This window comes from Macadamia integrifolia, unplaced genomic scaffold, assembly GCF_013358625.1.
Source record: "Macadamia integrifolia cultivar HAES 741 unplaced genomic scaffold, SCU_Mint_v3 scaffold2413, whole genome shotgun sequence".
NCBI classification, from domain to species: domain Eukaryota; kingdom Viridiplantae; phylum Streptophyta; class Magnoliopsida; order Proteales; family Proteaceae; genus Macadamia; species Macadamia integrifolia.
The window spans coordinates 10,339-70,422 of NW_024868699.1; the positions used below are offsets into that span (position 1 = coordinate 10,339).

Genomic DNA, 60,084 nt, shown 5'->3' on the forward strand with positions numbered 1-60,084 from the left:
TTTGTTGGGCTTGGTCGGTAGGATAAGGTGCCCATTTATTGCAAATACCAGGTTTTGGTGCGTTTCAAACGAGGCCAAGCGAGTGGACGGTGCAATTAAGATAAGCTTATCTGCACAGTAGAATGAGACAAACACTACAACGTAAAGTTTATAATTAATAATAAGAGACATACCAGTACTGTTGCCTTGATGACAGTATCACGATCATAACCATATATCAACTTGTCCACTGGAAATGTTGACAGCATCACGTCGATGAAGTCCTGTTCATGATCACCTCCTGCTACTTTCTTCTTCTTGTGATCTTCCAACCAATTCCCAATTAAACAATCCATTTCCTTAGCAACACATTTCATGGCTCTCAGGTGTCCCTGCAAGTCCATCCATTCTAGATATGGCAGTGCATCTGATACAACAAAGATCACGGTTAACCGTGCCAGTTCTTCTAGACCTCTCTCGAATCTTCTACCCTCATCATCAGCTCCAGCAGCATCAACAGTACCGAAATAGCGTTTCCCAGAAATAAGCTTAGTGATGATATTAAAAGTAAGGCTACGAAACCATTTATTCATCTCAACAATCACTGGACCTGCACCTTTGTTATTCTTGAACCAATGAGAATACAACTCTTTGATGCATGTGTCTACTTCTTTGGTTCTTACGTGCTTCAGCATGTCAAGCCTTGTTTTGGAGAGAAGCTCAAGAGAGCTTATCTTCTTAATCTCACGCCAGTAAGGTCCTTGGGGAGCAAACCCAAAGACGGCATAGTTGTAGCCCAGGTACTTCCCAGCAGCCACTGCTGGTCTTGTAGCTAAGACCTTGTCTTGAGTGGTGAAACACTCTTTGATTAACTCACGTCCACTGATGAGGAGGGCTTTATGAACGCCGAGACGAAGTGTCACCGCCGGGCCATACTTGTCGGCGATGGCGCCGAGTGTTCGGGCTAAGGGAACTTGACCCCTTAGTAGATGGAGGTGGCCAATTATGGGTAAGGCACCAAATGGTTGAGGGGCTTGGGGTTTGTGGTGGGTGATCAAGGACCTTGTTCCTCTCCATAGATGGTAGAGGAAGATGAGGACAACAATGGGTATAAGAAGATCTTCCATAGGTGAATGAAGAAGCAAAGAGGGGGGGGGGTATTTAAAAGATGGAGTTTGTTGAAGTCTTTGCAGAAAAGATCTTCCACACTGGTGCTGCCTCATGGTTTCTACTCAAAGTTTGACTTTGAAACGAGAGTATTCCTTCCTGATCTAATCTTTAACCAGTACAAGGGAGAGAGAAAGTATCTTTGTATCCAAATTTCATAATTTACCCTAATATTCTTAATTACTTCTCCTGGCCTGGCGGCTGCTACTATTAATTCATTTCTCAAAGTCGGAATTCAAGTTTCTGCAAATTCCCAAATCTCTGGTCGACAAAACTTTTGTTTCTTGGGATCATTTTTTCCTTTGTAAATAGGAAAGGAGGTTGAGGTTCAAAGGTGGACTAGTATTAGAGACTTTTGACAATTAACCGTGGAAAAGTGTACCGCGTTTTCTATCTCTAGGTTGGTGGACAACCTGATCCTTTTGTATGGGGATTTCCTTTTTTTTTTTTTTTTTTTTTTTTGTCATCATTGTGTGTGAGAACGAGTTTTATAGGGTTCCAGTAATCGAGTAATGTCTTGATGACAACTTGAATCTATTGTTTGTCGGTAAAAATTGTCTCAACATATTTTAGCTTCTGAATCATGTCTTTGACCACACCAAAGTGTTCTAGTATAGTGTACTTAGAGTTTATCTTATACATCTCAAACTTCGGGGTATCTTATAGTAGATTTACCTTCGAAGTCAATTTTCAGCTAATCCTATAAGGACATAATCGTGGTGCAAATGAAACGAAAAAAATCAAACTTATGCAGTCTCTCCCTTAGCCTTTGCAGAGGAGAGGACAAAGAAGAAAATGTCCTTTGCGCAAAGATATACCTTTTCTACGCCAAGTAGCAATGAAAGAAGAATATTGTTCATCACATCCTTAGAAACTATCATTCATACAATCGATTCTTCTCCAACCTAGCTAGCTCTACTGGCCAACCACTTAATCATTCTTAGAACCGATTGTTCAAACTTCATAAATACAAAATTTTCATTGATAGAAAAAAAAAAAAATAAAAAATAAAAAAAAAATGAAAGAAGTCCCATGGGCATGCCCTAAACTTTGGTTTAGGAACTATCATGTACAATCTTCCATTATATTCTTTCCCTATTTGTTTAGATTGTCTCACTATTCTTTCATTACTATAAATATATACTAATGAACTTCCATCACCGAATTTCACCGATGGACACCCTTATCTAGGAATAGTTTTCTTAATGATTTTTGATATTCATGGAATAATGATTCGACAATTCAGCCATTGGATAGAAGGAATATGATGTGGATTTGTCACATGTTAAATTTCATGAATAGTTTTTTTTTTTTTTGTTATTATTTCATAATTAGTTATGTCAACTACACTCATAATAAATGTCATTCCAGTAACTTAATGGAAATTTACATTAATACCACTATTGGTATTTTCTTCAGGCAAATTTGACGAAGCAGATAGGTTTTGGTCCTTTAAAAGTTTTTTCTGTAAGAGTTTCATTCAAATTTATTAAATTTGTTGTGTGAATTGGCATCTCTCTCAAAGAGATCTATTATAAAATTGGTAATAAAAATATATTAATGGATCATTTTTTTCCTTTAAATTAGGGACCATCTAAATGGCATCTCGGCGTAGATTTGTCTCAAAAAAATGCGATTAGCAATAACATGACACCTACCGAGTGATGTGTGTATCGCTGAACGGCTCAGGCCCAATGAGGTCGTCCATGGTTCACCCAACTTGGGGTAGGCACCCAAGACAAAAGACGTCTCGTTGTGGGGATAGCCGAAAGGTTGGGCCAGTTCCAAGGTAAAAGGGGCATCACGTGTGGGTTACTCATATGGCTTCCCGAATCATTGAACCGGCCTAACTGCACGGCCTTTGACTGAATGACAAATTCCCAAGAACTCTACTTGTTAGGATTTAAAATGTAACTGCAAGCATACGGATCAGTGTAGCTACAGGTCGAACACATGGAGAGTAGCCACTTTATTTTTTTGTTTCTTTTAATAATGCGAAAGTGAACCGATTAATAATGGTTGTGATCTAATTCTAACTACCGTCCTAAACATATATATCTAAAATAACGTCCTAATCACTCATCATTTAAGAATTTAAATATGCAAGCCAAATAATTAAAATTAAATAAACAAATAACTGAAAATAAACACCCCATACAATTATAAAACAATGAATGAAAAAATGCTGAAATAAAAATAAAGTAAAAGAAAGGGGATAAAGTTAGAGAGAGACTCACAAGTAGGTTTTTCTACTTAGCCTGAGGGATGCATCATAATATGAGCTTCCCTACTTGACCAGAGAGTCACTCTTACAAGGGTTACTCTACTTGGCTTTAGGGAAAGGGAGGAAATTAAAATAAAAACAATAAAATGATGGTTCTATGGCTAGGAGGGGTAAAGCCAACACATACACTAGCCATGAACCTTAGGGGAAAGGGGAAACAATAATGTAATGACTGAAATTAAAATCCTAAATTAAGAAATAAATGGTAGTCAGAAGAAGGAATGAGAGGGGCGAAAGAAGACTATTGAAGAAGCCTACCTACCTGAATCAATGCTTGAACTTGAAAGTTTGGGTGATTTAAGATACTGCTAACCCTAAAAACCAGATCTGGAATTAATCAAATCTGAAATTTCTAGGCCTGGAGAAACAAATCTTGAAAAAAAAAATGAACTTAAAAAAAAATGCTCCACGGCTCGTGATCTTGTCACCTAGATCTAAGCCTAGAACTATAACTTTAAAAATTACAACTCAATTGCATAAATCATAAACATAAAAGGCTGAATAAAAATAAAAGAGTACTTGTATTAATTGAAATAAAAAGCCATTACAAAAGTGATTAAAGAAAAAATAAAGAAGAACTAAAACTAAAGAGAGTGAGAGAGGGAGGGAGAGAGCGACTAAAAAAAACCCTAGAAAAAGAATGAAGTGTCTCCCCTCCTCTTACATGAGTTGTATTTATAGGGAATGGGGGGGGGTAGAGTAACAAATTTCTCTTTCCTAAAAGGGGGAAAACCACAATTGGTAGGTGAGATCTTTTGAGACCAAAATGGCCGATTTTTTTTCTTTTCCTTGGACAACCATGAGACTCGAACTTGAGACCTCCTAGTAAGCAAGGGAATTTCGTACACCATAGCTCACCAACTACACTAGGTAGTTGTTGTTAGAGAGATATGACGCCCGATAATGTTTAAGGCCTTTAAAATACAAAACCTACAAAAAGAAAGTAAAACCCAAAGTAGTTCCATTCTAAATTTGTAAAAATGCATGCTTTACTACTTAGATTTCATACATAAATGTGCTCATCACTACTCATCGGACAACAGACGCACAATCTGTCACTCATGGCAAGTAGCTCAACAATCATACCATTTATCCTTGGCTGCTCGGCCCAAGACCTTGATAGACCACCGCCAAGATATGTCCCAAAAAGGGACTGGCCAAATCTAACTCACAGGACATAAGTTATAGAACAAATCCTAGTGGGACTCTCACTAGAACATCGAATCTCCCCTTGAAGGAAGGGAATCTAGTCATATTCTCCAGGATATGGCCAACACGAGGAGCTCACATTACAGCAACATCCTCCATAGTCACTCTCCTACTACAACTCTTACTATATTCAGACTCCTACCTTCAACAGAAAGCTACCAAACGAGACTCTTAGCCGATGGCCACCATCTTCAACTATAAAAACCCTAGTGACCCCCTTTCCAGGGGACCGATCTTTTTCCATTCTTTCTAGAACTATTTGTTTGTGAAGAATCTGACTAAGGCATCAAAGAGTCTTTTGCCAGATCAGCTCGATACTCACTCTCTCGTGTTTTTCTTCTGTGTAGAATACTAAGACTGCCTAGATGCAATTTCTAGATGCAGCATAATTAAATCTTTAAACCTTCTTTTGATTGTCCCACTTACCCCCAAAAGCTCTTTAAGTTAGGAGTAAAAAAATATTTTCAAAATAATTTGGATGTGAGTTCTCACTGTCATTATAAAAATTGTTATTTTATTGCACATATGAAATGATAGGATTTACTCTCATTGGAAACAAAAAAAAGAAAAGGGAATAATTTTCATTATGTCATTGTAAAAAATTCTCATTTTCTTATACCAAAAATAAAAAGTGTAATTATATTGCACAATTTTCAAGTGTGCATGTGAAATTGGAGATCATGGTGGTGGGTTGCTATGTTAGTCTCCCCGAGAATTAGTCGAGGTGTACATAAGTTGGCCCGGACACCTTGGTTAACAAAAGAAAAAGTACATGTGAAATGAAAGGATTTATTATCATTGAAAAAATATGTTACACTAAAAGTGCAAAAAACAAAGTTACAAACTATTTGTCATCCTAAGGAGTGTCACTATGAAAATCCCTTTAGAATATAGAAAGGGTTTCCCACGACGCTTGGGTATTAATTAAGGCATATATATATATATATATATATAGGAAAGTCCCATTTCAAATGATAAATAGAGTTTTTTTTTTTTTTTTTTAGGAGAGAGAATTATAGGTCCCACACCTTTTGTCAAAGGGCATGCTAAGGAATTCGCACACAGACAGTGTGTAGATTTTTTTCACTAAAAATAATACACATTGAATAACATGCAAATTTACTTTGATTTTGAGAAAAGTTATAATATTTGAAACATTTTACAATAGATATTAAGTAATGCATTCAAATTCATTTAGAGGTAGTAGGGGTTACTTTCAAATTGATTTAGTAGCCCCAAATTTTAACCACTTAATCAGCTAGTTAGCCAAACAACCAAAACGAAAAAAATCTCTTCAAATAACAAATAAAAAAAAAAAGTCCCAAAAAGAACTACAGTTTTTGACTCCGTTCTATTTATACATCTATCTAAGTCTAATCTTTGTAAAACTTAGAAGGGAGACGTGGGGTTAGAAGAACTTGAAGAGGCCTTGCTTTGTGTAAGGTGATGCTTACACCTTCAGTCATGTCCACCGGTGCATGCAAAGGGCTCATCACATCGAACCCATGAAGAACACGAGCAAGGGCCAAGTGGAAGACATGTGTGGCCAAGGTGATACCAAGGCATGGCTGTCTACCGACACTAAACGGGATGTACTCGTATTGCTGGGCTTTAAAGTCTACATCAGCATGAGTTGTGAGAAATCTCTTAGGTCGAAACTCATTAAGGTTTGACCACACATTAGGGTCTCTATGTAGCTTCCATATGTTCACAAGTAAACGGGTGCCTTTTGGAACATGATACCCACCCAATTGGCAATCTTCCATAGCTTGACATGGCAAAATGGGTCCAAGTGAGTATAAACGTAGTGTTTCCTTGACAATGGCTTGGAGATAGACAAGGCTCTTTATATCTAACTCATCCACATGTCTGTCTCTTTCAACATGGACATCCAACTCATCTTGCGCCTTTTTTAACTCATCGGGATGGTTTAATAGTAAGGAAAGCACCCATGTTAAGGAGAGGAATGTTGTTTCAGAACCACCTACAATAAGCATCTGCAAGTAGAGAACCCAAACAAGCAAAAGTCTGATGAGAGCTGAAATGTATACACATGGTTTTGGTATTTACACCCTTCCAACTCAAATATGAGGTTTTTTTTTTTTTTTTTTTTCTAAAGGATGATTTTATTGAAGGAAATAAAGGGAAAAATACATCCAAAGAAGAAAGAAATTCAAGCAGGCTCGCAACCACTACAGCCACTTGCAAACTCCACCTTCGGCATAGCCATCAGCAGAGTGTACAAGCGAGAGCCTAACAGAAGCGAAAACTATGCCTACCCGAGGCGTCATTTTCAAATTCATATAATACATGACTGGGAAAAGTGGTGGAGTAGTCAGAGGCTCCCGATTTTGCTGCCTTCTTTGCCAAAAATTCTGCCACAGTGTTCGCCTCATGGAAGCAGTGGGTGATCTTCCATGTAATGGACTGAAGGAATGGGAGAGCAAACCGCCATTTTTGTAAAACAAACCAAGGGATATGCATCTTCTGAGTTGCAGCCACTACAGCTGCGGAGTCAGACTCGATCCATAAGCCCCTTGCGTTCATATTCATAGCAACCAATATTGCTTCCGTGACAACGCTAAATTCAGCTTCATATATTTTTTTAACACCCAAAAGAATACTGAAAGCCTTACAAACCTGACCATTACTGTCACGGACAATTCCCCTTGCTCCTGTGCGACCCGGGTTTCCCAATGAACTGCCATCAACATTAATTTTGATCCACTGATCCGGTGGCTTACACCAATGAACTTCCAGCGGTGGCACAATCTTTGGGTTATCAATCTTCAGCCCCAGTTTTCTACAACACATAATATCAGCAATCGATTTCACTTCACCCTTAGAAGTCCTTGCATATAGAGCAAGATCCTGGCAGATGTATTGAAATGAGTAGATCCCATTCCTCTTTTTTCCTTCATACCGTCTGATATTTCTTTCCCTCCAGATTTGAGAAGAATCATGGTAAACCCTATCATCTAAGAGTTTTTTAAATTGATCGATCTTGATTTCCTCTTCCACCATTGAAATAAGCTATCAATTGACTCATGTTCAGACCATCGAATTGCGAAACAAGAGGTGAACTTCTCCCAAATATCTCTAGAGAAAGAACAGTGAAGGAAAATATGCTCCATACTTTCTTCGTACTGCTCACAGAGGCTACATCTAGAGGCTAGGAAAATTCTTTTTTTTCTTATAAGCTTGTCCGTTGGGAGTCTCTCATGAGCTAGTCGCCATCCAAAGGTAGCAATTCTTGGAGGGAGGTTGTTGTGCCAAACCAAAGAGTTCCAATGCACTGCCGGAGCCGCTCTTCTAATATCCTCCCACCCTGACGAGGTAGTAAAAGAACCAAGAGGAGATAGCTGTCATATACATAAGTCCTCAAATTGGGCACTGGGAATCTTCACCTCTTTAATTGCAAGGAAAATTTGTCTAAGAGAGTGAGAGCGGACCTCTGGAAGTGACCATTCTCCATTCCTGATGAAATCGCAAACCTTAGCATTGCAAGGGAGGGGAGGGAGGTCAGGAGTCTGAATCTCCTCAAGAATAGACCTAGGGCCCCACCATTTGTCTTTCCAGAAATTTGCTAGATCGCCTCTCCCAATAATCCAACGTTCGTTTGCCTCCACAGTCTTCCACACCTTGCTGATGCCCAGAGCAATAGACGACGGCCGACAACCTCTATTAAATGACCCATCTTTTTTCACAAATCTGGCTCTAAGAAAGGAATTGGTAGTAGATTTCTCATGCTTTATTCTCCATACCAATTTACACAGCATTGCCATGTTCGTGTCTCTGAGTCTTCTGATACCTAAACCCCCTTCTTCCTTCGGTTTGCAAACAGACTCCCACTTCACTGTAATTGGTTTCGAGGTATCCACTTCCCCTGCCCAGATGAAGTTCTTCATCCTTCTTTCCATGGTTATAAGGAGAGCAGAGGGCCACCAATAGATCGCAAAATTATGATTAGGAATACCGGAGATGACTGATCTAACCAACTCCACCCTGCCCGCCATCGACAGAAGTTTTACCTTTCCATCCAGCAAGGCGCTCCTTTACTTTATCCAACACAGGCAGCAATGCCTCCTTTGTGATTCTTCCCTTGAAGATCTCAACACCGAGGTATCGAGTTGGAAAGCTGCAGATGGGGATGCCCAAAGTCTCAGCGATGGCTTGCTTACGAGCTGGAGCAATTTTTCCTAGGAAGAGCTTGCTTTTCTCGAAACTGATGTGTTGACTAGAGAACTCCTAATATTTCATAAGAAAATTTTTAAGGTTAGCCACATACCTGGATGAAGCATTCGAGAAGATAAAAATATCATCGGCGAATAAAATGTGCCTAGGGGTTACAGCGCCTTTAGGGCCACAAATGGGCATAATATCTTTTTGGTGGATCAATCTCGTCAGGCCTCGAGAGAGAACCTCTTCCGCCATGATAAAAAGCAAGGGGGATATAGGGTCTCCCTGTCTCAATCCTCGCTCCATGCCAAAGAAGCCCTGCGGGCCTCCATTGACAAGAACAGAAATCTTAGTTGAAGCCAATAATTGATGCAGCCATATGATCCAATTTTCTGAGAATCCAAACTTTTCCATCACCTTAAAGAGGAAAGACAAAGAAATCGTGTCGTATGCCTTTCTGATGTCTATTTTTAGACCAAGGCCACCCCCTCTCGTGGCAGAGTACATCAAGTTTGCCAACTCGGATGCCACACTAATGTTGTCATGGATCAGCTTCCCTTTTTGAAAAGCTTCCTGTTCTTCTGAAATGAGCCTGGGGAGAAATATCTCTAAGCGCATAGCCAACACCTTAGAAATTATTTTGCAGAAAAAATTGCTCATACACAATGGTCGATACTTGTCCAGAGTCTCGGCTCCGTCCACTTTAGGGATCAGGATTAGGAAATTGTTGTTAACACCTTTAGGCATACGACTAGTCCTGAAGAAGGCTTTCACCGCATTACAAACATCACTTTCCACAATGCTCCAACACTTCCTGAAAAAGTTTCCAGAGAAGCCATCTGGGCCAGGCGAGCTTTCAGGATCAAGCGCCCAGACCGCCTTCATGATCTCTGCATTACCAGGAAGAGAGTCTAGATGAAATATGTCTACTTGTTGGAGGACCCTCGGAATGCTGTCCAAAAGATCGAGATGATCGACAGTAGGAGCATTTTTGTGAAATCCCTCATAGAATTCCACAATATACTCACCCAAATTAGTCTGCCCTTCCATAATCGACCCATCCTATTTTTTGAGGGATCGGATAGTATTTCTATTTCTTTGCATTTTAGTAGATAGATGGAAAAACTTAGAATTTCTGTCCCCATAAGTCAACCACCTGAGTCTCGCCTTTTCTGCCTAAAGCTTTTCATGGTTATCTTGCGCCTTGAGAAGAGCCATTTTAGCATCAGCCTCCATTCAGAACAGATGATCCGACATCCCATTACTGTCAATCTCCTCCTGCACGTGGGTGAGATTTTTCTTTGCCTCGTCGAGATCCCTTTCAAAATGGGGAAAGGTCAGTTTCGCCCAACCTTTTAACTCCCCTTTGAGCCGCTTGAGCTTAGACATTAGAGATCAAATAGGTGAACCTGGAACCCACTCAACCCAGGATTCAGCTACAACCCTGTTGAAGTCCTCATGATCCGTCCAAAAATTACTAAATCGAAAGGGGCAATTTGTAGGAAGCTGGCTGCTATGTGAGACCACAAGCAGAGGGGAGTGGTCAGAGGAAAACCAAGGAAGGACCTGTTGAGAACAGTCCTGAAAAAAGGATATCCACTCTTCGTTACAAAAACCTATATCCAGAACAACACAGACATTACCTCGGCAACGATTGTTTGTCCAGGTGAATTTCCTGCCCATCGAGGGCACCTGAGATAAAATACATGCGTCAACCATGGCTCCAAATTCCGCTGTCAACCCCAAACTGAAATTTCTTGGGCCACGTTTCTCGTGAGATTGAAGGCAGGCATTAAAGTCACCAATAACAGTCCATGGAGTAGGAGTTTGAGGAGTATCGGCCACCAAATATGAGGTTCTATCAAACATTAAAAACTCAAATATGAAAGGGGTTTTGTTTTTTTAAGGGAAAAGTGTCTCTAAGCCTACGGTATATTGTACCTCTAGACACATTGAAACTTTTTCTTATTTTATTTTAGAGAGAAAATTTTAATAAATTAATCAATGTGTCTAGGCCTGGAGTATACTCTAGGCTCAGAAAATCCTTGTCCTTTTCTATTCTTATTATTTACAGAAAATGAATGCTACTTGGTCGCATGACCCTTGCACTCATAAATAGAGAAGGCAGTGAAATTATGCCCCTAGCCTATGAAATCTAAAAATCCTGATCCCTTGTTGGTCCCTGTGTTGATGCAAAACCACATGATAAAGGGTGTTTTTTCCCTTTTTTATTTTTGACAAAAGATTGATCTCTTGTTGCACAGCCCTTTCTCCGTGGCACAGAGGACAACAAAGTTACACCCTCATCCGTGCACCTCCACACTTGTCTTTTTTCCCATGTACGTTCCACACACGACCAGGGCTTCTAATACCAACCCCCTCCCTTTTTTTTTTTTTGGTTAAAGAATGGGGTAAGATAAGGTGCCCATTTATTGCAAAGTTTTGGTGCATTTCAAAGGAGTCCAAAGGGAGGAGGTCATGGGATCAAACCTTGTCGTACGCTTTAGGTGTGTGGGTGTATGTGTAGAAGTAAGTGGCCGTTGGCCCTACTAACGCCCAGTAGACTGACCATTGACCAGCTGTGCTTGGTAGGATAGAATAAAAAAAAAAAAAAAAAAAAAAGAGAGGAGTCCAAGCGAGCTGACGATGCAATTAAGATAAGCTTATCTGCACAGTAGAATGAGACAAACACTATAACGTAAAGCTTATAATTAATAATAAGAGACATACCAGTATAGTTGCCTTGATGACAGTATAACGATCATAACTATATATCAACTTATCCACTGAAATGTTGACAGCATCACGTCGATGAAGTCCTGTTCATCATCACCTCGTTCTAGGTTCTTCTTCTTGTGATCTTATACCAATTCCCAATTAAACAATCCATTTCCTTAGTAACACATTTCATGGCTCTCAGGTGTCCCTGCAAGTCCATCCATTCTAAATATGGCAGTGCATCTGATACAACAAAGATCACTGTTAACCGTGCCATTTCTTCTAGACATCTATCGAATCTTCTACCTTCATCATCTCCAGCAGCATCAATAGTACCGAAATAGATTTTCCTAGAAGTAAGCTTAGTGATGATATTGAAAGTAAGACTGCGAAGCCATTTATTAATCTCCACAATCACTGGACCTGCACCTTTGTTGTTCTTGTTCCAATGAGAATACAACTCTTTGATGCATGTGTCTTCTTCTTTGGTTCTTACGTGCTTGAGCATATCAAGCCTTGTTTTGGAGAGAAACTCAAGAGAGCTTATCTTCTTAATATCACGCCAGTAAGGTCCTTGGGGAGCAACCCCAAAGACGGTATAGTTGTAGCCCAGATACTTCCCAGCAGCCACTACTGGCCTTGTAGCTAAGACCTTGTCTTGAGTGGTGAAACACTCTTTGATCACCTCACGTCCATGTAGAAATGCAACCCTAAAACGATGCAGAAGATAATGGAAAAAGAGAACAAATAATGCACACAGATTTACGAGGTTCGATAAGGTTACCTAAGTCCCCGGTGGATGAGATCCTGCTTCACTATCAATGGAGAATAGGGTTATAGCGGTCGTCCCTCACACCTCTCAGTATTGCTTGCATTATAGAGAAAGAAACCCTCGCTGTAAATATATAGTGAAAAATCCTAATCTGGAAAGTACACAATTGCCCTCAAATAAAAAATTCAAGCAGGGGGCTGCGCCCCCCTACACCCCCTGCTATGCGGGGGGCCTCCTGCCCCCCTTGCAACCCTCACAGCCCACTAATCGGCTAGCAGGACCGCCGTCCTGCTTGTTGAGGCGTTGCACCAGTACTCCCTAGGTTAAACTATGACGGAATACAAGACATTATACACCAATAATCTCCACCTTGGCTTGAATTTTGTCGAATCTCCTGTAAAGATATCCTGTAGACATCTTCATCCGCGTACCTTATCAGAGGTATAAACTTGCACCTATTTGGTACGCCCCTCATCTTCAATAATGAGTAACATTAATCAAGTCCAAACAGGACTTGAACTTCTCTGTAGTAACTGGCTTGATAAACATATCTGTAGGATTGAGATCTGTATGAATTTTTCTCAAGTGAATACTACCTTCTGACACAAGTTCCTTGATCTTGTGAAATCTCATATCAATATGCTTTGTCCTTGCATGAAACACCTGATTCTTTGCAAGATGTATGGCACTTTGACTATCACAATGTAACACTATACCTCCTTGCTCCAACCCCAACTCACGAACCAATCCAGCCAACCAGACTCCTTCCTTGGCAGCCTCAACTGTCGCCATGCACTCTGCCTCTGTAGTGGACAATGCAACTGTAGACTGAAGCATCGCCCTCCATGATATAGGTCCACTAGCCAATTTCAATACATACCCTGTAATAGACCTCCTCTAGACCAAATCACCGGCATAGTCAGAATCAACATAACCTGCCAATTCTGTGGAACTTCTCTTACCACTGAACATAACACCTATATCTTTAGTCTTGCTCAAATATCTGAAGATCCACTTAATTGCAGTCCAATGCTCCTTCTCTTGATAACTCATGTATCTGCTAACAACATTGACTGCATGAGACAAATTCGACTTGCTACAAACCATAACGTACATGAGACTCCCAACTATGCTAGCATAGGGGACCTGAGGCATATGCTCCACCTCCTCATGTATTGTAGGGAATTCCTTTTCAGATAACTTGAAGTGACTGGCTAACGGAGTGCTAACCGGCTTGGCCTTTTTCATATTGAAACGCTCTAGCACCTTTTCAATATACTTCTTCTGCATTACCCAAAGTTTATCTGCATTTCTATCTTTAAGGATTTCCATGCCAAGGATCTTTTTAGTAGCACCAAGATCCTTTATCTCAAATTCAGCACTCAACAAAGACTTCAAAGAGACTATATCATGTTTGTTCTTTGCAACAATGAACATGTCATCAACATAAAGCATTAACAAAATAATAGAATTATCACTTGACACTTTATAATAAACACAACTATCATACTCACTTCTTGTGTAGCCAATCTTCATCATGTGGGAATCAAAGTACTTGTACCACTGCCTAGGAGATTGTTTAAGACCATAAAGTGACCTCTTAAGCAGACAAACATTAACTTCCAACAACAATAGCACCTTAAAACCTTCAGGCTACTCCATGTAAATTTGTTCCTCCAAGTCACCATAAAGAAATGCAGTCTTCATATCAAGTTGTTCAAGCTCTAAATCATATATGGCCACCAAACAAAGTAGTACCCTAATCGAAGTGTGTTTCACCATTGGAGAGAATATTTCATTGTAATCTATCCCCTCCTTCTGTGCATAGCCCTTGGCTATAAGTCTGGCCTTATACCTTTCACGCTCATTCTCAGATATTGCCTCTTTCTTACGAAAGACCCATTTACACCCAATGATTTTTTTTCCCTTGGGTATTTCCATAATCTCCCAAGTTTTGTTCTTCTGTAAAGACTATTTCCTCCATCATAGCTGCCATCCATTTATCATTTTGTGCGTATCTCAAAGCATCATGGTAAGAAAATGGATCACCAGTACCTATAGTGAGGGCATAAGCAACCATGTCCTCAAACCCATATCTCACAGGTGCTTTATGAGTACGCTTTCCCTTTACCCTTTGCCACAGTATAGGAAACTTCTACAGCTTTTTGTTGTCCTAGTAAGTCACTTGATGACTCATTCTCTCTTATTGTTTCTAACTCACCTAACTCTACCTACACAGTAGAACCTTCTTTGTTTTCATCAACTTCGTGTGAATTATAATTTGACTTCACCATATGAGACTCATCAAACACAACATCCCTACTAACCACAACTTTCTGTGAACTTGAATCCCTTTATGCCTTTCTTAAAACTAAGAATAAACACTACTTAGATTTTGAGTCTAACTTGGAATGCTGCTCACTCTCAACATGAGCATAGGCTGGACAACCAAATATTAATCTACTGGTTTTCCTGTCCATACCTCTTTGGAAATTTTACCATCAATCGACTTTGATGGAGATCTGTTGATGAGAAAACATGCCATATTCACTGCTTCTGCCCAAAATCTCTTGCTCAACCCTGCATTCAGCCTCATACTCTGAGCTCTTTTTAGAAGTATTCTGTTCATCCTTTCAGCTACACCATTTTACTGTAGTTTCTTTGGAACCGTGAAGTGACGTGTAATCCCTTCAGCTTTGCACAATTCTAGAAATGGCTTGTACATGTACTCCCCTCCATTATCTATTTTCAAGTACTTAATTTTTTTTTCTGTCTTCCTTTCTACCTCAGCCTTCCATTCCTTAAATTTAGTGAACACCTCACTTTTATGCTTTATAAAGTAGATCCAAACTTTTCTTGAGTAATCATCAACAAAGGTCACAAAGTATTCTGCCCTACCTTTAGATTTTGTTGTTAAAGGACCCCATACATCGCTGTGTACATAATCAAGCACCCCTTTACTCTTATGTTTTGCAGTTTTGAAACTAAATTTTCATTTTTTCCTGAACACACAATACTTGTAAAAGTTCAGTTTACAAGTTTCACTCCCTTCAATAGTTTCCTTTCCTGAAGCTCCATCAATCTTCTTTCTCCTATATACCCTAACCGCATATGCCATAGATAGATATCATCTGTATCAGATCCTGCATCTATAGTCATAGATGCTCCACCTGTAACTGTGCTTCCTATGAATCTGTATAAGTTTCTAGTTAGTTGTCCCTTCATGACAACCATGACACCCTTAATAACTTTGAGAACTCCACCCTCTGCTATGTACTTGCAGCCATTTGAGTCAAGTGCCCCCAAAGATACAAAGTTTTTTCTTAATTCTGGTACATGTCTCATATCTGCTAAAGTTCTTACTATCCCATCAAACATCTTGATTTTGACAGTGCCTATCCCAATGGTCTTGCATACAGCATCATTCCCCATTAGGACAGACCCACCATTATATGGTTGATATGTATCAAACCAATCCTTATATGAACACATGTGATATGAACATCCAGAATCTAAAATCTAAGAGTTAAAAGGTTGATTCTTACCTGATGATATAAAGAGTACATCTCCATCATCTTCGTCTGAACTGTCAGCCACGCTAGCTTCCTCAGATGCCTTATTTACAACTTTCTTCTTCAAGCCCACCTTCCTCTTCAAGCACTCTCTCTTCAGATGACCTTTCTTCTTACAATAGTAACAATAGACCTTTGTCTTTGTCCCTTTTGATTTCGATTGACTCTTCCCAGATCTCTTCTGATTTGATCTCCCTCTTTCCTGCTCCTTGTCACCTCTGAAAATACCTTCTCCTTGAGATTTTGTACTATTGGCCTTCTTCCTTATATCATTGGACATGAGGGCAGCCGCGACTTCATCCATCTCAAGGACTTCCTTCCCATACAAGAGAGTGATTACCAGGTGATCATATGATTCTAGAAGCAATGACAACAACAATAACGCCTTGACTTCATCCTCGATCTTAACCTCTAGGTTTGCAAGTTTATTTACGATTTGATTGAACATGTTAAAATGCTTTAATAGATTTGTACCTTCCTCCATCTGTAGAGAATACAATTACTTCTTCACAAAAAACTTGTTAGTTAAGGACTTCGTCATGTAGATACTTTCAAGTTTTTCCCATAACTACGGTGCAGATTTGATACTCACAACATATTGTAAGGCATCATCAGAAAGATTCAATCGAATAGCACTTATCGCCTTTTTCTCTATCTCTTCCCACTCTTCGTCAGTAATTTTTGCTGGTTTCTTTGACTTTCCCAACGACGTTTTTACCAAACCTTATTGTATCAGAAAATCCTTCATCCTTTTAAGCTAGAGGGTGAATTTTTTCCTCCCATTGAACCGCTCGATATTATACTTGACATTTGATCCCTTCCCTACCATCGTGATACTAAACCTTAGAAAAACATTCGATCACTAATGATAGCTCTAGGGGTACCAAATCAGGAAAAAATGTTTTTCCTTAAGAATTGAATGACCACCTTATGGTCATTGGTCTTACAAGCACGAGCCTCAATCCATTTGGACACATAGTCCACAGCCAACAAAATATATTCATATCAACATGGCTTAGGAAAGGGGCCCATAAAATCTATTCCCCAAACATCAAAAACCTCAACCACAAGGATTGGTTTGAGAGGCATCATGTTCCTTATATCGATTTTTTCTAAAGACTGATAAGAAGGACAAGCCTTATAATAAACAAAGGCATCCTTGAAGAGACTGGGCCAATAAAATTCACATTACAATACTTTGGCCGCAGTCTTAGTAGGCCGAAAATGGCCACCACAAGTCTGATCAAGGCAAAAGGAAAGAATAGAATGGTGCTCATGATCAGGGATACATCTCTGGATAATTTGGTTAGGGCATGATTTAAAAAGGTAAGGATCATCCCAAAAGAAATACTTAACTTGTGAGTGAAAATGATACTTCTCTTGGGAAAACCAATGATCCAGAGTCTTATCTGTAACTAAAAAATTTACAATATCTATAAACCAAGGTTCACTAAATGCTATAAAGAGTTACTCATCGGAAAAATGCTCGTTAACTGGAGTATTCCCAGTTAAAGAATTGGGTAACTGAGACAAATGGTCTGCAACTAAATTTTCATTGCCTTTCTTATCCTTAATTTCTAAGTCAAAATCCTGTAAAAGTAAAACCCTTCTGATAAGACGTGCTTCGGCATCCTTTTTCTGAATAAGGTATCTAATAGTTACATGGTCAGTGTAAATAATTATATGAGAACCTATCAAATACAACAGCTAAAAATTCTAATGCAAATACAACAGCTAAAAATTCTTTTTCAGTTGTGGTGTAGTTTAGTTGTGCATCATTGAGAGTTCTACTAGCATAATAGATAACACAAGAAAATTTATCAACTCTCTGCCCTAAGACTGCCCTTATAGCAAAATCAGATGCATCACACATTAATTCAAAAGGCTTAGTCCATAAGGGAGCTTGAATATTGGGGGTTATAGTCAATACCTTCTTTAATTGCTTAAAGCACATGAGAAATTCACTAGAAATTTTGAAGGGTTACTCTTTAGCCAAAAGATTAGTGAGAGGTCTAGCCATGTGACTGAAGATTTTGATGAACCGACGATAGAACCCTGCATGACCTAAGAAGTAACAAACATCCTTAACTGACATGGGAGGTGGTAAATTAGAAATTAAGTCCACCTTAGCTCTATCAACCTTGATCCCTGATGAGCACAATAATGTGTAAAATCTTAGGGATATAAGTGTACATTTTGCCCCACTTTGGATAGTACTACTTTTATTTTTCTTGTTTTTTTTTAGTTTCCAAGTCTACAAGAGAAAGTGCTTGAAGTGAATAAAGAACCAGTCCATGCTTGAACTAATTTGTCCAAAGGTGGGACCCACTCATTGGTACCACATCCTCTCTCCTACAAAATCCTGAATATTATTCTCTCTTCTTGCCACCTCACAAGATCTTGAAGTTGCTATGTAGAGATTCCTTTCTGATTTAATCAAGATTGCAAGATATTGGTTAATATTGCAGGGAAGGAATAGAATTTGTTAATTTTGGAAATAAATTCTTTCTTTCCTCACACAATATCTCAGAGAATGAAGATTTTTACCAAGATTTAATTTAATTTTATTTTCTTTCTTTTCTTACGGAAGACTTGTAGAAGGAAGGAGGCAAGACCAAAGCTCTATAAAAGCCCCTTCCTCCCCCTTTCTATTAATTATTACTCCCCTTAGTTTATTTTCTAGTTTATGCTTTTTTCTCTTCTCTCTCTCCCTCTCTTACTCTCTTTAGTTTTAGTTCTTCATTATTTTTGCTTTAATCACTTTTGTAATAACTTTTTATGTCAATTAATGCAAGCACTCTTTTATTCTTATTTAGCCTTTTATGTTTATGATTTATGCAATTGAGTTGTAATTTTTAAACTTATAATTCTAGGCTTAGATCTAGGTGATAAGATCACGAGCCGCGGAGCATCTTTTTTTTTTTTATGTTGAGTTTTTTTTTCAAGATTTGTTTTCTCTAGTACTAGAAATTTCAGATTTGGTTTATTCCAGATGTGATTTTTAGCACTAGTAGTATCTCAAATCACCCATGCTTTCAAGTTCAAGCATTGATTCAAGTAAGTAGGCTCCTTCAGTAATCTTCTCTCCCCCCTCTCATTCCCTATTCTAACTACCCTTTATTTCTTAATTTAGGATTTTAATTTCAATTGTTATATTATTCCTTTTCCTTTCCCCTAAGGTTCATGGCTAATGTATGTGTTGGCATTGCCCCTCCTAGCCATAGAACCATCATTTTATTGTTTTTATTTTAATTGCCTCCGTTTCCCTAAAGCCAAGTAGAGTAACCTTTGTAAGAGTGACTCTATGGTCAAGTAGGGAAGCTCCTATTATAATGCATCGCTCGGGCTAAGTAAAGAAACATACTTGTGAGTCTCGCTCTAGCTTTATTCCCTTTCTTTTACTTTATTTTTATTTCAGCATTTTTTTCTTTATTGCTTTTTTTTTTAATTACGTGGGGTGTTTATTTTCAGCTATTTATTTATTTAATTTTAATTGCTTGGCCTGTATGTTTAAATTCTTAGATGACGAATGGTTAGGATGTTATTTTAAATATATATGTTTAGGACGGTAATTAGAATTAGATCACAATCATTAATCGATTCACTTTCGTATTATTAAAAGAAGTAAAATATAATAATAAAGTGGCTGCTCTCCCTATGTTTGACCTGTAGCTACATTAATCCGTATGCTTGCGGTCACATTTTAAAACTCTCAAACAAGTTTTTGGCCCCATTGCCGGAGAGACAGTTCCATGTTATTTTTCGTTTTCTTTTAGTAAATCGGAGTGCTTTGTTTGTTTGTTTTGTTTTTTTTTTTTTTTTTTCTTTTATTGAATTCCTGAGAAGAACAACTTGCAATAACAGTTGTATCGGTAGAGATCGCCATGCCTCATAGTATGACGAAGACAGGTTTTGCCCTGCAGCAGTACCTTAGGAATTGATCTGAGCAACCTCGGATCCCTATCAGTAAGCGCTCAAAAAGCCAAAAAAATCATAAATTATAAAAAAAAAAAGAGTTTTTCTTTCTATTCTTTTCTGCTTGTCTTACTCTAGTTGTGGGTAGTTTTTTGATACATGAGTGTGTGGACCCATGATTCTACCAATCGTTTAGTAAGAGTACCTATTTTAAGAATGGCAGAACAACCTAAGCCTACTTTAAAGGATAGATTCTACTCAGCCAGGGTAGCCCAACCTTCTTGCATTACATGACCAGCTGCCACAAGGAACAACTATGAGCTTAAAACTTAATTTTTCACTATGTTATCCCACTTCCATGGGCTATCCTCCGAAGATGCTTATTTGTTCCTGAGAGAATTTGAGGAGGTTTATGTCCTCATTAAGATACAACAACTCAGTTTACGGTAGCGTTCTTAAGAAAAAATTTTCCCTTGCATAAAACAAACAAACTTAAGAGTGAGATCATGCAGTTCTGACAAAAACTTCAAGAGTCATTTTCTAGACTCATGGAAAGGTTCCAAGAACTTCTCCAAGAGTGTCCCCATCATGGTACTGACAAATGGCATCTTGCCAAAAAATTTATGAAGGGATAGACTACCATACCAAGCAGATGTTAGAGTCTATGTGTCATATAGGCTTCACAGCTTATGCAGACGAAAAAGAAGCTTGGAACTTTTTGGTTGACCTAGTTGAAAAGACAAGAGAATGGGAGTCTACTCAGGAAAGTGAAAGAACTATAGGAAGTAAAGGGTACTATGCTGATGGGATAGTAGGTAAGGAGGCCCATTTAGATAGCTTCATTAAGAGAATAGAAGCCCTTGTCCCTAAAGCACATGCCCCAATCCACCAAGTTCAAAATCAAGTCTCTATGTGCAATTGGTGTCACTCCCCTGGACATGTAATGAAAGAATGCCCCAACAATTCTGGGGCAATGAAAGTGTTAATGCTCTTTACCCGAACAACCCGTTTAGCAACACTTACAATCCAGGGTGGAGAAATCACCCTAATTTTTCATGGACCCAAGGGAATCAAAGAGGTCCATCCAATTTTTACAATCAAGGGCAGTCTAGTCCCCAGAGGCCCAATTTTGTACCACTACCTAATTCTTTCTCTCGGCCTAATCTAGGTCTTCAGTCAAATTTTGCTAAGCCCCCTCTCCAAGCACCTTATCAACAACCCCCGAGGTTTACATCCACTGGAGAGGCGGCAAGAATTAGTGAGCTAGAGAAAAGCATGACCCTTCTCATGACAAGCCACAATAATGTGGAGAGGCAACTCACCCAACTGTCACAATCATACATGAGAAGGAGAAAGGAAAATTGCCCAGTCAGCCAGAGCCGAATCCTAGACATCAGGTGCTAACTCCAAAAGGGCTACCTGCTCCTCAACTCAATGTTGTACAGAGTCAACAACACCAAGGGCCCTCCAACCAGTGTAATGTTGTATATGCCCTACGGAATGGTACCACTCATTCTTCACCATCTGACCTTTCTGTTGATCCTCCGACTATTGAGGCTACTACTGTGCCTCCCATTCTAGGTTCGTCAGATGGACCTAAAGAGATTAAGGATGATTTGGTGGAAGCCATAAAAAATGATTCTATTAATGAGAGAACTTCTGACAGTGTTTATGTTCCTCCTGTCCCCTATCCTAACCGTTTGATGAATAAGAAGAAGACAGCTTCAATGGAAAAAATTTTAGAAGTCTTCAAAAAGGTAGAGGTAAACATCCCTCTTTTAGATGTCATAACTCAAATCCTAGCCTATGCCAAAGTCCTCAAAGACTTATGCACTCACAAGCGTACCACAAGTGTACCCAAAAAGGCATTCTTGGCAGCTAATATCAGTTCAATGATCACACAACCTATAGCAGCCAAGTATAAGGATCCCGGGTGTCCCACCATCTCTTGTGTCATTGGCAACACTTGTATTGATCATGTCTTACTTAACCTTGGTGCAAGTGTGAACCTTCTACCTTATCATATTTATCAACAACTTGGATTAGGAGATTTGAAAGCTATAGGGACCACTCTTCAGTTGGCAGGCTGTTCCGTCAAGATTCCGAAAGGGATGGTCGAAGATGTCATACTTAAGGTAAGAGAATTTATTTTCCCAGTCGATTTTATTATTTTGGACACCAAATCCTTAACCACTAGGAATAAGATCCATATCATTCTTGGAAGACCATTTTTGGCTACCATTAATGCATTAATCAATTGTCGAAATTGTCTACTAAAGATATCTTTTGGCAACCACACTATGGAGTTCAACATGTATAGGTTGGGTAAGCAACCCATAATTTCTTTTGATGATATTGATGAAGGGGTCAATATGCTTGAGGATTTTTCTGATGATATTGTTAAAACTTTTGATATTGAATTTGATTCAGAATTCCAAGAGTGTATGGAAGAATTAGAGGATGATACTGAAAATTTCTTCTATGATGTTTGGAGCCTTTATACACCCATGGAGCCTATTGGTCCTCTATCAAATTCTTTTCCTAAACCCTCAATTTTTGAGCCCCCTAAGCTTGATTTGAAAGAGTTGCCCTCTAACTTAAGGTATGCCTTCTTAGGAGAAGATCAAACTCTGCCAGTTATTATCGCCTCAGATTTAACTTCAAGTCAAGAGGAAAAGTTGATCAAAGTTTTAAAAGAAAACAAGGAAGCCTTAGGTTGGACCATGGTAGACATTATAGGAATTTACCCCTCAATCGTTCAATATCATATTCACCTCATGGAGGATTCAAAACCTTCTAGGGAACCACAAAGAATGGCTAATCCTATGATGCAAGAAGCTATCAAGAAAGAGATCCTAAAGTGCTTGGATCATGGTATCTTCTACCATATTTCTGATAGCGAGTGGGTAAGTCCAGTGCACGTGGTGCCAAAGAAGTCAGGGGTCACAGTAGTCTAAAATACTGAAAATGATTTGATCCCTACCTGTGTCCAAATAGGATGGCATGTGTGCATTGACTACAGGAAGTTAAATGCGGTAACTTGAAAAGACCACTTTCCTTTAACTTTTATTGATCAAATGTTAGAGCGATTAGTCAGACATAAGTATTATTGTTTCCTTGATGGTTATTCTGGCTATAACCAGATTCCCATTACCTTAGATGACCAACGCAAGACCACCTTTACATGCACCCATGGAACCTTTGCTTATCGGCATATTCCTTTTGGGCTTTGTAATGCCCCTGCTACGTTCCAAAGATACATAATGAGCATTTTCTCTGATATGGTGGAGCACTTTTTGGAAATATTTATGGATGATTTTTCTATTCATGGTTCCGTATTTTTTAATTATTTGCATCATCTTTCTTTAGTACTCAAACGATGCAAAATGACTAATTTAGTCCTCAATTGGGAGAAATGTAATTTCATGGTTACACAGAACATAATGTTGGGTCATGTCATTTTCAAAGAAGGGATCAAGGTCGATAGAGCTATGGTGGACTTAATTTCTAATTTATCACATCCCAAGTCAATTAAGGACGTTCGTTCCTTCTTAGGTCATGCAAGGTTCTATCGTCGGTTCATCAAGAACTTCAGTCACATGGTTAGACCTCTCACCAATCTTTTAGCTAAAGAGCAACCCTTTAAATTTTCTAGTGAATGCCTCATGTGCTTTGAGCAATTAAAGAAGGTGTTGACTAAAACCCCCATTATTTAAGCTCCCTTATGGACTGAGCCCTTTGAATTAATGTGTGATGCATCTGATTTTGCTATAGGGGCAATCTTAGGGCAGAGAGTTGATAAACTTCCTCGTGTTATCTATTATGCCAGTAGAACCCTCAATGATGCACAGCTGAACTACGCCACAACTGAAAAAGAATTTTTAGCTGTTGTATTTGCATTAGAAAAGTTTTTGCATATCTGATAGGTTCTCATGTAATTATTTACACTGATCTTGCAACTATCAGATACCTTATTCAGAAAAATGATGCCAAAGCACGTCTTATCAGATGGGTTTTGCTTTTGTAGGAATTTAACTTAGAAATTAAGGATAAGAAAGGCAGTGAAAATTTGGTTGCAGACCATTTGTCCCGATTATCCAATTCTTTGATTGTGAATACTCCATTTAACGAGCATTTTCCTGATGAGCAACTCTTTGTAGAATCTAGTGAACCTTGGTTTGTAGATATTGTAAATTTTTTAGTTACAAACAAGACTCCGGATCATTGGTCTTCCCAAGAGAAGTATCGTTTTCACTCACAAGTTAAGTATTTCTTTTGGGATGATCCTTACCTTTTTAAATCATGCCCTAACCAAATTATCCGGAGATGTATCCCTGATCATGAGCACCATTCTATTTTTTTCTTTTGCCATGATCAGACTTGTGGCAGCCATTTTGGACCTACTAAGACTGCAGCCAAGGTATTTCAATGTGGATTTTATTGGCCCAGTCTCTTTAAGGACTCCTTTTCTTATTGTGAGGTTTGTCCTTCTTGTCAGTATTTAGGAAACATCAGTAGAAGGAACATGATGCCTCTCAACCCAATCCTTGTGATTAAGGTTTTTGATGTTTGGGGAATAAATTTTATGGGCCCCTTCCTTAAGTCATGTGGATATGAATATATTTTGTTGGCTATGGACTATGTGTCTAAATGGATTGAGACTCGTGCTTAAAAGACCAATGACCATAAGGTGGTCCTCTAATTCTTAAGGGAAAACAGTTTTTCCCGATTTGGTACCCCTAAAGCTATCATTAGTGATAGGGGAAAGCACTTTTGTAATAAGCCTTTTAAGGCCTTAGTGAAGAAGTATGGGATTACCCACAAGTTGGCTATCTCATACCACCCCCAAACTAGTGGACAGGTAGAAATGTCCAACAGACAGATCAAGTAAATTCTAGAAAAGACAGTTAACCCAAATCGAAAGGATTGGTCTAACCATCTATTGGATGCTTTATGGGCGTATAGGACTGCTTACAAGACCATACTTGGTTAATCCACATACCGTTTGGTATACGGGAAAGCCTACCACCTAACTGTTGAGTTAGAAAGCCTACCACCTAACTGTTGAGTTAGAACATCGTGCATTTTGGGCGATTAAGAAATTCAATTTTGATTTGTATACCGCAGGAGCTCATAGAGATCTCCAACTATCTGAGTTTGCGGAATTGCGAAATGATGCCTATGATAGTGTAAAAATTTTTAAGGAAAAGACTAAAGATTTTCATGATAGGCACCTTGTTAGGAAATCTTTTATGCTTGATGGTAAAGTTTTGTTGTACAATTCTAGATTGTATATCTTTCCAGGAAAACTTCATTTTTTATGGGAAGGTCCTTACCTTGTGTAAACAGTATTCTCCCATGGTGCCTTAGAGGTTATGAATCCATCCACTCGGAAAAATTTTAAAGTTAATGGGCACCGTTTGAAGTAATTCCTTGAGTTGCCTTCAATGCATGATGCAGAGGTCATGATTCTTCATGAGCCTCTTTTTGATGATATTTGATCCCATTTAACAATTTAAGTATGGGGAAGGGTTTGACTGTTTAGAACTTGAAGTTACTTTTAAGAGTTTTTCGGTGCTTTATACACACCCTACAAAAAAAATTAAAAAAAAATTAAAAAATTGAGATCTAGGAGCCATCTTGGTACTATAATCCCTATTGGGAGGATGGTAATGAATATATGTCTTGAAGTAGGACCTCACTTAAATGATTTAGAGATACTTGTCTTAAGGTGTAGGACCATTTGTTAGTTGGTGTCCTTGTTCTTAGGTTAGGAGTTGAGACCATATTCTTGGCATGGTGTAAAAATATATGATATGGATATGCAAAGAAAGTGAAAATTGGTCAAAAAGTAGAAAGTACGTATAGAATTTCTAAGAGCTAGACAGAACACTGCGCCTTATGAAGCGGGGTGTTTTGATCGAACCTCTTAGGAAGGAACACTTTCGAAAATAATTTAGCATCACTGTCTTTGTTGGCATATGCATAAAGCGAAGCTACTTAGTAACTTGGGTTTCTGGTGTTTGCTCGACCATGTTATTCAGGCCAAATATAGTGGAGTAGAATGAGTTCTTTACTAAAAAAAAAAAAGAAGATACCATTATGCCTTGTTGTTTATGATTGGTTAACGCTCCAAAACCCTAGTTCATGGTCCCTACTTTACAATGTGGTTTTCCTTAGGATTGGTCATGCTTTAGAAGATACTAGGGTCGTCCCTATTTGAGATGTGTGATTGTTCCTAAATCTAGATGGAGTATTAAAGTTCAAGTGTGGGTTTTGTAGTTATTGAAAACTTTAAATGGTAATTTTTCAAGTTAATTTAATTTTGGGTGTATATTCACAGCAAACACCCACGAGACACAACATGTCCACTAGGGTAACTTAGGGGTTTAAAAGCTTGTTGCACGTGCTAAATGCAACCATGATTCCTATGAAAGTGAGTTAAGTTTTTTCTTTCGCTTCTTTATTTATTTGTCTTGCTCGAGGATGAGCAAAGGTCAAGTATGGGAGAATTTGATGAGCACAATAATGTGTGAAATCTTAAGGATATAAGTGTACATTTTTTCCCACTTTGGATAGTATTATTTTTATTTTTTCTTACCTTTTTTTTTAGCTTTCAAGTCTACAAGAGAAAGTGTTTAAAGTGAATCAAGAACCGGTCCAAGCTTGAACTAACTTGTCCAAAGGTGGGACCCACTCATTAGTACCACATCCTCTCTCCTACAAAATCCTGACGATTATTATCTCTCCTTGCCACCTTACAAGATCTTGAAGATGCTATGCAGAGATTCCTTTCTGATTTAATCAAGATTGCAAGATATTGATTAATATTGCAGAGAAGGAATAGAATTTGTTAATTTTGGAAACAGATTCTCTCTTTCCTCACACAATATCTTAGAGAATGAAGATTTTTACTAAGATTTTATTTTATTTTATTTTATTTTTTAAAGAAGAATTGTAGAAGGAAGGAGGCAAGACCAAAGCCCTATAAAAGCCCCTTCCTCCCCCTTCATATTAATTATTATTCTCCTTAGTTTATTTTCTATTTTATGCTTAGTTCTCTTCTCTCTCTCCCTCTCTTACTCTCTTTAGTTTTAGTTCTTCATTATTTTTGCTTTAATCACTTTTGTAATAGCTTTTTATGTCAATTAATGCAAGCACTCTTTTATTCTTATTTAGCCTTTTATATTTATGATTTATGCAATTGAGTTGTAATTTTTAAAGTTATAGTTCTAGGCTTGGATCTAGGTGACAAGATCACGAGTCGTGAAGCATCCTTTTTTTTTTTAAGTTCAATTTTTTTTTTCAAGATTTGTCTTCTCCAGGCCTAGAAATTTCAGATTTGGTTCATTCAAAATCTGGATTTTAGGGTTGGTAGTATCTCAAATCACCCAAGCTTTCAAGTTCAAGCATTGATTCAAGTAAGTAGGCTCCTTCAGTAATCTTCTCTCCCCCCTCTTATTCCCTCTTCTAACTACCCTTGATTTCTTAATTTAGGATTTTAATTTCAGTTGTTATATTATTCCTTTCCCTTTTCCCCAAGGTTCATGGCTAGTGTATGTGTTGATTTTGCCCCTCCTAGCCATAGAATCATCATTTTATTATTTTTATTTTAATTGTCTCTCTTTCCCTAAAGCCAGGTAGAGTAACCCTTGTAAGAGTGACTCTCTGGTCAAGTAGGGAAGCTCATATTATGATGCATCCCTCGGACTAATTAGAGAAACCTACTTGTGAGTCTCTCTCCAGCTTTATTCCCTTTCTTTTACTTTATTTTTATTTCAGAATTTTTTTTTTATTATTTTTTTAATTATGTGGGGTGTTTAGTTTCAGCTAATTATTTATTTAATTTTAATTGTTTGGCTTACGTGTTTAAATTTTTAGATGACGAATGGTTAGGACGTTATTTTAGATACATATGTTTAGGACGGTAATTAGAATTAGATCACAATCATTAATCGGTTCATTTTCGCATTATTAAAAGAAGTAAAAAAATTAAAAAAAAAAAAGTGGTTGCTCTCCCTATGTTTGACCCGTAGCTACACTAATTCGTATGCTTGCGGTTATATTATAAAAATCTCAAACAATCCCTTCTTTGGAAATGACATAACCCAACACTATGCCCTGTGTAACCATGAAATGGCATTTCTCCTAATTGATGAATAAATTATTCGCTTTTGCATCGTATGAGTACTAAAGAAAGATTATGCTAATAATTAGAAAATGATGAGCCATGAATAGAAAAATCATCCATAAATACTTCCAAAGTGCTCCACTATATCAGCGAAAGTGCTCATCATGCATCTTTAGAACATGGCAGGGGCATTACAAAGCCCAAAAGCTATATGCCGATAAGCAAAGGTTCCATAGGTGCATATAAAGGTGGTCTTGTGTTGATCATCTAAGGCAATACGAATCCGGTTATAGCCGGAATAACCATCAAGGAAACAATAATACTCATGTCCGGCTAACCGCTCTAACATTTGATCAATGAAAGGTAAAGGAAAGTGGTATTTTCAAGTTGTCGCATTTAACTTCCTATAGTCAATGCACACATGCCATCCTGTTTGGACACGGGTAGGTATCAACTCATTTTTAGCATTTTGGACTACTGTGACTCCTAACTTCTTTGGCACCACGTGCACTGGACTTACCCACTCGCTATCAGAAATAGGGTAGATGATACCATGGTCCAAGCACTTTAGGATCTCTTTCTTGATAGCTTCTTGCATCATATGATTAGCCCTTCTTTGTGGTTTCCTAGAAGGTTTTGAATCCTCCATGAGGTGAATATGATGTTGAACGATTGAGGGGCTAATTCCTTTAATGTTTGCCATGGTCCAACCTAAGGTTTCCTTGTTTTCTATTAAAACTTTGATCAACTCTTCCTCTTGACTTGAAGTTAAATATGAGGCAATAATAACTGGTAGAGTGTGATCTTCTCCTAAGAAGGCATACCTTAAGTTAGAGGGCAACTCTTTCAGATCAAGCTTAGAGGGCTCAACAATTGAGGGTTTAGGAAAAGAATTTGATAGAGGACTAATGGGTTCCATGGGTGTATGAAGGTTCCAAACCTTGGAGAATAAATTTTCAGAATCATCCTCTAATTCTTCCATACACTTCCATACACTTTTAGAATTTTGAATCAAAGTCAATATCAAAAGTTTTAACAATATCATCAAAAAAATCCTCAAGCATATTAACCTCTTCATAATTATCATCAGAAGAAATTATGGGTTGCATACCCAACATATACATGTTGAACTCCATAGTGTGGTTGCCAAAAGATATCTTAGTAGACCATTTCGACAATTGAAGACCATTTGACAATTGATTAATGGATTGTTGGTAGACAGAACTGGTCTTCCAAGAATGATAGGGATCTTATCCCTAGTGGTGAAGGGTTTGGTATCCAAAATAATAAAATCAATTGAAAAAATAAATTCCCCTACCTTAAGTAGGATATCTTTGACCATCCCTTTCAGAATCTTGATAGAACGGTCGGCCAACTGGAGAGTGGTCCCTGTGACTTTCAAATCTCCTAATCCAAGTTGTTGATAAACATGATAAGGTAGAAGGTTCACACTTGCACTAAGGTCAAGTAGGGCATGATCAATACGAGTGTTGCCAATGGCACAAGAAATGGTGGGACACCCGAGATCCTTATACTTGGCTGCTATAGGTTGTGTGATCATAAAACTGATATTAACTGCCAAAAACGCCTTTTTGGGCACACTTGTAGTGCGCTTGAGAGTGCATAAGTCTTTGAGGACTTTGGCATAGGTTGGGATTTGAGTTATGGCATCCAAAAGAGGGATGTTTACCTCTACCTTCTTAAAGACTTCTAAATTTTTTTCTATTGAAGTCGTCTTCTTCTTATTCATCAAACGGTTAGGATAGGGGACAGGAGAAACATAAACACTATCAGAAGTTCTCTCATTAATAGAATCATTTTTTGTGGCTTCTACCAAATCATCCTTAATTTCTTTAGGTCCATCTAGTGAACCTGGAATGGAAGGCACAATAGTAACCACGATAGTCAAAGGGTCAATAGAAAGATCAGATGGGGGAAAAAGAGTGGTACCGTTCCGTAGATACTCTCGACCATTTCATAAGGCATATACCGTATTACACTGGTTGGAGGGCCCTTGGTGTTGTTGACTCTATACAACATTGAGCTAATGAGCAAGTAGCCCTTGTGGAGCCAGCACCTGATGTCTAGGATTCGGCTCTGGCTGACTAGGTAGTTTTTCTTTCTCCTTCTCATGCAAGATTGTGACAAGTTGGGTGAGTTGCCTCTCCACATTATTGTGGCTTGTCATGAGAAGGGTCATGCTTTTCTCTAGCTCACTAATTCTTGCCGACTCTCCAGTGGATGTAAATCCTAGGGATTGTTGATAAGGTGCTTGGAGAGGGGGCCTAGCAAAATTTGACTGAGGACCTAGATTAGGCCGAGGGAAAGAATTAGGTAGTGGTGCAAAATTAGGCCTCTGGGGACTAGGCTACCCTTGGTTGTGAAAGTTGGATGGGCCTCCTTGATTCCCTTGGCTCCATGAAAAATTAGGGTGATTTCTCCACCCTGAATTGTAAGTGTTGCTAAACGGGTTATTCAGGTAAAGAGCATTAAAACCTCCATTGCCCCCAGAACTGTTGGGGCATTCTTCCATTACATGTCCAGGGGAGTGACACCAATTGTATATAAAGACCTGATTTTGGACTTGGTGGATTGGGGCATGTGCTTTAGGGACAAGGGCTTCTATTCTCTTAATGAAGCTATCTAAATGGGCCTCCTTACCTACTATCCCATCAGCATAGTACCCTTTACTTCCTATAGTTCTTTCACTTTCCTGAGTAGACTCCCATTCTCTTGTCTTTTCAACTAGGTCAACCAAAAAGTTCCAAGCTTCTTTTTCGTCTGCATAAGCTGTGAAGCCTATATGACACATAGACTCTAACATCTGCTTGGTATGGTAGTCTATCCCTTCATAAATTATTTGGCAAGATGCCATTTGTCAGTACCATGATGGGGACACTCTTGGAGAAGGTCTTGGAACCTTTCCATGAGTCTAGAAAATGACTCTTGAAGTTTTTGTCAGAACTGCATGATCTCACTCTTAAGTTTGTTTGTTTTACGCAAGGGAAAATTTTTTCTTAAGAACGCTACCATAAACTGAGTTGTTGTATCTTAATGAGGACATAAACCTCCTCAAATTCTCTCAGGAACAAATAAGCATCTTCGGAGGATAGCCCATGGAAGTGGGGTAACATAGTGATGAATTAAGTTTTAAGCTCATAGTTGTTCCCTGTGGCAGCTGGTAATCTAATGCAAGAAGGTTAGGGTGCCTTGGCTGAGTAGAATCTATCCTTTAAAGTAGGCTTAGGTTGTTCTTTCATTCTTAAAATAGGTACTCTTACTAAACGATTGGTAGATTCACGGGTCCACACACTCATGCAACAGAAAACTACCAACAACTAGAGTAAGATAAGCACAAAAGAATAAAAAGAAAAGCTCTTTTTTTTTTTTGGAGCTTACCAATAGGGATCCAGAGTTGCTCAGGTCAATTCCTGAGATACTGCTACAGGACAAAACCTATCTTTATCATACTGTGAGGCTTGGCAACCTCCACCGATACAACTACTATTGTAAGTTGTTCTTCTCAAGAATTCAATAAAAGAAAAACAAACAAAGCACTCTAATTTACCAAAAGAAAGCAAAAATAACATGGAACTGTCTTCCGGGTAACGACATTAAAAACATGGTAGGATTTAAAATGTAGCCGCAAGCGTACGGATCAGTGTAGCTACGGGTCAAATACAGGGAGAGCAGCCACTTTATCTTTGGCTTCTTTTAATAATGCAAACATGAATAGATTAATAGTTGTGATCTAATTCTAATTACCGTCCTAAACATAAGTATCTAAAATAACGTCTTAACCATTTGTCATCTAAGAATTTAAATACGCAAGCCATGCAATTAAAATTAAATAAATAAACAATCCATGTAATTAAAAAGCAAGGAAGGAAAAAAATCTGAAATAAAAATAAAGTAAAAGAAGGGGATATAGCTAGAGAGAGGCTCACAAGTAGGTTTCTCTACTTAGCCCGAGGGATGCATCATAATATGAGCTTTCTTACTTGGCCAGAGAATCACTCTTACAAGGGTTACTCTACTTGGCTTTAGGGAAAGAAAGACAATTAAAATAAAAACAATAAAATGATGTTTCTATGGCTAAGAGGGGCAAAGCCAACACATACACTAGCCATAAACCTTGGGGGAAAGGGAAAGCAATAATGTAATGACTGAAATTAAAATCCTAAATTAAGAAAAAAAGAGTAGTTAGAAGAGGGAATGAGAGGGGGGAGAGAAGACTATTGAAGAAGCCTACCTACCTGAATCAATGCTTGAACTTGAAAGCTTGAGTGATTTGAGATACTACCAACCCTAAAATCCAGATTTTGAATGAACCAAATCTGAAATTTCTAGGCCTGGAGAAAACAAATCTTAAAAAAAAAAGCTGAACTTAAAAATAAAAAGATGCTCTATGGCTCATGATCTTGTCACCTAGATCTAATCCTAGAACTATAACTTTAAAAAATTACAACTCAATTGTATAAATCATAAACATAAAAGGCTGAATAAAAATAAAAGAGTGCTTGCATTAATTGAAATAAAAAGCTATTACAAAATTGATTAAAGCAAAAATAAAGAAGAACTAAAATTAAAGAGAGTGAGAGAGGGAGAGAGAGAAGAGAAAGAAGCATAGACTAGAAAATAAACTAAGGGGAATAATCCTTCTAGGAGGGGGGAGGAAGGGGCTTTTATAGGGCTTTGGTCTTGCCTTCTTCGTTCTACAAGTCTTCTTTAAGAAAAGAAAGAAAATAAAATTAAATTAAATCTTACTAAAAATCCTCATTCTCTGAGATATTGTGTGAGGAAAGAGAGAATCTGTTTTCAAAATTAACAAATTCTATTCATTTCCTGCAATATTAACCAATATCGTGCAATTTTGACTAAATCAAAAAGGAATCTCTGCATAGCATCTTTAAGATCTTTGAGGTGGCAAGGAGAGAGAATAATCTTTAGGATTTTATAGGAGAGAGGATTTGGTACCAATGAGTGGGTCTCACCTTTGGACAAGTTAGTTCAAGCTTGGATCAGTTCTTGATTCACTTTAAGTACTTTCTCTTGTAGACTTGGAAGCTAAAAAAAAAAAACAACAAAAACAGAAGTAGTACTATCCAAAGTGAGGGAAAATGTACACTTATATCCTTGAGATTTCACACATTATTGTGCTCATCAATATTCTATAGTTGACTGAAGAACCAAGGGGGGTTTGTTTGGTATTTAAGAGAGGGAGTTTGTTGCAATCTTTTCTTTGCAGAAAAGATCTTCCACACTGGTGCTGCGTCATGGTTTCCACTCAAAGTTTGACTTTGAAACAAGAGTATTCCATCCTGACCTAATCTTCAATCAGTACAAGGGAGAGAAAGAGTATATTTATATCCAAATTTCATAATGTACCCCTAATAATCTTAATTACTTCTCCAGGCCTGCGGTTGCTACTGTTAATTCGTTTTTCAAAGTCGGAATTCAAGTTTCTGCTAGTTTCCAAATCTCTGGTCCATTGCTTGACGAGACTTATATTTCTTAGGGTCGTTTTTCCTTCGTAAATGGGAAAGGTGGCTCAGGTTCAAACGTGGACTAGTATTAGAGACTTTTGGACAATCAACAGTGGAAAAGTGTACCACGTTTTCTATCTCTAGGCTTGATAGACAACCAGATTCTTTGTATGGGGATGGTAGTTCTAGTCATTTTATTTTTCTTTTCTTTTTTTTTTTTATTACTATATGTGAGAACGAGTTTATAGTTCATAAAAAAAAAAAGAATGAGTTTTATAGGGTTTTAATAATCGGGTAATGTCCTAATGACAACTTGAATCTATTGTTCGTCAGTAAGAATGTTCCCAGCATCTTTCAACTTCTAAATCATGTTTTTGACCATCTTAAGGTATTTTGACATACTGTGCTTAGGGTCCATCTTATTCATCTCAAACTTTAAGGTCACACCCGTTAACCTTATAGTACATATAGCTTCAAAATCAATTTTTCAACTAATTCCATATGAACATAGTCGTGGCGCAAATAAAATAAATAAATAAATAATAAGGCAAACTTATGGAGTCTCTCCCTTGGCCTTTGAATAGGAGAGGACAGAGAAGAAAATATCTTTCGCTTAAGGATATACCTTGTCTGCACCACTAGCAACCTCAGGAGAGACAAACCACCAAACCTTTGGCTACTTTAGAGACGAGGTATTCCTAAACCAACAATTCTCTCATTTTCTGAATAGCAAATCACTATTAGAATTGATTGGAACGGCAGTTCAATTCTTATATCTTCAATTCATGCTAGTTGCTTCAGAGCTTCTAGAAGAGATCTCTGGGTGGAGCTAGGTTCAGTGTCGATCCTGGCTAAACCCTGGCTTGTAGTAGGAGACTTTAATGCCACCCTTGCTTCGCATGAAAAGAATGGTCCTGGATTTTTCAATATTGGTTCTGCTGCAGAGTTTGAAGCAATGGTTGATTCTTATAGCTTGATCAAGCTGCCCTCTCAGGGGCCAAAATATACTTGGTCTAACAATAGAAGGAGAGGCAACGTTGCTGCTATTCTTGACAGGGGCTTTTGTAATGAGGATTGGATGACCCATTTTCAGGATTGTGCTTAACTAGTTCTTCCTAGGGATTTCTCAGACCACAACCCAATCCTCATTACCTCAGAGTCTTGTCCGAAGCTGAAAAATTACCCATTTCGCTTTCACAAGTTCTTGACGGACCGCCCCTCTTTCCTGCAGTTGGTCTCTGATTCATGGAATGAAGGAATATCTGCCCCCCCCACCTTTGTTTTAACTCAAAAACTAAAGAGACTTAAACCGATCATAAGCGCTTGGGCTAGGGAGACTTTCCCGAATTTTGAGCATGAATTGGTCAGAACAAGAGAGGTCTTGGACCAGATTCAATCCCAAATTGAGCAACATGGAATGGATGATGATCGATTCAGGAAAGAAGTTGATGCAAAGTCTGCTCATCTGGTGGCCCTGAAAAATCATGAAAAATTATGGGTGAAAAAATCAAGATTCAAATGGCTGATAGAGGGGGACAGAAACTTCAAATTCTTCCATCTCTACACCAAGATCAAAAGAGCAAAAAATACCATTAAAAGAGTTAAAAAAACTGATGGCTCGATCATTTCAGATAGAGATGAAATTGTAAACTACATGATTGGGTTTTACGAAGAATTTCACAAAAGTGTTCCTATGACGGATCACTTGGAATTACTAGATTCCATTCCCAGGCTTATTGATCAGGTGGAGCTTCTGAACCTGGATGCTATCCCAGGTCCAAATGAAATCAAGCGGGTTGTTTGGGACCTGGACCCTGACAGTTCCCCTGGTCCAGATGGCTTCCCAGGTTATTTCTTTAGATGCTATTGGGAGATCATATCAAGGGACTTTGAAATTGCACTTCACGATTTTTTCATTGCAGGTTCGATGCACCCGAGCTTGAACAACAACTTCTTAGCCTTGATTCCCAAAGTGAGTGGTGCTATGACTCTAGACAAGTTCAGACATCTCTGTATGGGTAATTTTATTTGCAAAGTTAGTTCAAAAATCCTTGCAACTAGATTGTCCTTTCTTTTTCCAAGCATTCCAGAAGGGGAAGCTAATCCACAATAATATTGCCTTGGCTTCTGAATTGGCAAACATAATGCACTCTTCCACAAGAGGTGGTGGCCCTGGGATAAAAATTGACATCCAGAAAGCCTTCGATTCAATTTCTTGGAATTTTTTTATTCAAGTTTTGAAAAAATTTGGGTTCTTAGATACTTAGCTGAACTGTATTTTCCATATCCTATCTTCATCCAAAATTTCCATTCTTCTGAATGGAGGTCCTGTTGGTACTTCGAAGTTCAAAGGGGTCTGCAGTAAGGCGATCCTATATCCCCCATTCTGTTCCTATTAGCTGAAGAGGTCCTTTGCAGAGGATTAAAGCATCTTCTTTTCAAGAATAAAATCAAGCCTCTCAGAGGTCCCAGAGGTATGTCTACCCCAACTCACTTATTATTTGCTGATGATATTTTCATCTTCATCAATGCCTCCATCAAATATGTTACGAATTTAAAAGACTTCCTAAGGAAATACCAAGAATTCTCAGGGCAGATCATCAATTTGGACAAAAGCAAACTGTTTATGGGGCCATGCACCCTTCCAAGAAGCAAATCATTGTTGACACCATGGGAATCCCTTCTTGTAAATTCCCTACAAAATACTTGGGGGTTGAAATCTTCAAGGGAAGAGTCAAAAGTCAGTATATGCTGCCTGCTATGGAAAAAATCAGAAAAAAACTCTCAGGGTGAAAAGGGAAAATTCTTTCTATGGCCGGCCGGGTTCAGCTTGTCCGCTCTGTCATCTCTAGTATGCCAGTGCACAATTTCTCCATTTATTGGTGGCCGTCTTCTTTGATTATGCAAATGAAAAAATGGATGAAAATTTTCATCTGGACAGGGGATATTGACTCAACAAAAGCTGTGACAGTCAAGTGGGACAAAGTTTGCAAACCAACTAAAGAAGGTGGTTTAGGCATTCGCAGAATGAGAGATGTTAATAAATCCTTGCTTTGCAAGCAAGCTTGGAATCTGAAGCATGGTAATTCGATTTTTTCCAATTTTCTTAAAGCTCGCTTCTTGAAAAATGGATTTCCCAAGAAGGTTGTTAGGCCATCTTCTATTTGTTCAGGCATTAAAAAAGTTTGGACTCTCATCTCTAGCAAGGAAATATGGGTTGTTGGCAATGGGAAAAAAATTGACCTTTGGAATGATAAATGGCTCGGTGATTTCTCCATTATTCAGGCCTGTGATGCGGATCTCTCTCCTCTCAAAAACTCTGTTTCCCAAGAAGGTTGTTAGGCCATCTTCTATTTGTCCAGGCATTAAAAAAGTTTGGACTCTCATCTCTAGCAAGGAAACTTCCCACATATGACATTATCTCTCAGAAAGGTATTCCCCTGGTCTCAAAATGTAGTCTCTGTGGCTCGAACTCAGAATCTTTCAGCACATTTTCACAATCTGCCCTTTCTCTGTTGATATTTGGACTCGATTCATGGAGTGTTTTGGGATCTTATGGCCTATTCCAAATGATTTATTGCATTTGTCGCAATGGTGGATTAGAAAAAGAAAAATCCTATCAATCAAGGATCCTTGGACCATGGGCTTCGTGGTTATAGCAAATAACATCTAGAGAGAAAGAAATGCCAGACGCCATGATGCTATTTCTCTTTCAACTACCCATGTTTTTGAAAGAATCATGCAGGATGTGAAAGCTGGGAATATAGAATTTCAGGGAAGTATCAGATCTATAAATGATCTTCTCTACTGCCATCGCCTTGGGATAAGACTTATCCCAAATAAACCTCCATCGATGCTTGAAGTTTTCTGGTGCACCCCTCCTAGAGGTTGGTTTACATTAAATGTTGACGGATGCTCTCTGGATAATCCTAGGTGAGTAGGGGCAGGGGGAATTCCAAGAGATCACAGAGGCGGTGTAGTTGGCTTTTTATGTGCTTCTTAGGCGTCCAGACAAATTACTTTACTGAACTCAAAGCGTTATCAAAAGGCATCCTCCTTGCAAAGCAATTAAACACGACTGGATTGTGGATTGAATCAGATTCTGCTGCGGCTGTTTTGGCAGTTCGGCTTCACTCTATACCTTGGTATATCCGTCAGGATTGGATCACATGCCTTATCTTCCTGGATTCCATTAGATGGAAACTATCACATTGTTTTCGAGAAGCAAATGTTGTGGCTGACTACCTTGCCAGAGATGCGGCCAAGACTTGAAATTCTAGTTGTCCTGCTTCTTTCCCAGCTCACAGTAGCTCTGAAATTGCTTCTGATGCAATCTCTCGTCCAAAATTTCGCTTTATATAATTTTGGGATTTTTCTTCCCCTGCCGATGGCCATGCCGAAGGTGGGGGATTAAATTTCCTAGTCTTTGTACTTTATTTTCCCCATTTTTAATAAAATTCCTTGAATCCTTAGCAAAAAAAAAAAACCATGTCTGCACCAAGTAGCAATGAAATAAGAATATTGCTCATCACATCCTTAGAAGATATCATTCTTAAACCGATTCTTCTCCAACCTAGCGCTACCGGCCAACGACTTGATCATTTTAACAATCGATTCTTCAAACTTCATATCTTCCATTGTATTCTTTCCTTGTTTGTTTAGATTGTTTCAGTAATTGCCATTGCAATCAGCACTACTCCAACCCACCTACCACTCCATATCATCTCAGCACCATCGTACATCACATCATCACTATTAACTGCTTACGTCCTTCCATCTCATCATGTCTTTACATCATTGCCCTCCCTTACACGTTATATGAGTATTATGCCTGGTCCATACATGAATTCCACTTGTTCTCTCTCTTTTTACAATAGGTTTTTCACATTAAGTAAATTTCATGTAGTGTTCAGGCACCATACGAAAACCTGATCCAAACTCACATAATAGCACCTGTTTCATCTATTTTACTACTTCACTTTACTTCACACTAACATTTTTTTCCAACTTTCATTACTTTATTCCAATATCCATCTTCATATGTCCAACTTCACTTTCTTCACACCACCATTCCTTCATTCTCCTTCCAACTTCTATTAGTTTATTTATTCCTTTTTTTTTTCCTCTCATCGACCTTTTTTGTCTTCAACATGAGGTTCTACCGCCAACCCCTTTCTCACCCAATTCCCAAACCCTCCCTCACTTATCCACAGTATGCTGTTGGCTACTTGTTACTATCTTAGTTGTTGAACTCTATTCACCGTGCGTTGGCCCCCTATTCTCTATTGCTATGCCACTTGTAATAGCATACTGACTTAGTCGCCAAGTACTACGATGCTCTAAAAAGTTGCTAGGACAAATTTTCTACATACAACCATCATTCTGCACCTCCAGTGATTAACACACCACTACAGATCACTATCAGAATTTTCAACTGATGCAATTCCTAATGAGGTTGAATGATATGTATGCTCCCATCGGCAGTCAAATTCTACTCTTGGACCATCTACCCACTTTGGGTCGTGCCTACTCTCGTGTTTTGCACGATGAGTCATAAGACTCGCAACATCTTCTTGAACGACGAAACTTACCGAGGGTTCAGCCGTTTTGGTTATCCCTACCGTCACCCATTTAAATGCTTGACTAATATTTTTTCCATCCCATTGTCTTATTCAGGATCATTTGACTAGGAAGGATATTAGATGGGCAAATGGGCAACTTCAACGATCATATTGATTCCCTACAAACTTCCTTGCATCCGTGGCACCTACCTATGAGTTGTGGCATCATTGACTGGGTCATTCTTCTTTTCACCGATTAATTTTTATGTAATACACTTGTTTTTTTCCTTTCCTTCGTACTTTGCTCCCTGTGATGTATATCTCCTTGCCAAGCAATATAATTTCCTTTTTTTGTCTAATTTTATTTCTATTATTGTAATTTTTCAATTAATTCATTATGACATTTGGGGGCCATATGCTTCCACTAATACTGGTGCTTTAAAAAATTTCTTAAAGCGATTTTACAAAATACCTTTGGGATACTTTCTTTGAGGACCCTGTCTTGTGGAAAATCCATTATCCCCCTCCCAGTGGGAAAAGAGTCCAAGTTTGACAATATTTATAATTTCTACACGTCAGGTATGAAATAAGATCAGTTGCGGAATTGCTGTTGTGAGCATTCCATATTTTATAGTGCTTGACTCTGAATTGTTTGCTCCACTTTGACCCACACTTGTGACTGGTAACTGGTGAGTGATGGACCTGGTCCGGACGTAAGAAATCCTCCATTGACTGCTGACTTGTTGACTGCGTTTAATTTTCGACCTTTGTATACAAAGAAAATGAAAAAGTTGTTCTAAAATCATGGAGATAATGATTCCAAGGCTTCATAAACCCCTATAAGATTTTAGCATCTTTTCAAAATATCCTCTTGATATTCTTGTCCTCGCTCATCTCAAGTTCTAAGTTGAATGAATTCCTATTCATCATGAGCAGAGAAACTCAGTCCAAATTAAAAATTCAGAACAAGAGAGATGGGAGGAGATAAGAAAATCTTATCACAGCAATTTAGTATATGGGGAAAAACACTCCTTTGTCGTTCGGTCCTACACCAGTGCTAGGTGGACATGGGCATCAATAGAGGTGGAAATGTCATTTCACCATCCTCTATTTTTGACACATTGGGCCATGTGACTAGGGAACGTTCATTTCCTCTTAATATACACATATTGTACTTTTCCTATGCACTTTTACCTAAAACGCTCTCCCATATTTCTACAAGACACTTTCTTAAACATTTTCATCGGAAGAGCATTTGAGCAAGATGATGGAATTAAAGAGGGAGGATCGAGTTTGAATAAGTTGGGTTTGAGAGAGAAACAGATCGGGTTGGGTAGAGATGGGTTAATGGAGGATAAAATGGAAGTATCAACTAAGAGCCGTTAGATCTTTCCTCCACACGTGTTGAACAGCTAGATAGAATTGGGCGAGAATTGGAGAGAAGCCAGATCCTTGGTAATGGGTGTTCTGTTGCTTTAGTACTAAGATGATCATCTCTCCCTACAAGAGAACACATATTTCGCCCTTCGAGTACCCTTATTAGATCTTGGTTTTGGCACGTCAAACTTTGTTCATGGGGCAATAACACCCTTAAATCAGTTGTAAAATACTGGTAGTACGAGTTTACAAGGTTACTTACATGTGGTTAATGCTATCTAAGTTCAAATAGGCCATTACTCCTGGGCCTGAAGTATGACCAAACACATTTGTAGTACAAGTTCGCAAGCTCAAAGCCTTCTATATGCACCGAAGATGATGAGTGAAATATCGATCAACTGATATTTGCTCTTTCTTGAAAGGGATTTTCTTATTGACACCCTTAAGGTGTCATATTAAGTTGTGATCTTACTTATTTTTTTGCCCTTTTAGTATGATATATAATTTTTGTCAATGTCGATAATAATATCATTTCACATGTGTATTTGGGGAAAAAAAATACATGATAATACACCTTTCGATAATGACATAATGATATATTCAATTTCAACTTAATTTTGAAAACCCTTTAATCCTTATTTTAAAGAACTTTTAGACATAAAACAAATTAAGAACAATTAAAAGATGTTAAATTATAAATATACTTATAGACATATCATTCAGATAATCCCATTTTAGAAAAATAAGAATTTTTCTTCATTACTTCTCCCTTGGTATAAAGTCCGAAATGACCTTAGACCATGGTTCAAGTAATTTGAGTTGAGATAGGCCTCGATTCAATCCATGACAAGGAGATTTCAATAAGCAATAATATCCAATCTAGTATACTACACGGACCCTCCTAGTGTTATAGATTTCTAGTTTTTGTCATATATTCTCTTTCTATCAAAAAATAAAAAAATAGTATCCAATCCCCTCTCTGGAAGAGCTATTCTCTTGGTGGAAGAGAAAGACAACAGTGGTCTCGCTAGGGAAGATTTGGCTTGCTGCAGTTATTTTGATTCCTCATCAAATGTGGATGGAAAGAAATAATCGAAGATATGATAATAACTCTCGTCCTGCTGATCTGGTGGTGAAAGCAATAATACAAGATCTATAAGATTTCTCAAAAAAGGCAAAAATACATATATCTCCTCAGTTATAGATTTATCAATTTCTAAGAAATTCATGTTATCTGTTTCCAGAGCACCTTTTGAGAAGATTATTGAAGTTGCATGGGCACCTCCTCTGGATAATTGGTTTAAATTAAACATTGATGGGTTCTCTCTTGGTAACTCGGGCTGCTCTGGGGCGGGTGGGGTCATCAGGGACAGCAACGGATCTCCAATACGGTGTTTTGCAGCTTATGAAGGAGTGGGGACAAAATTTATGGCTGAGTTCAATGCTATCTTTATTGGATTGCACAATGCATCTTCAGTGAATATTGAAAGATTGCGGATTGAGTGTGATTCGCAGGGAGTGGTAAACTGCATCAATAAGAAAACAATCCCATGGCTTCTTTTAGCAAAAATGGTGGTATTATAAATGTTAATTAGACAGCATCACATGGAGAGTCACACATTGCTATAGGGAGGGAAACGCGATGGCTGATAGATTGGCAAAGCATGCTGCATCTACTCAGTTGTCTGCAAGCTGGATCTTAGCATCTTCTTTTGTTTCTTATAATATCAGTAGGGACTATTAATTGAGACCAAGATTTAGATTCTGTTAGTTGGCTTCTTTCTTTTGATTAGGCTACTTCTCTGCTAATGGCAATGCTGAAGGTGGAGTGGTAGCCTAATGGTTTGATTCTCTCATTCTTTGAGCATGTAATTCTTTATTCATTTTAATATATTCTTTTGCTAACTTTTAGGATAAAAAAAAACGTGCATGGTATCAGCCATCCTCGAACCCAATATGGTATTGGAATGGATCAATATAATACCACTGCTTTCTCTAGAAAGATGAAATTTTTATTTTTTTTTATTTTTTTATTTTTATTTTTTACCCCTAATCTGTACCATTCAATCAATATTATTGACCAAGTATCAAAATTAGAGACTTATCAAACCAATATGGATCACCCAATACGATTCAATACCGATACTTAGAACCATGGTAGAAACAATAAGCACTAGGTAAACCATCATGATGATTACTATTACTCCTCTAAAACCATGACAAGAAGATTTCAATAAGCAATTAATAATGGCCATCCCATTTTGAAGAGTACTAAGCAACCACAGGGTAAACCACATGGTGGTTCCTAGTACCCTCCAAATCTATGACAAAAATTTTCTATAAGCAATAATGGCCTACATTTTAAGAAGCACCATAATCACTAGGTTAACCATAATGATGGTTACTAGTAATCCTCTAATTGCGACTGCTTTCGATTGAATCATATCAATTGCTTGGCTTATTTGTGGCAATCGCCTTTCATATTGTCGTATGTTGGGATGATTATGATTTCGGTGGAATTTTGGATTGCAATGGAATAGACCAATTGTTCTTCGAAAGAAGATTTGGAGTAGAATTCTATTTGGTAAATCTAGTTTGATCTTATGTTTGCATAGATCAAAAAAAAAAAACAGTGCAATCAGAGAAAGACAACAACAACTATAATAATTCTGTCTTTTTCCAACTGAATGGGATCAATTATATAGATTTGTCAAAAAAAAAAGATAAAATAAAAAAGAGGGAAATGAGGAAAACATAAAGAAAAGAAGTGAAATAAGACAATGTAACACCTCCAGGCCATCCCACCTAAATGCAATGGCCAATATAAATCTTTGCCCTTCAAACAGCTCTATTTGATGTAATACTTCTATCAAGACCTAGCTTTTGTATGTCTTTCCTTACAAACTCATCAATGGTCATTTTGGGTCTGCCCCTAGCTCTTTTATTTCCTTCTGACTGGATCTGATCACTCCTCCATATCAAGGCACCCCAAGGCCTCCTCTAAACGTGGCCATTCCATCTTAAGCGACATTCTCGAAGCTTGTCCTGAATCAGGGCTACTCCCAACTCAGCTCTTACCTTGTCATTCCTCACTCTATCTCTCCTAGTTTTCGCATATCCGTATCAACATCTGCATCTCTATTACACTCAACTTATATGTATTACGCTTCTTGAGTACCTAATATTCCACCCCATAGAACATAACCAGTCTTACGAAATGACATTTATATATCACTAAACAGTGGTGATGTTTGGTAAAACCAGTTCATAATCCTTAAATAACACCATGGCTGTTGTTCTTCATCCTGACATTTCACACATGGCCAGGTCCTCCCAGCCATTGGATGCCTCTCTGGACAGCCCAGCCGTTGGAGAGAATCTAGATCCAACAAAACGGGCTAGAGGGAGACTCCAGGGTCAAGTGGATCATCAGGTCTGGTTAGGTGTCAACCAGGCCGTTGGGTGGACCCATTTGTGTTGACGGATCAAATCATAATGCCAATCCATCTCATTGGGTTATCTAAATTGGGTTTTATATGGGATGACATATTTAATAAATTATGTCATCACCCTTTAAACAAATGGGCCATTACATTTTAATAAAAGGCCCAAAGAGTCAACAAAGGCCCTTTACAATTAATTAGCCCATAATATTAACAAAAGGCCAAAACCCAAAGCATATAACCCATTAAAATAAAAACCAGAACAAAAGGGTTTAAAAGTGGTCCAGCCCATTAGCATTTTAATCAGAGCAAAGCCAATACAACTTAAACAGGCCTTGGAAAAACAAGTCAATGGGTCAATTCACTGAAGTACGAGTTAATTCGACTACAGCCAGTGAATGGATCTAGTCAATTGTTAACTGGGTCTATGGATTGGATCATCAGGTCAACCAATCCGGTTGGGTATCCCAATTTGACTTCCAAATGGGCTATAATGATTTGATATATAAAAGTTTTATGGGCCATATTACCTTAGTAAGGACCACAGCCACTTTGTGACCCAAAGCCTATTACTATTAATAAGGCCCATTAAATTTTATAAAAGAAGCGTATAACACTTTAGCATCAAACGTTTATCAAAAACAAAATCTTAACCCCACAGCTTATAAAAATGTACCAAAGAGAGCCTAAGTGAGTTATGGTACTGAAGTAAACAATTTTTTTCTTTTTTTCTTTTTGGTGTATAGGTAAATGATTAATATGATAGATATATTATTTATTGTTAAATAATAACTAACGGGAGTGGTATCTGGAAGCCTTTTATCAAAGTTATCAAAAACCATATAAAATGGTAAAAACAAATGTTAACTCTTAAAACTCCAGACTTCACCATTGCCTTTTAAAGGCAAAATATTATCATAACCAAAATGATGACTTAAGAAATTGTTATTTTATTTCTTCTTCTTTTTTCCCCTTCTAAGATGACTTACCTTTTTTAATGATGGTAAAATTTGTTATCTTACATAATGACTGCAACTTTGGGTAAAAATGTTATATTTAGATAAACGACAAGATTTGGATACAAAGTATCAAAAACAAAGGAACGAAATATGGCCACAGTGTAAAGAAATCAATGAATGAAATATGGTCATAGTGTTTTATCAAAAAAAAAAAAAAAAGGTGGAAAATCCAGCTGGGTGGCTCAACACTAAGCCGCTGAATACCTAAGCATCCTGCGAACTTCCAGGAAGCTCTAAGCCTTATCCGTAACTTCAATTTTTACATGTAATATATAGAAAAAAGAAGGTATTTTTTAGTACAATCCAATGGTGTGTTGGGTCTCAATTGAAACTGAGAGAGGTGAATCAGTGTGCCAAATCTTTTTTTCTTTTTTTCAGTTGTAACCCTAACGTGTCAATCACTGTTAACACTTTAATAGATACACACGCAGTTTATCGATGCTTCCCAGAGCTGTCTCACAATTCATACACTACAAGCAACATCACACACACACACACACACACACACACACACACACACACACACATACACAGTCGTATACATCTACAATGCACCACCAAGTGACCAGGTCTACTAGATGTACACATCTATCCTGCAAACAAGCACTCTAATACACAGTACACATGTACATGCACATCCACAATACAAGAAATACGTGCCTCATCCAGTTTCCTATATGTATGGAATAATGCCCACTGTCAGGCTCATCATCTACTCAGTAGTAATTATGATTGCACCCACAGTCAAGGAACACATTTCTAGTTTCCACGCTTGACATACAAAGTTTAGCTCTTCACCCCTATTTTTTTAGAATGATCTGAGAGGCCGAACTAACGGCAAATAGGTTTAGGTAGTGGTAACTACCAAGGAACACACTATTCCTGTGTCCAACACCCACTGGACACCAATTACAAATTATAGATTGGGGTTAACGCACATACAGTTCAGGGTTTTACAAGTAAACGCTCCTAAGACTAGCATATAATGGATATAGAAATAAAATGAAACAAGCTAGAGTATAGAAACAATCAACCATAATCTGTCTCTGTTTCTAGTATCCGAAGAAGCTCAGTATGGACAATTGAGCTTCATTTGAGATGCTCTGGCAGTGGGGGAAATCTCCTTCTTCTTCCCTCTTCTTTCCTTTTCTCTTCTTTCTTCTTTTCTCACTTGTAGAAGAGCTCAATGGCTTCACTAATGGCATAAGCTCAACATATCACTTATCTAACATAGATGCACAAAGGGAATCTTTAAAGCATCAATGGTCCTTTTAGAGACTCCAAGTATTCAACAATGGCTCACACATATACTTATGCTCTATCTCTCACCTTTTCTTCTCTTTCTTGCAAAGACAAAATTAATAGAGCAACAATGTGATCAAAAAAAGCCTCCAATCTCCATTAATGGAGCTTTGAAACATCTCTCTTGAAGTTAACCATCTTCAATGCACAAAGAGATATATACCTAACTCCTCTCTTTTTCTTTCTTCTTGGCACACATTCAGTACCACAACTTCAAACCCTGAAAACCTTTCAAACACACAATTGAAGAAGGGATTTACCTTGCTAGAGGCATAGATGGGCAATGAGAACACTTGCAAGCAAGGGGAAGCTTATCTCACCATAATCAATGTCTTCTTCTCCTTTCTCTCTCTTTTTCTTGACTACCACCAATGGAAGTTGTTGCCCTCGCTTCCGGAAACTTCATAAGCCTCTAATGGTGGCATTAAACCAAGTGCATGAGGTTTAGTGTATTTCTTTCAAACACAAGGCCTCCCATGAGCTTCAACTTGATTTTTCAACCACCTCTGCAACATCCTTTTCTGATTTCTTCACTCAAGTATGTGTGAAATAACCTAAAGGGGGGTGAATAGGTTATGCAAGTGAAATTTAAATATTTTTCAAAATATGATTCCCAAATGTGATTGTAAATAAAATATTATGAAATAATAAAATATACACAATCACACAACACCAAGATTTATAGGGGTCTGACTCAACCTGAGTCTAGCCCACTCCCTACAAGTTCCAGTTGTAAGGTATTCCACTAGCTCTTCCCTTTCAATATAGTAACGAGGGAGAAAAGCCTTTACACAATATTTTAAGTATAAGAGAACCCATACAATCTCCTTTACAGGTAAAGAGACACATTTACAATCTTTTTCCAGGTAGAAAGCGAGCTTACTACTCTCTTAAGGATATGAGGACTTTATGCAATAACTAAGTACAGTCGAGTATATTACGTAATTACAACTGTCCAACCTAAAGTTACCTAACTCTGGAACAAATAAAGAACAAGAAATAGGGGAATAAGTTTACCTTTGTGTGGTGATGGGTATGCAATAGAGTAAGAAAATGATGCACCTTCACTTGATCTTCAACGTCTGTGAAATAGAATTGATAGTAGAGAAGACCTGATAGACTCTCCTTAAGCTTTTCCTTGTGTAGAATAAGTCACCCAATAGCTCTTGGAGAGAAGGATTGGAATTCACTGAAAAATGCCTTAGTAATGTGTCTTGGTTGCTTAGGAATTAATTGCTATTAATTATTAGCAATTGAAACATTTATAGGTGAGATTAGGGTGCTAAAATAAGTAGAAATCTCACCCTAATGGTCATTTTTCTTTGTGTCTCGGTCCACCTCTAAAAGTCCTGGTCTACCTCCAAAAAGAGCCGTCACCAAATATATCCATTGGAGGGTGATTTAAGAAAACCAATTGTCAGCCGGTCGACCTCCACTTTGCCCAGTCAACTAGCAGATGATTCTGCAGAATTTGATTTTTGAGAGGGCTGAATTCGAATGACCATAACTTTGTCATAAGGACTCCGATTGGGCTGGTTCTAAGTCCTTTGGTTCTTTAACTCGAAGACCTATAAATCTCGTGAAGAGATGGTATTCTGATACTAGCTCCATAAATACCCAAAATTCCCTTGAACACAGAAGTATTGTTTTTTTTTTTTTTTTTTTTTTCACAGAAAATGAAGGGCTTCTTAAAATCCGATGCCGTCCTTATAGCTTAATGGATCTTGTTACTTGCTAAGAGTAACATGCCTAGGGTCATCTAAGCTTATGATGAATGAATGCACTACAATTACAAATATATAGGACTACAAAGAAAGATATCTAATGTATAGTCTTCTTTCTTCTTGGATGGGAGCTTCAAGTCTTCATTTTCTCAGCTTCTTTTTTTCTTTGACTTCTTTCTTCTTGGATGGGAGCTTCAAGTCTTCATTTTCTCAGCTTCTTTTTTTCTTTGACTTCTTTCTTCTTGGATGGGAGATTCAAGTCTTCATTTCCTCATCTTCTTTCCTTCTTCAACTTGGCTTGAATACTTGAGCTGGCTTGAAGTCTTAAACATGCATGAAGTTGGTCTCTCCATTCTTGACCTTCAACATGCTAGTTAATACTTAAAGAGTAACTTGTTAGAATTAGACCATTTGTTTGTTATCATTAAAACACTGTTAGGTAGCTTAGGACATGTGGACATTGTTCCCCAACAGTGATGAGCTTAGATATTAATGTTGCATAACTATAACGGTAGCATTATCTAAAAAAATGTAATCCATATATAGTTTCTTTAATTGCACACTAAACTTTGCTATAAAATCAGCATGTGAATATTATTAAAATGGAATAGAAAGAATTTACAGACCAAATCCAAAGATCATTAAAAAAAAAGGGAGAGCGTTGGTAGGCATCCAACCCTTCGGCATGGCTATCAGCATATAAGGAATCAGATCTAAAAAAAAAAAAAAAAAAAAAAAAAAAAAAAAAAAAAAAAAAAAAAAAAAACCTAATAAAGCATCAAACACATCTTAAACAATGCCTTAATTGGCATCCCAAACAACTGTTTTATGGAAAAAAACTCGGTACTCCTTCGTTGGACTCTGAATCGCAGAAACAATATGCTTTGCCAACCTATTTGTAATTATCTATGATTCTTGGAAACAATGAGAGATGCTTCAAACAATACTATCCAAGTATTACTTGTTGAATCATCACTTTTGATCAAAATACCAAGGGATCAATTGCCCCTTGATACAACTTACAACCAATTTTGAATCGCATTGAACCCAAATACTTGTGATATTAAGAAGAAAACAACAAGAATGTGTTCTCCTTGGATCTAAAGCAAAGAAGAATCAAATGTAGAATCATAAGAAGCTTAGCTTATGAAAAAGAAGAGCACAAAATATATAACTCATACAATAGAACAAAACTCGATACAACACATCCAAATGAGAAATGAAAACCTTAAATTTCGTTTCTAAATCAAAAAGAGGACTTACCTAAGTAATTTTCTTCTTTTCCCAAATATATTGATAGCGACAAGAAATCTCTATAAAGCACATGCACGAGCGATTAATATCCCTAAAAAATTGAAGACAAAGAAAGAAAGAGTAAGATTATTTGTGTGCATTTTTTTATTTTTTATTTCATTTTATTTATTTATTATAAAAAAGAGAGCAAGATATTTGTAGCTAGTACTGATAATTGCCACATAAGGATTGGTAACAAAACCTCAGCATCATCTACATTATCTTAAAGCCACAAATTCTGCCCAATAATTGGATGTTAGCTCTTCATAAGAGATAGGACATCACCAAAATACCTATGTGATCTCTAAACACACTAACTATGCATGAATGGCATGGGTTTCAGATATCAAACTTCATACGACTAGTTGGAGGATGAACCAAAAAATTTCTTTGATCGACTTCATAAGGGGAGAGCCAAAAAGGAAATGGAAAACCTACAATGTCTTGGACAACATTTTTTTTTAATAAGAAGAAAATAAAATTCATTAAGAAGATAAGAAGCTAAGTACATCAATTTCCAAGTTAATTATATCAAGATGAGACCGTATGTTAATAACCTTACATGCCAAGTTACACATAAGTAGGACCACTTCAGCTGTATGCTTGAGAAAAAAATTGGTATGGAGAAAAAACTATGAACATCCAAAAGTACATGATCTAACTCCATTGAATCACTCCAAATTTCACCTACAATCCAATTATCATTTTGTGGCTATTTAACCCATGCGCTAGTCTCCCTGAGGATTAGTCGAGGTGCGCGTAAGCTGACCTGGACACTTTGGTTAACAAAAAAAAAAATGCATAGAGAATGTTAGACTCGTGCCCTAACCCAATCTAATTTGAACTGTTGTGATAGGTCTCGGACTAGAGATTGGAAGTACAGCCAGGTTTTGGCTCGCGACAGCCCATTGCCGAAGGGGCAGGGATGACCCCACATGTTTGTGTATAGCTTGCCAGTCCAACTGGAGGGGATTCATACCTTTCGATCTCAGACGGTAAGTTACCTGACACCCCACACATGAATCTCGGCACATAACGAAATTGCTGGAAGACTATGAAGGCAACCTAGGGCAATTACCAGTGCGAGACCAATTGGAAGACATCAGACTGTCTTGACCACCAGAAATATGCCATCGGAAACAGCCTGGGCCTAAATCCGATGACTATTTTTAGTGACCAATCAGGCTGTTGGTTGGGCGTGATGCCCATGGGACCTGCCACCAGCATCGTGGATAGCGCCAGATGGTTCCAAATCCTCCCCCCACATCTTTCTCATAACCTGAACACCTTGCAGACCAAAGTAGTTGGGCCCTCATGTTCCGAAAGTTGGATTAACCCAATCGGACCAAATAGGGTTTAGCCAAATAGGCCCTAAGGCCTAACTTAACATATAAGTGAGAAATGAGGATTCATTTCCTCATTTCTCACTTATACAAATCGTGGTAGAGGAAAGGAGAAGGAGAAAATGGGATGAAGGAAGAGGAAGAAGACGAAGGACTCACCTTGGCTCCCGGTTGCCGCCTAGTTTTCGGAATCCATGCCGAAGGTAAATGCAACCTCATCTACCACTCTCTCTCTTCATTTTGACCTTGGGCAAGCTAGGTATAGGAGTGACCTTGGGCCACAAACCATGTTGAGCTTAGGGATTGCTTGTTTCACCTCCCCGGTGCCATTGCCGAGCTCATACTGAGCCCGGTGAGCTCCGACAACAAGATTGGCTAAATGACCAACTAGGGTTTCGATAGTTGGATCGACGTATCTCCCAAATGGATTGGTGGAATCAAAATTTTATTAACCCATAGTGATGCTAGGAGCATCCCCCACAAACTCCACAGAACAAATCCCAACGATCGGGCCTGAGCCGAAAAGCCCCAATTCACCTAAGCAGTTTTGTACTACCACCGAAAACACTGGGCCTGCTTCCGGTGTGCTGTTTTCAGTGAACATCCGAGCCTTAGGAGCTCTTGCCAGCTCCATCGAAAACAACACTAATATTTTTGGTGGACAGTGTTTGTTTCTTGTGGATGTTTCCAGTGACATTACTGTCACTATGGGACTTTGACTGTACCCTTTGGGGGGTGACCCATGTGGGCCCCTCCCAATGTTCCCAATTCGTGTTGATGTTGTTTGGTTACCTTTATGCCTAGGTCAGTGACACACGTACCCCGAGGCCAGAATTAAATTGAACGATTGGCGGCCATACTTGAACCCTAATACACACAAGCCTAATCAAGGTGAGGGGTGGATTGCTTTTATTTTGATAATGTTTAATTATGTAGAATTGCTTATATGAACAGATCTTTATATGATTTCCTAATTGCTCGAATGATGATGGTATGCTATCACATGTTACATTTTTATTAAATTGATATGAAACGTAGTAGATATGTATAGCGGGATCCGGTGTGGCCAAGGTGGTATTGGTACGATGATCATTGCGTGTTTGTTGTATGTATGAGACAGAATCTAGTGTGATCTAGGTGGTACCAGTACCGTGATTACCATATGTCTGTTGCATTCATGCATTGATTATGTGCATTAGAGTTAGTTGTAGTCATGGATTATACTTTGTGGCCAATGTGTTACTAGTATCGTGTATGCCGGGACTGCATTTGAAAATGGATACGTTTCGTGGCCAATGATTGGTACCGGTGTTAAGTAGTCTATACTCAATTGTTATTACACATGCTAGATTAGATAAACGATTGCAGGTTACACTTTGTGATCGAGGTGTTACCGGTATCGTGTACGCCGGGACTGTTTTTGGAAATGGATTACACTTTGTGGCCAATATGTTACTGATATCGTGTAATACATACTAACTGTATCACTATGAAGGCATGTAAAATATTTGTGGTTAGGCATCACTCCCTATGCTACGAACCCTTTCCAACAGGGGATAAGGTGTTGGATAACCCATTTGTGGTATGTTCGATGTGCCTTTTCGGAATGTCACACCCACGGTACAATGTGATTGTTACCAGAGGCAGGGACTTGTCTGGCGTGGCCGATGATTCGTACAGGTACTGTGACTGCCAAGAGGGGGTTATCAGGGGTTTGCTGGGTGACCCATGGTTGCATACGGGGACCGAAAGGCTTCTATTCACGACTAGGGTTTGTATCCTTGCATAGTCAATGGCAGTTCCGAGACGAGGGATACAGCCTAATGTGACATAGTAGCATTTACTAGACTTAATTGTATTGTTAGGTGGATAATAAAATAAAGGGTAATTTACAGCGCCACCCCCTGGAGAATGCCAGTATTATAGGAACACCCCCTCACTTTCACCAAATTAGACTCAGACCCCCTACCGTCAGTCACTGTTATGGAATATACCTTATATGCTGATGTCATCTATTATATTTTTCTTTTAATACCAAAATACCCTTTCTAAATGTTAACTACCTAAAATACCCATTTACGGTATTATACCCTACTCCCCAAATTGAGACCTAACCCATTCCCAATCTCCGTGAAGAGCAGCGGTGATCGATCTCCGTGAAGAGCAGCGGCGATCGATCTCCATGAAGAGCAGCGGTGATCGATCTCCGTGAAGAGCAGCGGCGATCGATCTCCGTGAAGAGCAGCGGCGATCGATCTCCGTGAAAAGCAGCGGCGATCGATCTTCGTGAAGAGCAGCGGCGTTTACCGGAACTTTTGGAAGAGCAGCGACGTTTACCGTGAAGAGCAGCGGCGCCGTTGTTGGGTTCTGAATTCTTCCTTTTCCCTTCCTTGTTGGGAAGAAATGGCCTTGAGAGATTTCTGATGAGTTGGGGAAGAAAGCAAATACCCAATTTCAGTTCAATTACCTCTCAGGTTTAGTTTTTTTTTTTTTTGGAATATTTTTCCTTCGTTTAATGTGCTCTTGAGCTTCTTCCAGGTTGAAGTTGCTGCAACTCAGGCTCACAGTTTTTTTTTTTTTCCTCTCTCTCTCTCTCTCTCTTTTTCTATCTAATTTTTCTGTCCTCTGCTCAAACTTAACGTATAGGTTCTATATTTCTATTGGTTGCAAGAGAAATAAAGGTCAAAAAAAATTCTTTCCGTGAAGAGCAGCGGCGATCGATCTCCGTGAAGAGCAGCGGAAGCGGTGATAGATGGCGACATGGAAGGAATCACGGCGGAGCTTCTAAAGACATGGGGTTATGGCAAGATCGATACTTGCAATCTCCAAATTTATTTCATCACAACCCTTCCGGCAAAGGCGACGACGGCGGATTTCATCACAAGCCTTCCGGCGTTCCTCAAGGCTTTTCAGATTAGCGGCTACGAACCCCCTTCCGGCGACTACGGCGGTAGCAACAACAGATATTCCTTCACCTCGGCCATGGAGAGAGAGTGATACAGAGATAATGAAACGGTATACGTGTGAAGAGAGGGGTATTTTTGGGATAATAAGATAAGGGTGTTTTACTTATAAGGGTTAAAATGTCATTTCATAGCATCACTTAACAGAGACTGACGGTAGGGGGTCTGAGTTTAATTTGGTGAAAGAGAGGGGGTGTCCCTATAATAATGGCATTCTCCAAGGGGTGGCACTGTAAATTACCCTAAAATAAATGAATTGTATCACGAGCATTATGGACTATGTATTTAATTTCTATAACCATGCATCATAAATTCTTATGTGACTGCTATGCTTGTATGTGTATGAACCCCACCCCTCACTGAGCGAGTTGGAAAGTTCACCACATATATACACCTCTTTTTAGATGATGATGCAGGTACGATCGTGCCTATGGCTAGTGACTCTCTTTCCTCTGGACCCTAGTACGGAGTGAGCAACTTATGGATGCCGGAAGCAGAGGAGCATGGCTAGGACTGTGCTTGTGATTTCTGTACATACGCAACACCATGAGGTGTTCAGCATATTTTTGTTATTTTGATTCAAACTTGTGCATGGTACACTTTTAAACTCTCATGGATGATTGTAATAGAATAACTCGGTTATAGATATTATATTATCATTAGACATTTTTCCCATTTTATTGATGATTCTGCTACTATACTCTGATTCCACTACTTTTTGTTGGTTTGTGATGTGAGATTGTAGGATGTCAAGGTACTGCGATAAGAGATCATGGTAGGTTTGTAAGACAAGTATTTGTCTTACTCACACCACTGGTATTCCTAATAGTAAGTTGGGTCTACTGGAAGTGGGGTGTAACAGAGAAGGCCCCGTGCATTAGCTTAAAAGTCTTTCATGTCATCATGTAATTGATAAACAATGAGACACATCTGGCTTTGTCGATAATATAAACAACCCAACCAAAAATATTATTAGTAGCACTAACTACACCAGCACAAATAAGAATTGGTGAATTTAGAATAGGGAAACATAGTGTAATAAAAATTGTAGGTTGGAGAGAAGTCACTTGTTGTAATATAGGTTGACAATAGTGATCAGCCCATTGCTTAATCGGGTAGATGATAGAGTAGAGTTGTCCATAATATTTAATGTACATCAAATCCTTAAAATAATGTTGGCAGGGTTACTAGTCAAGAAATGTATAATATTTTGAATTACAGATTTAATAACCAAACTAGAGATTCAACATACATTATAAAAAACGGTGTCGATTTCTCTCCAACCAAATCCGATAAGAAACAAGGATGAGAACCACCAACCAAATATTTAATGTACATCAAATCCTTAAAAAAATGCTGGCAGGGCTACTAGTCAAGAAATGTATAATATTTTGAATTACAGATTTAATAACCAAACTAAAGATTCAACATACATTATAAAAAACGATGTCGATTTCTCTCCAACCAAATCCGATAAGAAACAAGGATGAGAACCACCAACCAAATATTTCTTAAGGGATAATTATCACTTTTCTTTTCCACCAAGAGAAAAGCTCTACACAATGTTATCTCTCACGGATTTTATTTCTTTTTTATAACATTAAACCATTTATCAAAATTATTATCTTTCATAGCTTGTGAAATTTTTATTAAGTAGTTTCTAATCCGTATTTCAAACTCTAACTCTTGGTTATAAGAAATTTATTCATTTGAAATAAACATATCTACTAATATTTGTAAGATTTTCTCTATTCTTCCAGTTGAGGCATGTCTAAAACATTCTCTTAGTGATTTGTTGTTCAATCAAATCATACTAACAATGACCTGTGGGATGATCAACAGTACTTTCTACATATAGAGATATTAGAATCGATATTCGATATTCTTCAAATACCACATTTTGTGGTTCACCACTCCCACTATTGTCTTCTTCTAAGATCTAACAATTTGAGTTTAAATGATCCTTGTGCTCTGAGAAGGTGTACTGTAAAACTTGTAGCCCTTTAAACTTTGACACTAACTAATACAGTAGCAACTTAAGATCTTAAATCAAGTTTTTCTTTTGTGTGGATAATATAACTTGACTTCGGATGCATAACCCCTTTTTGTGTAAGTGTCATAAACTAAGTTTTTGTCTATCTAGAACTCAAAAGAGTTTGGGGAGTGACTTACTAAAAAGCCGGATTAGGATATGCACGACTTGTCTTTAATCCTCACTTTACGCAATTTGTGCAACACGTAATTACTCATCATGCTTTGTACTACATCCATCAGGGTATTATTGCATTTTTTTCAAAAACACCTAAATGTTTGAGAGTACCAGGTGTCATGTTTTGAGGAATAATACCTTTTGATTTGAGGAATTTTACAAGCGGGCCTAAATTTTGGCTCTAGTTGGTATGTTTATTGTAGTTTTCACTCCTTTATTCATGTCTCACTATTTTGAGCATCCTGTCTAGCTTTCTTTTTTCCAAACAACAACGACAACAACGTTGATATCGTAAATGTATCAATGACACAGATCCCAATGTTGATACGTGACTCTGTCATGTTGATGAAAGTCCTTTAGAGGGTGTTTGGTTCGGTAAATTTTTGGGATGACATTCTTTAGAATGATAATTCTTAATTTTTGGAGTTGTTTGGTTCCACTAGAATGACCCCCATAAGTGAGCATCCTACTTTCCATGAATGACCATATTACAAAGGATGTGTGTCAAATCTGAGTTTACCTCAACACGTAAACTCAGATTTGAGCAACCTTTTTACCACCTAGTATAAAAGGAGAAAGCAGAAAGACGTTCTCTATGGAAATCAATATCTCAACCCGCGAGAAACATGTACTAACCTCAAGGCAACCAAATGATTTTTCAGAAAGAAACATAATTTAGAAGAATGTCTATCAAAAGATTGACATTTATATCCGATACATACACCATTTGATTTACCGAACCAAACACCCCCTTAGGCATCGATCCAGGTTTTTGTGTTGTGCCCTTGACCAACACGGTCCGAGTTCGAACCAGTCCTACTCGATTTGATCCTTATTACTTAAATACCTTAAAATCTTTGAAAATTTATAACTTTTAAACTGCAACTCCAAATTAGGTGATTCAAAAGGAATTTTGAAACATATTCTAAGTAGGAATCATATACCAATTTAGTTAAAGTATTTTAAAAATTTATTTGGGAATGGGTCTTACATGAGCTAAAAATAGAATATTTTATAAAATAATGGGCAAATGAACTTATTTTCAAGCCATTTCTTAATACAAAGATTTTTAATGATGAAAGTAACATAATCATGAAGTTTTGAAGGAATTTAAATCTGTTTGAACCAACTTTGTCCTGGTCAATATTTTTAAGAATATTATGGTTATTTTACAGTGTTATCTATGTAGGTAATTCTGAGATGGCTCAAAACATTAGTTGGAAATCATGCAAGACCTCTAAAGCTATAAAATAGACCCCCATATGTTATATAAAGGGCGACAATCATTATTTCTATGCACGCCTATAAGGTGAAAAAATGAGGTGTCTAACACCCCATAGTTTTGACTTGGTCATCAATAGGTTGATGTCCCAACTTCTATCGAGTGGCTTTGAAGAAACTGAAAGGGCAAAAGAACATCACATAATCATATCTCACACATACATAGTAGTTTCGGCCAACATCACCCACCAATAGTAGGCCATCGCCATGGGATTAGCTTCGAGCATGAGAATTAGACGATAGGCCAAATCAAGGTCAAGTTCTTCAGTCTTAGTTAATCATAGACAGTTGAAGATGGCACAGATTGCCATGGTGATGGTGGAACATATGTGGATCCCTCATCCTCCTCCCTCTCTCTCTCCCCTTATCTACTCCTCCTTCTCTAGCTTTCCCTTTGTTCTTTAGGATTTTGGAATGTTTTGCACGTTGACTTTTTTTTTTTTTTTTTTTTTTTTTGGTAGGCTGCCATGAGTCCAACACATCCATATGATGGAATCAAACTAGAGCAATCGATTGTTGATATGACCCGATCAATTACCTACTCCTATATTTAAATCAATAATCAGCCAAAATCAGGAATAATATCTACCAATTTGATCAGATCAACAATCTTATTTCGATTTCTCAAACCATGGTTTAAGGGAATGATTGCAACAGTATATGGGCTTCATTTTTTTTCTTTTTTGGTAATAGGATTGTCTAATGTTTTCATACTATTCCAATTGACCAAGGTCAATGCGATAGGGATAGATAATCGATCTTAGTTGATTTTGATCTGACTAGAATCAGTTCCTAAAATCACCCTTAGATTTGTAAACTCAACGATTCTATGACTTTTTGGGCAAGAAGTGGCAATATCAAATTGGTAAATATGTGTATTATACACGTATAATATATGTATCTTAACATTTAATTCAAAAGATCATAATTTGGCGTATCAATCCAAAAAAACTGTTTAATACGCGTATAAAGATAACCATATTATACACGAATAATACTTGTATTTTTTTCGGTAAAAGATGATATTATTAAAATGAATGAAAATGAAGGAACTCAGTACATGACAAAGGGCCAAAAATCTCGTTCTCCAAAACCCCCCAACTTCGGCATTGCCATCAGCAGGGAGCTCCACAATATGAGTAAGGAAAGAAGTGCTTGATCCTGAGACACCACTCTTGGCCGCATCTCTAGATAAAAAGTCCGCAATGGTATTTTTCACTCTGAAGTTATGAGATATTTTCCAAGTGATACCGTCCAAGTATAGTTTAAGGAAGGACCATCGCTGCGCAACAAACCAAGAGACCTTCCTTTGTTGAACCAACATCACCACTGCACTAAAGTCAGACTCAACCCATAGTTGATTAATGTCCATGTCCCTAGCCCGCATGAGACCTTCCATTAGCCCTTCCATCTCAGCTTCAAATACCCCTGTGACCCCCATAAAAATTTTATTGGAACCCAGCACTCTTCCCATATAATCTCGAGGTCCAGACACATATCTTGAATAATTCGGCATGTTGGGCATTGTCTGGTTAACAAGATTGGGGTATTGGGCAGAAGTTGGCATAGCCAGTAAACTTCCAATAGTGCCGTGGCTGAAGAACATAGGGAAGAGACTACCCACTATGGAATTCCCATAACACTCAACGTGCACCATGTAATTGCCTTTCTTTTTTATGCTAGAAATTGGTAATCTTATCAAATCATGAATGAGAGAAAAAACAACATAGAAGAGAAAAAGAACACCAATAAAAACTGCTACCCTAACCCACACCTTCGGCATTGCCATCAACAGGGGAGAGGCAGTGCAAATAAAAATCTAAAGTTAGGTCTCCCTTCTGCATCTCTCCTAATCAGCTCCAGAACATGATTAGGAAAAATAATATTATTGCTTAAATCCCTGATTTTACTGCATCTCGAGCCAGGAAGTCCGCAACCGAATTGGCCTCTCTAAAGTTATGAGAAATCTTCCGAAAAATCCCTCCAAGTAAGGTTGGGGAAAATCCAGCTTTGAAGAGCATACCAGGGGATTCTCTTTTGCTGAAACGAGGTCGCAACCACACTTGAGCTTGTCTCCACCCACAAACAATTTATTCCCAACTCCCGAGCACGCAAAAGACCGACCATAAGGCCTTCCACCTTTGCTTGGAGCACACCTATCACACCCCTAAATATTTTATAGGATTTCGGAACTATTCCCCAATGGTCTCGAAAAATCCGACCTGCACCAGCACGCCCTGGATTACCCATTGAGCTCCCACCAACATTCAACTTTGCCCAATTCATATGAGGTCTGCACCAAAATACTTCCAAAATAGGCTGGCTAGGAACGTTTTGGATCGTTAACCCCAACTTCCTGCAACAAACAACATCAGCAATAGTCTTCACTTCTCCTTTGGTGCTAGGATTAGAGGATCTTATATCCTCTAAAATTATTTGTTGCATGAACTATGTCGGCCTCACCTTTCCATCATGCCTCCTATTATTTCTTTCACGCCATATATGGTCCACCACAGTAACCATACCCAAAGCCCACGCCTCTTTGCAGCACACTATCTTATGCTTCCTTTTCCACCATTGGAAAAATTCAGCCAACGAACCTGCCTTCTTCCACCCAACATTAAAGCATCCATAGAAAAAGTTCCAAATCTCCTCCGAAAAAGAGCAATGCAGGAAAATATGTTCCATTGACTCAACCTCCCTACCACACAAGCTACATATTGAGGCTAGCACTATTCCCCTTTTCTGAACCGCCTCATCCATAGGGAGCTTGCCATGAGCCATCCTCCACCCAAAAACAGACGTCCTTGGTTGCATCATTTTGCACCAAATCAGAGAGGCCCAAGGGACCTTAGGATTACGAATCCTAATCTCCTCCCAAGCTGAATTGGAGCTAAAAACCCCGTCTGGAGTCAGAGACCACAAGTACATATCCTCACAATCATAAGTTGGAATTTTTATATTCCCCACCTTCTCAAACATGTCGTTTAGCATAGAGGATCTAACAGCCAGCAAATGCCACTGAACATTATCAATGAAATCACAAACCTTCCCTTCGCACTGGATAACAAGAGCTTCCTCTAGCCCGATTTGCTCGTGGATAGTATTCTCACCCAACCATCTATCTAACAAGAATTTAATATTTTTCCCATTCCCA

At 38.2% G+C, this 60,084-nt stretch overlaps 3 protein-coding genes across 3 annotated transcripts in view; all 3 read right to left on the bottom strand.

The window, feature by feature from the left end:
* LOC122066479 (cytochrome P450 CYP82H23-like) overlaps window positions 1-1,106 on the bottom strand; it is a 5,172-nt gene extending 4,066 nt beyond the window's left edge. The window contains exon 1 of the mRNA XM_042630280.1: window positions 174-1,106. Within this exon, the coding sequence (XP_042486214.1) occupies window positions 174-1,106 (933 nt within the window). The remainder of the gene's footprint in view (window positions 1-173) is intronic.
* A 4,906-nt stretch (window positions 1,107-6,012) lies between these two features.
* LOC122066480 (cytochrome P450 1A2-like) lies at window positions 6,013-8,559 on the bottom strand. Its single transcript, XM_042630281.1, has 4 exons — window positions 8,134-8,559; window positions 7,384-7,510; window positions 6,950-7,230; window positions 6,013-6,636 (listed from the first exon to the last, which is right to left on the bottom strand). Exons 1-4 carry the CDS (start codon window positions 8,557-8,559, stop codon window positions 6,013-6,015), a joined length of 1,458 nt encoding a protein of 485 aa, XP_042486215.1.
* A 2,911-nt stretch (window positions 8,560-11,470) lies between these two features.
* On the bottom strand, window positions 11,471-34,599 carry LOC122066481 (cytochrome P450 CYP82H23-like). Its single transcript, XM_042630282.1, has 4 exons — window positions 34,565-34,599; window positions 11,686-12,246; window positions 11,549-11,585; window positions 11,471-11,485 (listed from the first exon to the last, which is right to left on the bottom strand). Exons 1-4 carry the CDS (start codon window positions 34,597-34,599, stop codon window positions 11,471-11,473), a joined length of 648 nt encoding a protein of 215 aa, XP_042486216.1.
* Window positions 34,600-60,084: the final 25,485 nt, after the last annotated feature.

Bases quoted from the DNA above. Each gene is read 5' to 3' on its own strand.
- LOC122066480 (XM_042630281.1), bottom strand. From the start codon at position 8,559: ATGGAAAGAAGGATGAAGAACTTCATCTGGGCAGGGGAAGTGGATACC. The intron at 7,511-8,133 runs GTTTGCGATTTC...TACATCTGCCAG, and splicing joins CCCTCCCTTGCAATGCTAAG to GATCTTGCTCTATATGCAAG. The intron at 7,231-7,383 runs GTAAGCCACCGG...AAATATATGAAG, and splicing joins ACCGCTGGAAGTTCATTGGT to CTGAATTTAGCGTTGTCACG.
- LOC122066481 (XM_042630282.1), bottom strand. From the start codon at position 34,599: ATGGGTAATTTTTCAGCTTCGGACAAGACTCTGAG. The intron at 12,247-34,564 runs GTAATGAGGATT...GCATCGTTTTAG, and splicing joins GCTTCGGACAAGACTCTGAG to GGTTGCATTTCTACATGGAC. The intron at 11,586-11,685 runs GTATAAGATCAC...GTTGATATATAG, and splicing joins GATTGTTTAATTGGGAATTG to TTATGATCGTTATACTGTCA.